The following is a 63,577-nucleotide window of genomic DNA, read 5'->3' as shown; positions in this document are numbered from 1 at the left end:
TATAAGGATTACAATAAAGATAACGATGATGATGATGATGATGATGATGATGATGATGATGATGATGATGATGATGATGATGATGATGATGATGATGATGATAATGATGATGATAATGATTATGTGATAGTAATAGTAATGGTAATGGTAATGGTGATGGTGAACTGATTTTCATTAGCCTAATAATTACCTTTGTTCTAAACTTTTTGCGCAAATCGACAATTGCAGTCACTGGATCTACAGCGCTTTGTTCTGTAGTTCCTGTGACAGCTACTACGGTAATCACTGGAATTTCTCTATTCAGTTTTTCTTTAGTGCTGTTCAATTCTAGATGTTGGTACAAAAAATAACCTTCACTTTAAAACACCTTTTCTAATCTCAATATATGAACAGCAAAAATCATTGTAACACACTGAAATTAAGCTTAATTCTGTTCACATACAAGAAAGCAAAACATGCCGACATACATTTTTTTAAGCATGCAGTTGCAGTTGTTGTTCTTTGTTGTTCTCTGTTTAAACCAGTAGTGAGTGACATTAGAATAAAACCAAATACAAATTAAAGCACTGCATGTGGAAGGCACAACGCTGGTCAGTTCTGTCAGTCTACTTTAACACCTGCCAATTTACTGATACAGAGACATTGAAGAGTAACCTTTTTTCACCCTACATAGATAACAGTAAAATTTAGTGTTGCATTATCATTTTTTGTACCACTGAACAAAGGCTACTGTCTTCCGCTGAAATGAAAATTTTGTACCTCGAGTCTTCACGGTCCCCGTTCTGCGCATCAGCTAGCTTGACGAAACTAGCGTTTTCCCGACTGCTGTTCAAGGGGAACGAACGCTTGATACGAGAAGGCTGCAATGATTGAAGTATACTCAATACAATATAGACAGAAAAAAAGTGTGTGAATAAAACGAGAGTTGTTTGTGGCTACTCGAAGATAACACAATAAAACATTACCAGTAGGATCCTTCCCCGGGTTTCGTCAACTGCTACAGCAACAAGGCTCTCTCGACCAAGTCCAAGGATGGTGGCTGCTTTCGTTAAGGAAATATGTAATGTGCTTGGAACAACAATGCATGGACTTTGTGTTAGTATGCATATGTCGCCTTACAAACTCCTGCGTTCCAATGGACTCGTAAAGGTACTTGGACATGATTTCCGTAAATTCATGATGTGCGAGGCTGGTCAAAACTTCTACATCAGAAACGGAAGCATTTTTAAGATAGTGTCGACCTCAAGGTTAAAGAGTTCCCACTGTGAGGCCGAGCTGATTACTTTTCTTCCTTTACTCTCTGAGGCAGTAAAACCTAATCGGAGAAAATTTAAAAAAAGGTGAATTTTGTTTCCTAAGAATCTCCCTCTGGGAAAACATATTGAGTTTTGATCGACGGAAACAAAATTCCGAGACGAAAATTGTTGACGTCCGGCATTTAAAATTTAAGGGGGTAATGAACATGAGCAAAAAAGTCTGGAGACTAGGCCGAGGGCCGTAGAGAGTCAACCTTTCATCACACGGCAGAGAAAATTTGCAGGAAAGTAATGTTCTACCTGATAATTTTTTCATGACTAAAAGAGGGACATGACGTCATCAGCCACGTAATCAAAACGTTTTGAATGTTTTAGTTCGTTTTTAAACTACTTTTTTTTGTCTTAAATTGACAAGTTTTGTTTTTTTAATTCAACAATTCTTTACACAGTATTGTCTGTGAGTAATTATTATTCCATTTGTAAAGCAGTAGCAAACAAAACCTGAACCAAAAGTTGCGTAAATTGACCGATATTGCAAGTTAAAAACGAAAAAGAGACCTGCTTTTAAGACTTTTGTAAAATCATTTTTCAACTTAACTGTTTGTTTGCCGAAATTTATTTTATTAATTACTTGTAACGAAAAACAGCATGTTGTTTGTAGGCTACAAAGAGCCAGTTATTTATTGCAACTTAAGGTGACTCGACCCAGTTGTTTGGGGGGGTACCATCCTACTTTGAAGCTTTCTGGTATCCCCACCTTTACTTTTATCGTAAGTCTAACACATAGAATGGATATCATATAGATCAATCTACAATATAACATACAATTTTTGGCGATCGGAGTAAATGTCACGTGGTTATAATGCCACGCCCCTTTGAGGTCTGCGTCTAAAATCTGCTGTTGCCGGCATTTTTTCACCAAAATCGCAAAGACCCAATTCGAGAAATTCAGCGGTTTCCAAATTTAGGTCATAATTTATGCGAAAATGAAAAGCCAACTTTACACGATTATATTATATTATATCTAATAAACTATGAGATTTATCCCTTTATTTTGGGGATCTTTATAACAGATGGGTCCTTGCAAGTCAGCAAAAAGCTTTAGGGCCTTGTAAATGCGCGCGATTTCGAGCAATGCAAGCATACACAAATTATAGTTTAAGCTAGTTGTTGACGTTTGTAAGCGTTTAAGAGTCCTTCTCACGAAAAAAGCATTTTCTTAAAAATTCGTAGTTTCTTTTCCTTCAAATTTTTCCAGGGCCACAATTGATTGACTAACTACCCGGATTCTGAATTTCATGATCATTGAAAAACTGTGACATTATCTTATATAAGCCCAAACTTGAGCAAACATTGAAGATTTTTTAGCGTTTTGGCTGAGTTTGTGCTTTGGGACGTTTCAGCATCGGCCCGCCGAGTCTGGAAAGCTCAAATTTCAGAAAAATACTACTTGTATTTTTTGGCCTCAAAAATTTTCTTTTCAGTTGCCCATAGTTTTGAAAACAGATTTTGAAAGAAGAGATAACGCTCTTTAACTTGGTATAAGACTCGTCACTGAAATGGAGGTACCAGTCGACGATTTTGGGCTTTGAAATTTGCCATTTTTTCATTGAACGAAAACGTTCAAAATATTGAAAATAATGAAAAATCTCCAAAATATTACACTTTCGTTCAAACTGAGTAAATCACCACTTAAAATGTGTGCAATTATGTACTCTTCTGAATAAGTGATTTATTGTTCGCATTACAATAGATTTGAATTTTAAAACGATTTTTTTGTCACACATGGTCTCGGGCCTGGAAAACCCGGTCCGTTAGGCGCGAAACCAATAATCCCCCCCCCCCCACCCCGTACGTGGAGAATAATTATCGGATCGAAGTAAAAATTACATTTAATATGTTAATAGCTTACCTCGTGCTACTTTGTCAATTTTTTTGCGAATTTTCGATTTTCCACTTTTGTAGACCTCTGGCCGATATTTATTGACATCCGCTCTTAAGGAATGACCAGGATTTAAAATTTCATTAAATCATTTTTTCTTTTCGCAGAATGATTCAGATGTGAATGCAGAAAACGAAATACGTGCAACAACAGCGCCACGTCTCATTTCAACGGCGGGGGCAACAATTGATGATGTTCAATCATTGGTGTTGGCATCGGAAGGAATGGTTGTCTGTCGTTTCAAAACCATCCATATTTTAAGTGCAGTTTTCACCTTACGTCCTAGTTGTTATGTCTTTTCAATGCCGACTATCCTAAAGGCCATGGTGGTCATAGCAAGAACGTGCATTTATTTTTTGAGTACATTTTGATGCAAAGGAGCAGACATGCACTGCCGATAAATGTTGGAAGCAGTGGTAAGCAAGTTGAAATAGAATGGCAAACAAAATAACTCCCCTTAGTTTAAAATGTATAATTTTTGCAAGCCTGCTCCAAGCATTAAGATCATGATGAGGGGCAAGAAGTGATGAGCAGAGTGAGGAAAAAAAAAAAGAAATAGGGGAAAGCATGTTCTTAGCCTCCTGAGAGCTTGCCCACAGGCTAGGAACTTCCCGTCGGTTTTTCCTTACTTTCTGGAATGTGCTGCTCCCCATCATCTGAATCCTTTGAAGAGGCTATATTTTAGGAAATTTGATGTAAGGAACTGATAATTTGCATGATCAGAATTATTCTTTTACAGTTGAGCTGATCCTAAAATGTTGGACAATTTGGTAACGTTCCCAGGGGAGTTCCCTTGTAAGTGGCTAAATGCTTATATCCTGCAATTCGTTCTATTTAACTTTGCCACTTTTGCTTTAACAGAAAAGACTACTTTTTTTAATTCTTCAATGCTGTAGATAATTTCCGTGAAATGTGCACTCAGAACTGTTACAGCACGATCTCATTAACAATTATTCCACGAGGGCGCGTTGGATATGAGATAATAGATAGCCAACGAGGCGCGTAGCGCCGAGTTGGCTATAATCATCTCATATCCAACAAGCGCGAGTGGAATAATTGTTTTATTAAAAACGCCCACAAAATCTCGTTGAATCTCCCGGACAAGAACAAACCGAAAAAGACAAGGGACTTCCACTATTCACATGACACACGTCTATCAAAACTGTCAACGCGCGAACGGACTCGCCTGGACTGCATGAATGAAAAATCAAAACATTGATGAACATTAGTTTTTTAAAAACTCATCGGGATTCTAGGATTTTACACACATAACAGCTAAAAAAACCTGGCAGATAATGTAAAGGAGAAGAATTTTAAGTGACAGCCGTCGAAATTACTGTGAATTGGGATTTTCGGTGCAGTTATAAAAGTAAGAACAACAGAGAAAAACTATTACCTCGTACGCTTGTTATTAAGTTGTTTGAAGCCACAAGCTGGTTTTGCTGAACGAGAAAAGAAGCTATACTGCCGCCTTGATTGCTCTAGTGAATGGCTGCATAGCCTGTATTTGTAGCTGGTTACTTGTGATTTATATTCTTGATGTCGGATAAACAAGTCGCGGTTATCTATCGGCGAGTGACTCGATCGACGAATGGCTTCGCGATCATGAAGAAACAACACCCTGACTTGTCTTCTTTCGTAGCTGGTCAAGGTACTTCAGTTCCATGTGTTTTCATGTGTTTTTCGACAAACTTTCAAACAAGCTCTTGTGGCTTTTTGTTTGTTTTTGTCTTTTTTCTTTCGATGGAATTGCATTTCTAGTATTCTAAGAAATGAATTAAAACGATTTGCTTCGGGCGCCGCTCTATCCTTCGCGAAAAAAAATCTCAGCTAGCTTCCAATCTTAAACTGACGCGTACACCGACCATATATGGAGAGCATGGTATAATAGCTCATATACCATAACGGCTAAGCTATTCAAAATGCTAGAATTGCATTATCCATTGATTCAGTTTTTAATAATATCATTTATACATTTACAGTTAAATATATGAATATTGGCAGTTGCAAAAACAAATAAGAGTTAAGTTCCCATACCTGGAAAAATAAGGTTTAGTCCTATATTTTGCATTCGAGGACGCCATTTTTTTTACTGAATGTATACATTCGACTACGTGCATGTTTAATCAAGATGCAACAGAATCTGTTTGTCAATGTGGTCTATTTAATTGTTATTTTAACCCTCTTACGGGGGTTAAATCTAGTCATTAGTTAAGGTGAAATTAACAATTTCGTGTAACCTATTCTATTTTAGTTATATTAACAAAAAGTAACTAAAAAAAATGGGTTCTCTCAGATGCACCCCGAGTAGTATCTTAATAAATAGTTGAAATAACTAATTTAAAATGGTCTCTAACTTAATAAATTACGTTATTTTAAACAAAAATATTGGTCATTCTAACTTACAAGAAACTGGTTAAAACTACCGTACGTATATTAATAGTTAAAACAACGTAAATATTGAACTAAAAACAATGAAACAAGAAGGTAAAAATAACCTGTTGATATTTATTTTAACTGCTTTTTAATTAGTTATTTCACATCTAAAGAATCCAGTTATTTCAAACCAATCTAAATTGGTCTAAACAAAAGGAATCTCTCTGATGAACTTTGCAACAATTTCATTGGTTATTTTAACCACTCAAATTTTATAGTGTATATACCAAGAAAAATAACTTAAGTACGCGTCTTCCATTAGAAGCGTCCTAAATAAAACGCAAACTATCCTGTATAAATGATAGATTTTACGCGACTCAGCAAAGACGCGTCTTATCGAAGAGCAGATGTTAGCGGGCTGTTCTTAGCTACGAGGCGTCTTACCTAAATTTCAAGAGAAATGTGCCCTTTATACGGGATATTTAGGAGGCGCCTTATTTTTCTTTGTTTAAATGCCCCTGTTGTCTGCCAGACTATTGAAACCTCGATCTTGAATGTAATCAACAGCCCTGAACAGCTTTCTGGGCCCGTTAATTAACAATAATTGAACGGGTCCCTGGGTCCCAAAATACCTGAAAACCATACTGCAAACAGAAGATTTAACGGAAGGAATTAACGGTCCCTTTTGCACCTGTTCAAAGAAATTTAACGAAAACTCTTTGACTTGACATATTTTTGTTCAGGACATGTACAATTCCCGAAACAGTCTTGCGTATTTGACTGAAGAATAACTAAGCCATACACTTTTTCATTAAAATCAAATCTCCTAAGAGTGTTGCATATGGCTCTGACGCTAGAACCTTTCCTCTTCAGTAGGTATTGCTTTATTTGCCAAACATTGACTGTAGAATAAATATCCCTATATACAACACAGCACCAAAACCGAAAAAAAAATTACTTGTAACTCAACTTACAGGTGGGCTTAGAATGGAGGGAAAAACCAAATTTAATAATAATTGTTTCTTCTTCAGGCGCTACATACCCAGTTCGGTCCGAGAGAGGACATTCCCTTACTTCGCCTAAAAGGGCATGTGCCACTTAACGGGATTTGCTCAGTTTCATTTGCTCAGTTTCTCTATTTAGCGTGTAGGTCGTCAGAACGGGACCCTAATGCGGTCCCGGGGACGGGGTGTGAGGGCACTTAACAAAGTTTTATACGTGAAGGCTCCGCCCCGAGGTCCACCCGGCTTTTTTTTAAAACTAACACTCAACAATACATGGTAAATAATCCGATTTTACTTACATAAACACCAAATAAATTTGAGAGAAATCGTTCGAGCAGAAGTCCATCACTAGAAAGTCTTTTAGAATTTTAACAGCTGTCAAACTGTTTTGGAATTTCGACCACAACAGGGGCGTAGCCAGGATTTTTCAAAGGGGGGGTCACAGAGACTACTCACCAGATCACCATCCGGGGATCGCCGACTATATATGGTTTATACCGCTGCTCTCCCTCGTGTACCAGCGGGCTCAGTCGTATTATCGCGGCATGAAGGCTCATATTAACTAAAGACAAGAGCCGTTGACGAAAATACAAAGAAAACAAATTTTAAAAAAGTGGGCTTTTCAACAATGGCTTTTAAGGCCAAGATATTATATTGTCATGGCGTTTTCGCCAACTGAATATTGTAGGTTGTTTGCTCAAAAGAAGGCCTGCCAAGGGGGGGCCAGGGGTACCCCAGGACCCCCCCCCCCCCAGCTACGCCCCCTGCACAAATTGCTCTGAGGTAGAACGAGCCTGCAATTCCAATTTTCGGGAAAAGTTATTTCTGCTGCCTGCTAATCATGAAACCAAGGCGATAGTCGATTTTTCCATTCCGGCTTTGAAAAGTACCCTGCCTTTTTTTGGAACAATATAATATAAACTCCTCCAAACCTTGCTCTGACGTCGGTGAGTGATTATTCGACATCTCAAAGTCCTAGTTGTCGCGTTAAACCGAAGAAGTTATAACAAAAAGTTTGTCAAAGTTTAATGGGCCTTTATTAACAACGGAGCCACATTAACTGAAGTCAAGGCACTGTCTTTCAAATAAGAATAAATCATTAAACCACGAAGTTTTCTGGACTTTTTAGACCTGTACAACTCCTGTGCGCGTCCATTGTGTCTTTCAAAGCCTTAAGTTAAAAGTTTTTTTTGAAAAAGTATGTCTTTTGGCGATTTTTCTTTTCTATAAGAGAACAAGGGTCGGAGGCCCCTTGAATATCTCTCCAAGTCACGGCTGGGTCTGTATCAGATGCCGTTTGTCCATAAGTATGTTTTTCAAGTTCGAAAATGACGGTTGAAATTGCGTCACAAAGGTTGGAATCCTTTTCTGCGTTCTCAAGAGTTTGCTCAATGAGAGCTTCCTTCCTTTCAGGTATAACTTATTTGCAAGAGTTTGTTCTTAGACATATGAGAGCCTCTCCTTTGACAAAACCTTTTTTGACGCCCGTTAGGTGACAGGTGTTTAAGTGTGTGCACTGAAATGTTTCAGTAGGCTTAAAATATGTGAGCACATCGAGGATGCTTTTTTCTCGAATCGTTCTCCTTTAAAGACTGTTGTGTCCAAGAATGTAGTTTCTACTTCTGATACTTCAGTAATAAACTTGCTAGTAGGGTGATTAGCATTGGCTCTCTCTCAATGAAAAGTTTTATTATATTCCTTGTAGCCTGCAAAGCAGGCGAATTTTGCTGTGCGATCGACTTGGACTTTTCAACTGACCGAGATTTGGGGCGAGTCAAAAAATGATTCCAAGATAGAGGTTGACCCTTTGCCTGCCCTTCCTCCATATACCTTTGGGTCGCGCTTTGGGGAAAAAAAAAAAAAAAAAAAAAAAAAAAAGGCTGCTCTGCAGACTATGTTCCTTGTACATGAGTGCCACCACAAGATACCTTTTCAATGCTTTATTTCAATCAACAGTAACATCGACACTAATTTCACAACTACATTTAATTTCGTTACATCCAGTTTGCTGTTAATGGCGTCAGCTTTCCAATACCGTTGGTCTTTCAATCACAAGTTAAGGACTAGCCAGCCTTGATGGGTACGCAGTAATTCACCACTAATTTGCAAAACTTTGTCTGCGTAAAACGAAAATAAACTGTGTGAATTTTTTTAAACCTCGCCTTGTACGATACTTAAAATACTTTGTTGATTTCTTTTTCTTATCACATGCCAGGATTTTCATTGATTAAAGTTTCCCCTCTTAATCATTTGAGGCTAATCATCATTCACAAAACTATGACTACTACACCCTTTTTTTTATAAGAATGTTGTTTTTCCGGCCCAGGCTGAATATTCTTATTTTTCTGCCGATTTTAGGCTGAAAATATTCTTGTATTATTCTTAAATTATAGCTTATGACATTTCCGTTTTAGAATTTATTGGGGTATCAATTACAAGTGTTTGGTATCTACAATAGATCTGTGCTGAATACTGTACATGCGGTATTACATGTACCGTTCATCGAACTGTCATTAGCGTTGAACATTTTGCTATAGCTAGTGCAGGTTTTTTCGTATGTTGGCTAGTTTCGCCGTTCAGAGAAAGGAATAATTTTATACGGTTAAGTTAAAAACATAAAATTGTATTGTATTTACAGATGTTTCAACACACAAAATTATATCTATCCTTTTCAAAATCTCAGCCTCGGCTTTATTCTTAAAATATTCTTAAAATTTCGCAAATTTCAGCCTCGATATTCTTATAAAATATATTCTTATAAAAACAAAAGAGTGTATCTTGACAAAAGAGTGATCACTTGCGGCTGGAAAACGCACAAAAGAACTCGCCGTGAAACCGTAAATACATGTATCTAATAGTCGTATAAAAACGATTACATGTAACTTAACTACACCAAACCACATAATTTTTCTGTAAAACTACTTCTCGACATCCAAGTCCAAGTGTTCACAATGAAGACAAGAAAGATCTTACCTTGATGGGAGGGCAGGGCGCCGTCACGCACCAATATAGGATTCTTCGGCACTTTTTAAGAGAAAAGAATAAAACCATCAAAGTGAGTTTTACAATAATAGCTCAAAGGTACGTTACTGAAATATATTAAAACACCGTGTGCTAGTATTTTATTAATCGATGATACCATTCTTTTTCATTTGATGTTAGCCATCAGAAGAAAACGACGGCTACACTTTTTAACAGAACGGTTATCGCGCTAACATATTAACCAAATAAAATACACAATTTCTTGGTTGAGCGAGCGCGATTCTCTCGACGTATTCCCGAGGACTCCACACAAAGAACCTACTTTTTAAGAGTGTTAAAAGGAATCTTAAACAAATTAAGTTAATTCTCTACATCCCAGTAGCCTGGTTAAAAATGAACACAAGGGAGGAGATCTTACCAGCCGTTTTGGAAAAGTACCAGAGTCTGCCTCAGCACGCTCGGCAATGTTTTCACCTTTCTCTTCATCTAAGTACTCCTGGGCTGCCTCTTCCTGAAATGGATTCTCAGCCAGAGTCAAGACTACCGCTCCGAGAAACAGAAGGAGAATTAGAGATTTCATTTCGAAGCCAATATTCACTGCTAACAATATCTACTAGCAATGTGACCAGCATAGCTTTTCGCGCCCTTTTTATTGACCCATGACGCTGATGAACGTGAGGCATGTGACAAAGGCGAGGGCAAACACACATTTGCTGATTTCTGTTTAGTTTTGGTCAGGTGGAAGTTGATAAATACCTTATTGATCCTTATATCAACAGCCGGGATGTTTATCCCATTTTTCCCTTTTGTGAGCAGATGAGTATTTTTTTTTTCGCCAAACTCTTTTTGTTCAAACTTATGCCCTTTTTGCGCCTACGCGGAAGGGGTTAATAATTTACTTTGCGTTTGAAACGTTGCTAAAACATTTACCTCAAGTGCATTTCCGCACGAGTTCAATCAAAAGTGTGTATACTTTTTGCGGGAAAGGGGGAGGGGGCTTTGCCGGGAAAGGTGGCAATAAGTAAATAAATATCTTATTGACTCTTACATCAACAACCGGGATGTTTATCGATCACTTTTTCCCCTTTGTGAGCAGCTGAGTAACTTTTTCGCCAAACTCCTTTTCTTCAAACTTATGCTCTTTTTGCGCCTACGCGGGAGTATTTAATATTTTACTTTGCGATTGAGACGTTAGTAAAATATACGTGCTGACTTAAAACCTGTGTACACTTTTTGGAGGAAAGGAGGAGGGGGATGGGCCGGGAACGGTGGCATTAAGTTAATTAAGGTCCTTTGTATATCACGAATGGTAATTACATTATAACCTGCAACTAAAGAACTGAACTGGAAAGTGCTTCTAAAAAGACTTTCTCTAAAGAAAAGATGTAGTCATAAGCTATTAAGGTGGCTCCCTTATTAATAAAGGCGCATAGAGCTAGGACGAACTTTGCCTTGAGAGAGAACGAGCTACCACTCCAATTTTCGGGACAAGTAATTCTAATGTTTGCTGATTTTTACAACCAAGGCCGATTGGAAATCGTGCTATTCTTTAAAAGGCACTCGTTAATTTTAGAAGCACTATAAATTGCTCCAAATCTTGCTCTGCAGTCGAATGACTTGTTCCTTGTCGTTTCTGAAATACTCTTCAGCAGTTTTGGCTAAAACTGCTACTACATACATTTTAATATATTACATTCATGGGCTCTTACTGCTGTGCGCTGCTTCCAATGCGGTATGCTTATTATTGTGAATAAAAGCCGATACCAGAAATTTCCGTCAAAAAATCAGGAAATTTTTTTGCCAGACGCGATTTTCTTTGAACAGAAGGGTCCACTTAAGCGCGAATTTCTTAAAAAATATTCACCACCAGTATAAAGCATACGTATGTATGTAATACTATGTATGTTATATAGCCTATATGGGGACGTGCCGCTGGATAGGGTTTGGTTTTAGGGACCTTGCGAAACTACGAAGGCGTCGACAGGAGCGCAGTAATACAGGGCTTAGTCAGGTTTACGCTTTTCTGTAAGTTTCTTTGCCGTTATCCGTCAACTGCGAAGTGAAATGACCAAAGATTTAGTTTTCAAGAGAACGTGAACAGCAAGAGGCGAGCTGAAACACAGTCCCCTCTTTTCAGATCTAAATAACTGAGGAAAATTGCGTAACGGTTAAATATTGGTGCACAGTGTACAAGTTCGAAAGGATATCAAGTCAGTTCCTCAGTGGAGTTTCACAGTTGTCCCCGTTATCGTATTGTAAAGTGCCTACAGAGGCTACTGATACACCATTGGTTAAGTGCCAGCAACACGGGGAGTTGCAGAAGGGTAAGGCCATTGGAGGACAAGTCTGGCCAGTGTACTGACCGCAAAGTTCACCTGCCCTTAACGAAGGAACTGCATTGCAATGTCCCAAAAAGACCCCTTACATGTAGGTAACCTGAGACATGAGCCCATAAACTCCTAGCTGATATTGTTTTTGACGCTTACAATCCGCTGTGTGGGCTGGCATTCCGAAAGCTGTATAACTTCTTTACAAAGCAATATCAATTAAAAAGATCGTATTTGCTATTTCTTTGGCCTTTTGTCATCTCAGATGTAACAGTTAGACCGCTGCCCGGTAAGCTCAGTTGGATAAGTGCCGGTCTTCCTATCGGAAGGCCACGGGTTTAACTAAGCCTGGAAGGACCAATAACCTGGGTCTATAAATAACTAAGGAGAAAGTGCTGCCTTTGTAATTACCTGCAAACGGTTAAACGTTCTATACTTCTCGATTAAGGACATTAACCCCCTCCTGGATTAAACCGAATGCGAATGCGAATGCGAATTAAACAAATCGAAGTTTACTTGAAGGTATGCGTCAAGTTAATTTTAGGTGTTTTTCCCGCAACGAGGGAGCCCTCACCTTTTTTTATGTTTCTGTGGCGTTCAAAAAAATATTACAGGAAAAAAAATACCACCACGTTCCTAAGCCCACCATAGGGTATCTCCGGACGAAATATTAGGAATTTTGATTTTTCATCATGTGCCACGAAATTTCGATTCGGCTTGATCTTAGTGGACATTCCCTCTTAAGGTGGCTCCGTTATTAATAAAGGCGCATTGAGCTAGGACGAACTGTTCGTCATAACCTTTTTCGGTTTGAACGCGATGGCTACGAAAGTTTGGGAAGAACTTCTAATATCATTCAGCAATAATACGAAATAATAATCGGATTTTACTAGTAACGGTAAATATTTTTTTAGGAAATAAGCCCAACATTGCATCTCGTAAAAAATTTTGCTGACGTTTTATACTAAAATATTTCAGGGTATTAGGTTTTATTGATACCATACGTATGCCGTGTAAATTTCAGAGAAATCGTTGGCGCAGAAGTCTGTAATTAGAAGGTCGTTCCAAATTCAGCTTTGGAATTGTTTTGGAACATCGAAAACGATTTGCCTTGACATGGAAAATGACATGCGGAAATGTACCTGTAGTAAATATTTTAGTAACGTCTCAAACGCAAAGTAAAATATTAATCCTCCAGCGTAGGCGCAAAAAGAGTATAAGTTTGAACAAAAGGAGTTTGGCGAAAAAAATACTCAGCTGTTCACAAAAGGGAAAAGATGATAAACATCCTGGCTGTTGATATCAGAGTCAATAAGATTTTTTATTAACTTCGCCCCCGACGAAAAATAAACAGAAATCGGTCCCATTTCAACTGCTCGTCGTATTCCAACAAAGCTAGCGCTGGTAAGAATTCCTCCCTTGGCTCCATTTTTAAACAGGCTACTGGGATGGGGAGAATTAACTTAATTTGTTTCAGACTCCTTTAAACGCCTTTATAAAGTGAGTCCTCTGTGTGGAGTCCTCGGGAATACGTCGAGAGAATCGTGCTCGCTCAACCAGGAAATTGCGTATTTTATTTGGTTAATATGTTAGCGCGATAAAGGTTCTGTTAAAAGATGTAGCCGTTGCTTATTTCTAACGATTCGCATCAAATGACAAAGAATGGCATTATCGATTAATAAAATCTCAGCAAGCGGTGTTTTAATATATTAAACAGTAACGTACCATTGAGCTATTATTGTCAGTAAAACTAACATATTTTTATTCTCTTCTCTTAAAAAGTGCAAACTTGTCGGAGTATTCTGCCTTTTTAGTAAGAAGGTAAGATCTTTTTTGTCTTCATTTTGAACACTTGAACTCTGACGTCGAAACGTAGTTTTACAGCAAAAGTATGTAGTTTGGTGTAGATAACTTACACGCAGAGTGATTGTTTTCATACGACTATTAGATACTGGTATTCATGGTTTCCCGGCTAGCTCTTTTGTGCGTTTTCCAGCAGCGGTAGGGATTACCCTTTTCTAAAGAGGTGGTCATAGCTTTTTCAATGATGAAATAAAGAGAGGCAACTTAAATCAATGAAAATCCTGGCATGTGATAAGAAAAGGAAATTAACAGAGATTTTAAAAATCGTACACGGCGAGGTATTAAAAAATAGGTCCGCAAAGCGTACATGTGTCTAGTGCTGGGTAATTGAGTATTATCGGTAATCTTGACGGTTCTCGGTCTCTATGACGTTTTTCCTGTACTTTGCAATGTCTATCAAATTCTCTCACACATGGCGAGCACACCTCCTCATCAGTGCTAACCTTCGCAAGGAAAGATTCACTAAAAACAACCCTTGGGTGATATTTAACAAGGTTAAAAGTTCTAGTATGACTTTGTCGGAAGGAAATCGCCACAGCTTTCGTATATGTTTGGCTAACGAAAGGTATTTTCACTTTAAATCCTTCAGCGACGAAAGATTTTCTGCCGTTTACATTTCCCTGACAGGGCTTATTTCATCCCTCAGCAGGCTTTGTTATCCCCAAAAGGGGCTCAACATTTCCCATAACGGGCTTTTCTTTCCCCAAATGGGGCTCAAAAAGCTTAATTTGTATCCTCTTCGCAGGCGGTCGCAAAATTGCAGCATGGAGATTCTGTCCGCGCCAAGTACCTTGATCTTCAACTTTGAAGCACCTTTCGAAACCTTTCATTCGGCCGGATTAACACATACTTCGAAAGCTGTGGCATGGTGAGAAAATACGTCTTAAGAAATTCATCGCAAAGTAAGAAACTAAAAGGTAACTTACCGATATGACAACTCGTATCACACACGTCGTAAAGAGTTTTCTTGCATTTGTCGGAAGTTGTCGTGGAAAGCACATGGTGTTGGCGCAATTGTCGTCTCTACTAATACACATTCGATTGGTTCCGATTGTCATTAAAGGTTTATTTCGGGTCACGAAGAAATTACGAGTGATTATCGATGATATTACCCTCCTGGTACCCAGAAAAGAATGCTTTATGTAATGTGTCACGTAGGAGAAACCTCAGTGAAACTTTATTCGCAGGACGTAATAATTTGCCATATATGAAGCACTTACCAGAGGATTTTGGCGTTTTCTTATAGTGTCTGTGCTTCGCACTAGACGCAAAAATTCACTCATTTTATTTTCTTTTTCACGCAGACAAAGATTTGCAAAATACTAGTGGCGTTATACAAGCTTCCGGGCTAGTCCTCAACTGGTGCTTGAAAGCTCAACGGTATTGGAAAGCTAACGTGTTCCATTAACAGCAAACTGGATGTAACGAAATTAAATGTAGTTGTCAAATTAGGGTCAGTGTTACTGTTGATTGAAATAAAGCATTGAAAAGGTATCTTGAGGTTGTACTCATGTACAAGGAACATTATAGTCTGCAGAGCAAGCGTTAAAGCGCGACCCAAAGGTTATATGGAGGAAGAGAAGGCAAGGGATCAACTTCTCCCTTAGAATCATTTTTTGACTCGCCTCAACTCTCGGTCAGTCGAAAGTCCAAATTGATCGCACAGCAAAATTTCCCTGCTTTGCAGGCTACAAGGAATCTAATAGAACTTTTTCTATTGAGAAAGCCAAAGCTAATCACCCTGCTATCAAGTTTGCTACTGAAGTATCAGCAATATAAACTACATTCTTGGACACAACAGTCTATAAGGGAGAACGATTCGAGAAAAAAGAATCCTTGATGTACCTACACATTTAAAGCCTTCTGAAGCATTTTAGTGCACAGACTTAAACAGCTGTCACCCAGCGGGCGTTAAAAAAGGTTTTGTCAAAGGAGAGGCTCTCAGGCCTCTTAGAGTAAACTGTTCCAAAGAAGTTAAACATGAAAGGAAGGAATTCGAAGCTCTCAAGCAAAAATTGAGATCGTGGAAAAAGTTTCCACCCTTTGTCACGCAATTTCAGCCGTCATTTCGAAACATAAAAAACATACTTATGGACAAATGACATCTAATGCAGAACCAGCCGTGACTTGAAGAGATATTCAAGGAGCCTCTCTTGTTCTCTTATAGATAAAGAAAATCGCTAAAAGACGTGCTTGTTAAACCAAAACTTTAAAGGCTTAGCTTTGAAAGACTCATGCTCGGTAGAGTGTAAACATGGTATTAATTCCGTACTATAAACAGTTGTGTGAATTGATCATGTGACAACTATCGTCGGAGTCACAAGAATTGCGAGAGCAAACGTTTGCCGGAACTCGGTTGTGAGAATGTACTCGACCCAGGGGAGGTTTTGTGTCCAGCGGTTTTAGTCAAAACAAGGGTTTGTTTGGGTTGCTCAGTCTCGCGGGCTCAAAAACCTCAATTTGGTAGATCTTAGTTTGTATTTGCCCATCTAATGACATCCGTTCCCACTCTTCATTAGGTCAGATCCGTAAATCAGTCTATATAAATGTTATTTGGTCCATGCAGTGTAAAACGGCACGTCATGGTTACCGTAGGGGTGGCCAAGTAACCGCGTTCCATCAATTACACACGCGCAGGCTATAAAGTTATAGGTCAACTAATTTAGTCTCGCAAATTTCGTGCCGCACCTAGCCACGGGCTATACGCGGTGTGCTAGTGGTTGTTTACCATTCACAAAAAGTTTCTCGCACGCGAAGCGTGCCAGCGGAACACCATGGGTAAGAAAATGAAGTAATGTACCCATCCGGGTAAATTTAGTAATCCCATGACCGTACACCGACCGAGCGACCGTCTGTCCGCACCACAGGCATACCAATGTAAAATAACTCAATGAACAGGTATGGCAACCCAAATGCAACTCGAGGTTACTTTGGCGGTCAACTAATTTAGTCTCGCGAAAATTTCGTGCCACACGGTAGGATAGCCACGGGCTATACGCGGTGTGCTAGTGGTTGTTTACCATTAAAGTTTCCGGAAAATCTGGTTGGAAAGTAGATGGAACACGACTTTTTGAGTCTTTCCAGCGGAAGACTTCAGGGAGAAACGAGACATATAAAAGAATCTCCAAACAGAAATTTGTGTTCCATTTCTTCGATCATTCAAAGCCATTTTTGATATCAGATTCAGGCTTTCGCGGCCGTTTTTCGAAACTGATGGGACTGATTTCTACAAATGGAAAACGCGATTCTGGGACGAAATTTACAAATGTTGAATTTTGCTTACCATTTGGCCAAACCGTGAACCGACCGGTTTGCCCATGTAAATGGTAAAAAACCGGTGTTACGTAATATAGTTGGAGTTAAACGTTTTCTTATTACTTTCTTAAAGGTGACGTTACACGAGACGATTCGTAACGAGTTTTAGCTCAGCAAAGCGTTGCAACGTTATTGCGACATTGTTTCGAATAGTTTGAACATTGTTCCAACATTGCAACGCTGTGTTGCACTAATTATAAAAATCGTCGTTCCGGGTCCCGTGTAACATCACCTTATAGCTTAGATGTGGTCAACGCTAGATCGCTTTCTTGATTTCATGTTATTGCAAATCTAGCTGTTTTGGTCAAGCAGCAATCATGTTTTTTGAGCTCTGTCTTTTTCGTTTCATTTCTTCGCTCCAGTCGCTATTGCTGGCAGTCCGGGCCATAACCATTTCTGGATATCAGTTTCGTGCCTTGTGACTGGTTGAGGTCAAACCCAAAACAAAATAAACTTGGCCGAGAGATACTGGAAATTAGTAGAAGTAGCACAATCTTTTTTCATGGCAGCCTTAATAAACACTGCACGAAAAGGCAGCATAAAAATAATTCATTTATTTGAAACATCCAGCATACAAGTCTTGACACTCCCGCACTCTGAAAGAGGGAAGCGGATTCCTCCCAGTACAAATTCATCATTTACCGGAACGTGGTGGTCTTCCACACGCGAAGCCAAATAAAATTCTCAAACTGCATCGCACCAGAGATCAAATCGTGCATTTAAAGAAACAAAACCCCAGGAAATAATGCGGGAAGTAGGTCAGCTTTTTGGCCTGTTAACATACCAGCGGCAAAATAATATTTGCTCCACAGCATAATCTACCCGCTAGAAAGGAAAAGAATCAAAAAAATAATATTTTGCATTATAAGATAAAAGTCGTTTAGACTTGCAGACCTCGCCGTTTTTTACCGGTTAATTCGGGTCAGTCAATCACTATACATGAAAATTCAACGGGAATTCTGATGAACTATTCATCAGAGGTGAATTCCTGTTAGAAACAAAAAGCACAGGAAATGACCTCTAAATGTGAGACAAACAGCAATGATAAGATTTACTCAGTTTGAAAAGTTTGAAATTTTCCATTGTATTATCTACCCACTAGGAAGAGAATAATCAGAACATAACACGGCACTTCCCAGCTCCGCATCAGATTTTTTCCACGAAGACGACAATGGGTCACAGCGTAACGAGGTATTAAATACAGCTGTTTCGAGAAAGGTTGTCGGAAGAAATGCGCACGCGACAATCCCGAAATGTAATATGGGATATGATCAATACACTGTTCGTAACGACTGAAGCTGTGGAACCTACTTTTGTTGCTTTCCTTTAGTTCTCGCAAACATATGTCCGTGGCCTCCCGTACCATTCTTTCAAATTTCTTTGAAGAACAGTGTTCTCAAAGCCACCCACAATACCTTTCGGGATTGTCGGGTGCACTTTTTCCGACAACCTCTCTCGAAATAGCTGTTTTCAGTTCATTCATTAATTCATTCATTACAGTTCATTCCAGGCGTACATGTGAGCTTGTGTGTTATGAATGCAGTGTTCAAAACTCCGGAATACCGCGGCATATTAACTGGATTTTTATTCAATAAATAACAAACATTTGCAACCCCTTGCCACACAAACAGTTCCAAAGTCAGGAATATACAACTCTCCGACAGCTCTCAGGAGCTCTAAACAAAGGGAGCCTGTGCCTACTTTCAACGTCCGAGCACTTGAACTCAAAAGTTGAGCACTCGACAGAAATCTTGACAAATCGCAAGCAAACTTATTCTAGTTTTAGAAAACATTTTTTGCAGGAACTAGAAAATGCTACATATACCTGAAAACGTTAACTTAAGGGAGGCGAATCCTTAATCGCCCTCTCTCTAATCACAACCGAAGCTATCACCTATTTGCTTGTCGTATTGTTTTTATTCTTTGCCTTTCATTTCGCAAGATTTCATGGAATATAACTGAGGACTAAATCCACTAAGGCTCAAATAAGAGTAGTAAATGAGTTTCCTCGTAGAAGGAATCAAAAGCCATTTCTATGGTTATGGCCCGCCGTGGACTGGTTGGTTTTCACATGACGTCACTAAAATTTAAACTACAAAACTGTCAATCTTACTGAGATTTTACTCTCATGATGTATTAGAGCAACTAAAAAATAATTTTCATACAAATTTTCGCTTCGAAAAGGTTCTTGGTTTTGTGATAGAGTACGCTTGAATTTCTCAGCTTTTGCGCGACGCTGCATTTATGACGGCCAAGAGAGCTGTCATGTAGGTTAAAAAAGTGACTTATTTAGGGGAATTTTTCTATCTCAGTTCATGTTTTAGAAAAAGTATTACTTATGATTCCTCGAGGAATAAAAATTCACGCTTTTGTAGCAAAAGTCGGTAACAGATGTTTCTCTTGATTTCCGTCCGCCATGTTGGTGCCCATCTGGATGGGCACCGGCATAGCTTCTCCATACAAATCTCTATCTATCTCGCATGCGGAATATTCCTTTGAACTGAATCATAGCGAGCGTCTTTGCATATTTGCCTCCTTTCATTTTCCAAATTCTGGACTTTATCTATTGAACGGTTTTGATTTTTATTTTGATATATTCTGCTTGTTGACACCCCACTCTCACTGTCACCCACATATTAAACAATGTGACCTCATAGCTTTTATCTTTCTTGGCAAGGTTGTCTAAAGGCAGCACCTCACTGCATAATTTCAAAGTTAAAAGTTTTCATTACTGGGCATAACTGTATCTCATAATAGCCGGAGAAAATCCCTGGTCAAAGGTCTTAAATAACACCCCTGCTTTAGTTGTCAAGAATGGCATTAAGTATTGTTTAGTACATAATAAATAAGACTACTGTAAGTTCTCTTATTTATAATTAAATTATTTAGTTATAACAATAATAATAATAATGAATTTATTTTAGTGTCAATGTATTTAGCTTAACAGTTGGCCTAACTGGGGACACTTTAAAGTACTGGCACACTAATCTATTACATGATTTTTAAATTAATGATCTTACCTAAAACCTAAAACTATTTATAAAATAACTAGAATAGTACGCGCGCTCTCATTGGCCGAGCGGAGTGTTTGCATGACAGTATGTAAACATGGTTATTGTGGCGTCAAGATGTTCTGCTTTTCGGGCGCTAATCACGCAAGAACGAATTTAAAAAGTTTTCGAGTTCAAAACTCAACAAGTTTACTTTATTTACCCATTTCTTCGTCGGCTGAAACTTGGAAAATCGTTACAAAGAAAGAGCGTCAATTTTTTTTCGCTTAAACTGACATTTTAAGCGAGAAAAGTCCGTATTTTGGAAAGCATCTTTTTGCAAAACAAGAACTGATTTGGCGTGCAAGACTTCGTGGATAAGACAGAACAGTTCCCAGTGCCGATATATACTGCTGAAAGTAAAATAGGTAATAGCGTCATTTCGTTGCTATGACAACTCCGATGTCATTGCAACCCTGATCACAACAAATTTTCATTTTTATCTAGTACAACTGTGATGCCAATTTTTTCAAAACTTTGTTTATGGCGACGTAGTTTAAGCTCAAACTTGGGAGGTATTGGCCCTGGAAAACTGAGAGTGCATGTTTTTGAAATAGGCCTACTCTGGGGCCTTAAGTCGCCTAAAATTGCCTTAAGTCGCCTAAAGTCACCTTAGGTCGTCTTAAGTCGCCTTAAGTCACTTTAAATCATTAAAATGTTAGAGAGGTTTAAAGTGTCTCGTAGTTATTACTTTTTTAGTTTTGTTTTATTTCCAGAATACATGATTTCTCAAAAAGTGTGTAATAACCCATGTTCAATAATATTAGCCACAGACCCATTCTACCCCCCAACCCCCCACAAAGAAACTCCCACAGTGACTTAAGACCCATTAATTTCTTCTCCAGCCCTCTAATTTATACATTGAATTTTTTTAGGCAATTTAACACACATAATAATTAGTTGTAAGCAAGACATTCCTGTATTGTTAATTGTTTATGCAAAAATGACAACACATGGTACACAACTTTATCCAGTCACTTGTACAGGTATTTAATTTATTTAATCAGGGAAGGTTGTCTGGTATTTCCGAGTAAAAGTGTTGTTAATAATAAGGCATTCGAAGGTTCAAGTTCTAGCTAAATTATATTAAACAGCGTGCAAAGAGAGTAGACAGAGTAGTGTCCAGGCAATAGCCCTGGGTTGGATTTTATGATTGGTTTGGTGAACTGCATTTTTAACTTGCCTGGCTGGCAAGTAAAGGTTTTTAGGGAATTCAGATTACAGAAGAACTGTAATCAATCCAATTCATTAAAAAAAAATTGGGGCTAGTCAAAATGGCTTTCAGGCTAGTGCATTCTAGGTACAGCTTGCCGGAATATCATGCTGTAAAGCTGACTTTCTTTGCACTCTGAACAAATATAATCAGAAAGGACTGGGACCGGCATGGCGAACAAATAGGTCGCGTAATGTTGAGCAGGAGGCAGTGATTGCAATTTTTCATCTTTATACACCTCTAATGTCTTCCAAAAGGAAAGGCAAAGGAAGGCTTCTAATCAGTCACCTGAAGAGAAAAGAAGCAAAAATAGTGAAACGGACGAAGTGTTTGAAGCTCTGGAGATGGCGGAGGACGTCGGTCTGAAACTGCAGCGTGTGCTGAATAAATTAGAAAAAATCGATAAGATAGAAGCGCATCTTAGCGAGGTCTCTGCTAGTCTTGCTAGTATTGAGGAGAAAGTATCTCGTTTAGATGAAGATGTACAAGACCTGAAGCAAAAAACAAACAGAGTGGAAAAGAAAGCGTCCGAATTGAAAGAAAGTATCCAGTTCAACGAAGACGACATTTCAGACCTAAAGAAAGAGTCAAAGGAGTCAAAGTTTGAAATAAATGATGTTCGCAAGCAGTTATGCATCCGTCAATTCCACCTGCGCCCAGCCCCGCCTCGGGCTGACCCCCGGGCATTAGCATTTTTTTTGCCTTGGATGGCAAATTCCCGGGGGTGGGGACTCTTGAGCTGTCAAACCCCCCGGGGTGGGGACGAAAAAAGAGGGCAAATGCCCCGTCCTCCGTCAACACTGCAACATTTTTCATTGCTCGCACAGTCAAATAGTGCCATTTTAAGCATTTTGATGTGCGATTTTTTGTTTCAATTGACGTCTTCCTTTGTAATAGCGCTAGGATTCTAATAAAGACTTCACGCCGCGACGACATGCACCAGCTTACGGTTTTAGTATTGATATGAAATTATTGACATCAAAATTAATACAGCGCTGTAAAGTTATATGTTATGAATAGTTTTATAAATATGAAAGGATGTTCTTCAAATAATATCAACAGAAATTTGATTCAATAACCAAAAAACGTTGATTCACATCGATAGCTCCAATTTCGCTACGTAATTCTGGCTTGATAATAAATGAAGAAATGCATACATACATGTAAAATCGAGAACATGCCTTTACAGCCCTCTACAATTTATTCCTGTCCTTGACAGATGAGTCAATGTGCTTTTTTTCCAGTTAAACCTTCTGTGTAGTTATATTCTGATAGAAAACCGTGTGCGTGTCAAAAGCTCGCAAATGGCCCGGGGATTGGCAAATGCCCGGCCCCCGGGCAGTGCAAAATTTGCAAATGCCCTACCCCCGGGGCTGACAAGGCGGGCAAATGCCCCGCAGTTGCCCGGGGGGGGGAGCTGGGCGCAGGTGGAATTGCATGCATTATTGTATTTAGAAACCTATTCAAGAAGAGAAAATGTTCAATTCTTTGGGATTGACAAAGTAGTGCCGGCTTCTGAAGTTGACTCCCCAACCGAGGATACAAGAGATTTAGTGTTCAAATTCCTGGAAAACAAGCTTCGTATTGAAAATCCTCGTAGTAGAATCGAGTTCCAAAGAGTCCATCGATTGGGAAAGCCTAACAACAGCAATGACAAACCTCGCCCAATTATCGCACGTTTCTTACGATATTCGGACAAGGAAATGGTGATGGATCAAGCCCGCAAGGAGTTAAAGAGGCAAGAGGACAAACAATTTTCGGTGTTTGACGATATACCAAAAGAACTTTACGAAATAAGGAAAAGTCAGATGAAAAAGTTCAAGGAAGCCGGAGGCAAAGGCTGTACAGTATATTTCAGCAAAGCGCAATCAGATAAGTTATTTGTTAATGGTAAATTTATCCCTGCAAATGCTCCATTGACAGATTTTGTTTAGGTACGAGCACCGCTCTCTACACATTTCCAGAGACAAAAATGTACATGTAAATATAATACTCTCATCGGAGCTTTTCTTTCACTCTGCTCTCAAATAGTCATGTATTTGCATATAATTTCCTCGTAATATGTTGTAGGCGTTAAGTACATTCACTTTAAAACTTTATTTCCGAATCACTGTCTCTACAGCTCGACTAGGCTTATGCTGTAGTACGCAAACATGCAATCTCAAACAACTTTACGTAGTTCCATTCCAGCGTGCAGCATTCGAGATAGTTATCTTGCTGATCTTTTAATTGTTTGTATCAGTATTTTAAAAGGTGCTAAAACTTTATCAGAGTTGTCTCTGATAAAGATTTATGACAATACTTTGAAAAATTCCTTGAGAAGAAAGTGTTCAAAAGTTATCTTTATTGCTATTAAAATTGTCATTGCCAGTTATATAATTTTTTGTTGTTGAATTGGTACCTATTACGGGTGCAAATGAATTTGGGAGACGCCCATAAAACAAGATACTGGTACCTTTTAGGGGTGTTCTCGACGAGCACCCCCTCCCCCACTTTTATAGGGGATTACCCCCGGAATATTTTTACCTTAGATACGCCGATTCCAGAAAAAAACGGAAGTTGCATGGAATCGCGGCAAATTTAAATAACATACATGGCGGACGATCAAGTCGATCTTACTCCAGAGGACATTCCTGGTGCTCGCTTTAGTGAAGAAGAGAAAGGAAAATTTACCTTTGCTCACCTAAAGTTTTGGCTAAAATGCAGCCGTATAAATCAAAATGGCAATTTAAAAAAGACACTGTTCAGACTGTTGGATCCGGCTTCGCGCGATCGATCAGCTGTTATGTTGTTTACTTTCAACTACAAGCTTAAATAGCGGCTAAGACACATGTTTGCGTACAAAATTTTCTTTCTCAGGGTCAAGAACCTACAAGGAATGAAAAATCTTAACTGACTGACGTTAAGTGCAGAACCATACTCAGCTTCTTCAACTATTGTGTGAAGTAACTTGTTAATATCCGCGTCAAGGATCATTTTCGGAAATGGAACAGCAGGATTAACTTTTTTGTATATTTTGTTTTAATCTTTCAACTTAAATATTCTAGGTCTAACATACGCGTTTTTAATGGTCTTGGATCGAACAGCATAGAAAGGACACCTCGACGCTTTCTTCCCAGGATGTCTGAGGAATGGCGGGGCTCTGTCATTAATTTGGCTTATGTTGTATGGTCCTCTTTCCCGGTATTCCCCCTTTTCTAGGTTTGGAGGTACAGCTACGGGTATCAATAGGTTGAACTTTCTTGTTTCTGAATATTTCATCCAGTTTCCAGATTACCAACACCATGTGGCAGCAACAACCATTTTTCCGGGCATACCCGCTTGTCACAGTCGGTAGCTAAAATTTTGCGTTTGCCGTTTCTCTGGAATACCATTTTGACTTTGTATTTCACAGATTTCCTTTAGGAGGCCCATCAAAGCGCTCTAAGGTAAATAACACCATCCTCGGAATCTGGACTCGCACACACTTGGAGGTCATGAACAAATGACAGCATTCTGAGCCCTTTAAAAACTATTAAACTCGGCAACGGCATCCCCAGATTTCCTGGCGTTCTTTTCACAATTCTTTAGGTGTTCTAATGCATCAGTTGGAACGAACGTGGGAAGGACGATAAAATGATCACCAAATGCTGCATCGATGGTTTGAAAGTTCTTGACGTTGTTTGCTGCATCACTCGCGGTTTCTCCATTTTCCCTCCGTTCTTCATTCTGTCTCGCTAACTTAACTTCGCTTTAGTGAAGCTCCTCTCTGGGTCAGGGTCATATATTTTTAGATTTTTCATTGTTTGCACGCAGGTTCTTGACCCTGAGAAAACATGCGTCTTTCTTTTAGTTGAAACAGCTGATCGATCGCGCGAAGCCCGATGATGTGCACATACCTTTCCAACAGTTTCTTTTTTAAAATTACCATTTTGATTTATACCGCGGCATTTTAGTTAAACCTTTTGTTGAGCAACGGCCAGTTTTCCTTTCTCTTCTTCATTAAAGCGAGCACCAGGAATGTCCTCTGCAGTAAGATCGACTTGATCATCCGCTATGTTAGTTATTTCAAATTTGCCGTAAGGGCTATTAAGCCTCACTTCCATGCAACTTCCGGGTTTTTTTTTTCTGGAATCGGAGTATTCGCTACTTATTTCCACTCACGATATTACAATTCGCCTTACAAGGTGGGAAATGGTTTGCCTTTGAACAGTGCAGCGAACGAACAATCGTAGTTTCGGAGGCGTTTTAACATAGTTCATTATTCGATCGAGTACAAAATCAAGAACATTACTGGTCATTTTTTAGCAATTAAGAATAAGGCTAACTGGGATATGAAGAGTTCAGCAGATCGAGGAGAGTGTTATCCACCGAGGCCGGAGCCCCGAATTCATTAATTGCTTGATTATTCATTCAAAATAATTCCTAGTTTAAAAACATAGCTAAAACATGCTTACCTGCATCGATGTTAAGTTCATCTTCGATAGTGTACGTTTAGGTTTGTCCAGCTCCGTAAATATTCTCCAAATAGCAGATGTTACCCTCCGAGTTGTCTTCTTGCTGTTTTTGCCATGTTTTAAGCAATTATGTCGCCTAGTTCCAGCTGTAGTTCTTACTCTTGAAAAGATTGAAATGTCCGCAATTTTTTTTTAAACCAAAACGGCTCAATCTCGTCCCCAGGTCTTCTCGGTAACGGTGGCTTAACCTGTAGCGTGCTGCACTTTTGACGTCATTTCCTCGTTAAACACAAAATTCTTCCAAATTTGGTCATCAGTAATTGGTTATGGTGAGTTATGCGTGTGCTTTAATTTTCGCCAATCAGAATTGGGGAAATATTTTGAATAAATAATAATGGTCATTATGGTAGTTACTACACAGTAGGCAGGCCTTACCACGTGACCGCCTGATTTGCATACAAGAAAAAACAGGTGAGATCTTAGCTTGCAAACATTATTTATTGTTTTATATTAGTCATTATTCAGGATTATTTTACATCTTCGATACTGAATTGCAAGATCGGCATAGTATCCGGTTCTGGGGTTCTGATCTGACGATAAATTATGCCAATTCAAATTTTTCGAGGGTGATATTCGTTTACAAGGTTTAAAATTGCGTGATAGCAGCAACTTTTAAACATTTAAAATGCGCTTGACGGTATTAATTTAGAGAGCTCGATGTGGTGACCTAATGAGCTCGAGCCACGCTGTGAGTAAGTAGTCACGCTGCGAGATTTTGCCGGCGCATTTAAACGTTCTTTTATTTTTAACGTCTGTGAGACTATAATTACCGAGAATTCCTGAGAATTCTCAAGAATTGCATTTTGAATTACCTTGTCAAATCAAAACACACATTATCCTCGAGAATTCCTGGGAATTCCCGAATGTCCGAGAAGGTGTGAAATTCTTGTAGACGAGCCCTTGAAAATTTTCGGGAATTTCCGAGAATTTTATAATGTCGATTTTCTTTGAAAAGTAGGGTCCAATTAAGGGCTAATTTCTTAAAAAATATATTCAACACCAGTAAAATCGGATTATCTCATATTGTTGCTGAATTATATCTGTAGTTCTTCCTAAATTTTTTATCATTTTTTTAAATAGCAGCTTCAGTGAAAAATTAAAAGTGTTTGTGCAAAGCTACTCTGATTATTGTGTTCCTATTTTGGCGACCACTTAAATACATAATTTTAAACGGAAGACGGATTTTTGGCTGCTCCTGAGGCTGCTATGACGTTTCGGGGGAGGGGGTACTCCCTTATAAACACCCGGAAAACTATCAAGGATCCAAAGGCATACAGGTGCAAGGTGTCCGCCCGCCTCGATACGAAGCATTAAGATTTTTAGACTCTCCAAATATGTAAAGATATTTAATGTTTTTTCCAAATTTTGTACATTATTATTCACATTTTTTATGATAGTTCTCTAGCGGCTCACCTTTACTCAAATAATGGACCAGTACCCTCGCCCCTTCCCCTGGCATGACGTGCCGTTTTACTGGGTCTCCGATATGATCCAATTCAAATCCTTAGTTAAGCTTTCATGTGAAAATGATGCATGTTTGGATACAGTCAACTCTCTCGTCCACTAAAAGGAGTAAAGAAAGACAAGGACCATGTCTAGGTGTCCGTTTTCTGTAACTTTATCGCAATTAAGGTGGCTCTGTCATTAATACAGGTGCATTTAGCTATGACGAACCTTTGGTCATAAATTTTAGGTTTTAACGCGAAAGCAACAAACATTTTAGGAAGAACTACATCATCATTCAGCCATAATGTGAATTATTATTCATTCAAAATTTTTCCCCAATTCTGATTGGCTAAAAGCACACGCATAATTCACCATAACCAGTTACTGATGACCAAATTTGGAAGAATTTTGTGTTTTCACGTCAAAAGTATGTAAACGCTTGAGCAGGTCACGTGCTAGTTCACGAGCATCTAATTTTACTTAAAGAGATTTTTGACGTGAACGACGTAAAGGCGGCCACATTGGTGTTCTAACACAATGAAACAGCTTAACTTTTTTGTTTTGTAAACGCTTTCTTTTGCTCCATTAATGTTAACTTCTGTTATTATGTTAACTTCTGCCAAAACGACAGTACAATGACATTTATTTAAGACATAAGATCTTTTTGTTTTTGTTTTTTTTTGTTATTGTTGTTGTTGTTGTTTTTTTAATGTGACGTCAAAGCCATTTGCTCAAAACTATAAACTAGTATATAGACATTAATTTAAAGAACGTTGTAAGCGTGTCCTCGTACGTTTTGCAACTCGCCACGGCTTTTTTTAAGTTATTCAAAGATTTTGCGAAATTTAGAATTTTAGAAAAGTTGCGTACTCACTGTCGCACAAAGTTAATTATCGTTGACGTGCACTTGGGTTTAATGGATATGCGTAGTCATGATACGTTTATCTTTTAGATCAAACGCCGCTCAAACAAATCGTTTGTCTTTATATTGCGTAGTAACCACATGATATTGGACAGTTTGCACAATTTACATATTCTTATTGAGCTGTTTAAAGTATATTTCTGATATTGAGCAGTTTACATAAAACAAAACCTTCAATAAAACCTTTTGAAATGAGTCTAAAGAATGAAAAACATTGATCAGGTAAACTCATTTCAGGGTATAAATTTCCTACGCTTGTACTTTAGCAGAAAGCATGCTCACGTTTCCAAAAATAGAATTATTTAGACTGTTATGGAAGGAAGGAAGAAAGAAAGAAAGAAAGAAAGAAAGAAGGAAAGAAAGAAAGAAAGAAAGAAAGAAAGAAAGAAAGAAAGAAAGAAAGAAAGAAAGAAAGAAAGAAAGAAAGAAAGAAAGAAAGAAAGAAAAATAAAACAGTGGCTACAACTATTCTAATTTTTCTGGGAGAGAAAATGTTTGTGTGTTACCATCAGAAGAAATGTGCATCACGTGACTTTAGCAACTCGTAACACGCAATGGCTGCCATTGCAGGTGTGCCTTCTTGTAGAGAGACCCAAAAGTGGCTCGAAAAGCTTACCAGAATGTCTGTTTTGTTGTTGTTTTTGCTTTACTTCTCTAACTGCAAATTAAACCGAAGTATTAGCTTACTCAGACTAATCTTTAGTGAACAGGAAAGATGAAAGAAAAGGTTAAAAGTCTACGTACAAATAGCAAGTTTTCTAATCAAGGTTTAAAACAATTTTATTATTAGAGTTGGAGCCACATCTTATTTTCCGTAAGTTTCAATTGTTTCGTAACCATAATGAATGGTTGAGCTTTTTTCGTGATTTCCGGAAAAATCAAAGCCTGGCCTTGATTATTCCGGATATCACAAGAAATCACGTCTGCCATATTGGTTTCCCCAAACAAATGAAACGGCGGCCACGTTGGTGTCCCAAACTAGTCCCGTGGGAGATCAACCTTTTGATATGAAAAACCTTTCCACGTTTGTAACAATAAATTTGCATAGTTGCTGGCCACGTGGTGAAAAAGCTCTATAATTGTTTAGGGCTTCGAAGCCGCCCGATTATGCTTAAATTTCCAAGACTAAGAGCTCAGTGCATTCATGCTAAAAGAGAGAGGCATTTTGGCTGAAAGGTCAAGTCGAGTTTTTTTTTATAGACTTCTTTGGATTGCTCGCTACTTACGGTCACTCCGCAGCAGTAGGTTTGTCAAATAAAAGGTGTAAGTCTTGAAGGACATTAAAACACAAGAATACGCGAGTTACATCGTGGGTAATCAAACCGAATTAAACTTCAGCTATCCGACCCCTTAGGTGTAACTTATGAATTCAAAGAAAACAATTCAAAACTCCTTGACTTTGCATTTCTTATTGACTTGAAACTCTTATCAAAGTCTCAAACGCAATCCACACCCACCTCCCCCCCCCCCCCTTCCCCCTTCTCCCCACTTTGGAAACAGGGCTGCCAACTATCCACTCACTGCTATCTCTGGCCTATTTGCCACCACCAGCCTTGGCCGAAGGCCGTCTTTTAGAAACTAAAAAAGAAACAACTTTCTCTAAGGTTATCATGTGACACGTTTTAATCGGACACTAAAAGTTGACTTGGCGATGTCTCTTTATTCAAGTTTCCTACAAGACCCATAAAACTATTTAAAAACAATTTTAAGTACAAACTTAAAATTAAATCTATAAAAAAATTAAATTTTGTGCTTTAGATGGTTTTCTTAAAAGAGATAGACAACTTTGCTTTAGCAAATGCCAGTTCTCTCATACTTTGTTTTAAATAAAAGAATGATAAATAGCGAATTCACATTTATTCAAAGGTATTCCAGCTCCAAATTAAATAGCTTGGGCGAAATGTTATAAAAAAAATAATAATTTAAATAGCTGTCACACTGTTGTCACATATCCTTAGCCCTCATGCCACCTGCACTAGGCTTAAATATATTTGATAATTGCCATAACAATAAATGTGTTGTGTGTGTTCTTAAAAGGGCCCGGTGCCCATTTATAAAATAACAAAACAAATTGTACTTTCAACAGCATAAATTCCAAAACTTGACTAACAGTACAAAAAAACAGCGAAAAAAAACAAACACGAAGCAAAAAAACACTTTTACGTTAACTATTTGCTTGTTTGTTTCTGTTTTTGTTTTTCTTTTACAGTCTGAAAAACTGCAGTGCGCTGTAATTACTTAAATACCATAAGGGACCATTTTCTGAGACACCCTTTCTGAAGTCACTGTCGTTAACAATTCAGTGCAAGTCTAAAAAAAACTATGCGTATTGAAACCACTGAGTCTGACATTTTTTGACATTTGGATTTTAAATCTAAACTTGAAACAAATTGGTAATCCGCCGCCAATGCGTGTACGTGTTTCAACTTAAATTTAGCTGAACTAGATGACTGGCTAAATTCTCTGAACGAAGCATACTTTTTCTATCAGTGACTGAGATAAGATTGGAAAATGTTCTTGTAGATGGTGCAAACCAAATCTTTTTTCCTAATTTCGCCTTGGTCTTGACTTCTTTACCGTTAATTCCGACGAATGATATGTCGAATTCCTTTTTGTCCAAGGGTTCCTGAATTTCTCCGTTAAGAATCACAGGCTCACCAGGAATGCTGGGAATTTCGACTTCAATCCCATGCTTGAGTAAAAGTTCATCCTCGCCTTCAATTCCTACACTGTCTGAAAAACCATCAAGCTGCACTACCTGTAGCAAACGAAAAAAAAGGGGAAAACAAGGAATTTTTCTTGTCTGCATGTCCGGTCTGCTATTCACAAAATCTTATAATGATGATGATGATAATAATAAGGTTGATAAATGAGAGACTTAACGATATAATGATGATGATGATGATGATGATGATGATGATGATGATGATGATGATGATGATGGTGATAATGATGATAATCATGATCATGTGATGATGATGAAGAGGATAATGATAATAATAATGAAAATGACTGAATGATAATGAGTTGGTGTGAGTTCCTTGGTCGGGCACCGTTACCTGAAAAAAGTCGGGGCTCTTGGTAGGGATGTGAAACAAAAAGACGTTTTTCCTGTCACCGTACATAAAGTAGGAACTGTGCTCAGGGAATTCGTGGTTGTCAAAATGCTCGTAACGAGGAACATCGATGATCTTCATGTTTGGGCACATAAATGGGTGGTTGCTGTTGTCAGAAGGCAAGCCAATAAAACAGTCAAACTCTTCCAATTCACCAGAGTACCCTGTATCCTTAAAGAAGACATCATGAAGTCTTTGCTGTCTACTTCGGAAGACAATCGGTTGAACAACATCATTCCACTTTGACAGCTTTTTTTGGGTGGCGATGTACTTCTCGGCGTCTTTGTTGCAAACGAATTTTAACTTGACAATTGCTTCGTACTGCTTCGGAACTCTATTAAAATCTCCAACATAACAGGCGATCACTTCGTTCTGTTCATTTACAACTCCTGTGCTGACAAAGTTGTGAAGGGCAGTAGGATCAGTAACCTAAAATAGAAATCAAAACAGGTTGACACATAGTTGCAGCAGTCAAGCTGCCTCCTTGACTTGTCAGTATTGCTTAAAGTTATTAGAAGACCCGTGCATCTCAAAATATTTTTTTATTCTCCAGTTTATGATGACTATTAATACCGCAGTTTTATAAACTGCCAAACTGTTTTAAATCACCAGGCATATTATATATAATTTATATGTACATATTAGACATGTTAGGCTGCTTTGCTTATGTATAATCACTTCTACATGCTTATTATTCTCGTGAATAAAGCGATATTCAACTGATCAGGAATTAAAGGCGATGTTAAAAACGGTAGCCTCTGAAAATGACGAAACCTTTCCGAATTATTGTGATGAATGGTAGAATGGCTTAAAGGGATCTTGACACGCTATTCCCTATTATTTTTCATTTTTCTTTTTCCCTATTATACTTATTTTCTTTAGCCCTTGAAACTATTTCCTATCGTTTGCTGCCACGGATGGCAAGAATGGAGTTGGATTGAAACTTAAAAAAGTTGGTCTTGCTTTTTCAAGTTTTAATGCGATGCTTGCAGAAACCACCCACAAAGTTATTATGGTTAGTCGGCATCTCCCTTATGAAATTTGTTTCATATCTTCTTCACGTTTCTACAGGAGCATTTTTGGATCTTAAAAAGCAATATCGTGCTGACATTTCCCCTTTAGGAAGAGCCTTAACCGTTATAAGTAATCGTCATGGTTCATGCAGTTGGACTCTTACCCTTCCAATGGCGCACAAAATACTGTTCCTCATAATTGAAGCCATGTGGTTCATGAACTCTATTGATGTGGCCCAGGGATCCATACACGTTGTTTTGATGTATTTGACTGGCGCGTCGCTGTTTGAGTTGAGCTAAATCAAAGAGTAGCAAAAAGGAAATTAAATAGATGATTGCAAGCGGGTTAGCAATTAAAAGGACATCCAGCCATTTAAATAATACCAGATATTAAGCGCATAGTAGTAGCACATAGTGGTGAATGTATAATAGTTTCGAATAATAATAATAATAATAATAATAATAATAATAATAATAATAATAATAATAATAACAATAATAATAATAATAATAATAATAATAATAATAATAATAATGATTTGGAGGTAACACATCCACAAAGTGGTTCTTTGTCTACGCTGTTCCTGGTCGAAGTGGAATTTGGAAATGCTTAGACTAGCATCAACTGTTCACTTTTCATTACTACATTAAACACTAATTCATTCATTGTTTACAATCGATAATCTCATGACATATCACGTGACCTTCTTTTATTTAACTCACATAGATTAGCATGATTACAGAAGGGTTAATATTAGTGGGTTATATTATAAAGGATACAAAAAAAAGAAAAAAGAAGGAAAAAACAGAGGAAATAAGGAAAACGAGACAATGTACAATTCCTTGTTTTCAGGAACCTATCTCCTGTTGCTTTATACAGAAACGAAAATGAGAAAAGGGAAAGGCAAATTATTCCCGTTCTAGGATGATTGCGTAGAGTTTGGCCAGGCACCTTTTTGAAAAAGAAAAAGACAATGAGATTGCTTAATTGACAGTAATATATATATAAATCAGTTAAAAAGTTACTTAAAAGGGAAAAATTGGTTGCTAAGTAACTGAAACTTCAAGTCAGCGATATAGTTAAATCTAATAAATTTTAGTTGCATCGCAACAACTGTATTCTTATACATGAATACTTCCAGTCGATAACCTACGGTTTTGCTAGACGTTTAACACATTTTAACTGGTCGTTTATTCAAAGAAATCTTACCCCTAATCTTCTCTTGAAATTTGTAGCTGCAACACTGTGGACGTGGGATACCAGACTTGACGAGGTAACAAGCATTGGAATACGAAACGCAGTATGTTCCCCTGACGTATGACTGAGGCTTTCGAATATCGCTGTGTTGATTGCATTGCACACTTCCACACTTTGGTTTCCTTTCAGGTTTACAGAGAAACACGGTATCAAGGTGTCAGGACCCACTTCTTTTAGGTAAAGCATAGCCTCATCATCCTAAAAGACAGGAGAAGCTAAATGCTTACCACGTATACGTTGCTGTGTTGTTAGTGAATTGAATCACAAAAATATAGCTTTATGAATTATTGCCACCGAAGAAGAAATTTAAAAAGAGACTTTTATAGTGCTTGCCCGTCCTTACAAAAAAGGGCTGCAACGCTCGAGACATCAGCTTTGATAAAACAAAAATATCGATCATATTTTTTTAATTATCAACCAATCATATTATTCTTAGCCACACATCGTTCGGTCATAAAATTCTTAAATTCGATTGGCGGCTAAAAGTCACCTAACTCTTAGTCTAGCAACTTGAAGTACAATTAAAGACAGTTAAATTTGAAACAGTTTTAATATTTATGACCCTTTTTTCCGTAGTCACGAATTTTTTTTTACATGTAAGAATAAAGAATAAGCAATTTATGAGGCATTTTGATACGGAATTAGTAGTAGGACTCCATCAATAGTTTTAGAGATTTTTTTCGTAGATTTTCTCGGCAGAAAACTCGAATCCCAGTAAAATGCAAAACAATCGCTAGTACTTGGGTGCATTGCGGCGGACTCAATGAACATTAACATTTCAGTCTAACAAGCTGAAATATTTACCCGTGCAAGTTCTTCGTTGCTTTTGCCAAGGATTCGTTCCCTTATAAATTTGATATGCTCTTCGTCTGACCAGTTATTTAAATTGGGTAAAGGCTTCGTTGTTTTGATAACAAAAATGTCGTCTTCTTTAGCCAGTGTTGCCCACTGACAGTATAGGATCTTTGAGGTAAACATGCACTCAGCCAGGATACGACCGTAACCGTTCCTATGAAGACCGATCACCTGCGAAGTCAAGAACACGAAATTATAAGGAAAACTAAGCCTTTGGTTTTGTTTTCTTTTGTTTTCTAGTTTCTTTTTCAATCTATATCTGCAACTATAAGGACTTGAGGGCGCCAAACAGCAAGTACTCTTGTAGAAATGGACTTACGATGGATTTTCAGTTTGTTTGATGTTTTTGCTCTGTATGAATATACGTTCCCTGAGGCCTAGGAGAGTTGAAAGAATGTCTTAGCCTTTCCCGTGCGTGTCAATTACCCTGATCCCGCTTCCAAATTGCCCCATTTGCATTATTAATAGAAAAGGGTTCCCAATCTTCCACCCCATCTCTCCACTGATCAAACCTGGACGACTTGCTTACCAGAACTGATCTGACTAGCTGATCTAGCCTGTGCCACAGACGAAACCAAACTCTAATTACGCCCTTCGACAGCAAAAGAGCAGCGAAATCCTTGTTCTGGGCCCCCACCTGTGTACCAGGAATTAAGTACGCACCATGATTACCCTGTATATAAAGCCATTGTTGATTTTGCCAATAGACTGATAAAAGAAGGAAACTCGAAGCGCACTTCCAGTAATTCGTTGAGTCCTTTGGGGTACCAGAACAATGATCACCGGGCGCTGCTTCGTTGACGTTACTAACCGAGGTTAAATGACGTCTGCGACGCAGGCTAGAACTGATCTAATCTTCGAAAAAAAAAAAATTCTGGGACAACTCTTCCCAGCTGTTTTCTGGAGAGACTCATTTCCAGGGTAGGATCTCTTCTCTTTTGTTACGACAGCAATTAGATCTGCAACATTAAAAAGGGCCCAAGCTCAGGGAAAAAAAAGAGATTTGCTTGGAATATTCCACTAAACAGCGTGATGTACTGAGATAAAGCAATCGTGATGTTTGTACTGAGGATTTCTTTTTTGCTTTGAACCAATATCGGAAAAACAGTCATGAATGATTACCCTGTTTGCCATCATGATCCCTGCAGCAGCTGCCCCAGGTTTGGATCCCTCGATACCGACGTCACCGAGAATCATTTTTCCATGGTAGTAGAGCACTTTAGTGGTGATTGACAGAAATGAGTTCATCCTTCTGTCTCTGTAACAAATTGCACCGCCTGGATAAGGACAGAAGCCAGATTTGTGGGGATCTACAGTGATTGTATCACAATGGTGGAGAGCTGATAACTGTTCGTGGACGTAGGAACTCAGGTACATTTCCGGAACAAATCCTGTTTCTTTGGCTGTTGGCATAGGACTGCTCTCCGGCTGCGCTCGCAGCATACTACAGAAATATCCTCCCCAGGCCGCATCCGCGTGAATGCTGAAGTTAAGACCCTAGTTGTCAAAAACATACAAGTGGAGGGTTTAGTAGATCATTAATAATATACATGAAAAAATTTCTCGATTGTGATTGGCTAAGAGGAATGCAGTTTTTAGGTAACACAGTGCAGAAGAAAGGTAATTGAGTGCAGAAAAGAGTAACAAACGTGACATTCTGATTGGCTAATAAACAAAGGAACTCACTGACAACCAATCAAATGCGCCATCTAAATGGCGCAAAATTTGAATCCGCTCCGGACCAGTCTCGAGCAAAAACCGCAATGGTTGGCGATTGCAGCACATTTGCTTTTGCGACCGAAACAACTGTAGAGGAGCTGAAAAACTGCTCTAAAAACCAAAACACTGCAAAAAGCATTGGTTTTTGGCTCTCTTTTTGGAAGAATTGGTGCGTAGGTAAGGAAATTACTGATGAACTAGAAAATTATGAGCCGGCTGGGCTTAACACTTTGCTCGAGCATTTCGACGCCGAAGTAAACAATACAAAAAAGGTGAAGATTATGAACCAGAAAGCACACTTAAAGAACAAAGGCTGCACCCTGTCCATTGTACGTGATCGAGAATTTAGTTCGTCCAAAGAGGTGTTGGAGGAAAAAGCGAAACACCTTCGCTTGGCTGGCCGTGGTAAGCGCCCAAACAAAGCTCGGCAAGTATCAGAGGAGGAAGAAGAAATTCTCTGGATGAGCGGTAAACTCGAGGTAATAACCCAGAATCTTTATTTCAAACACATTGAACAATTCCATGAACTGTTCAGCCCGTTTCTGCAGCTTGCAAACTTTGAAAACAACGAGCAAAATGTTGTTTTGACTGCACGTGTGATGATAATTGCAGCATTTGAATAATTTATTTTTGCACGTATTTTACGCGGGTTGACTCCCTATTAAAGAGATTTTAAAGCTATCTCGCAATTTTTTCATGAATATTATTAATAAGTAATCACATGATTTTTCTCGTGCAATTTGGAATAAATAAGCACTCGTAAATTTTTTCAAAGACCACAAAATTTTGTTAGCCTTTGAAAAAATTTACTCGTGCTTATTTATTCCAAATTGCACTCGAAATCATGTGATTACCTGTACAAATCGCATTGCTAGTTTAAGTAAGGGAAACGAGGTATATTGGGTCTATGTATAGAAAAACGAAAAAGCGATAAAAGTGTGACTTCGCCGACAATTATTCACTGATAGTGTTTACAATAAAGATAACAGCGATGATGATGATGATGATGATGATGATGATGATGATGATGATTAGATGATGAGGATGATGATGATGATGATGATGATAATGATGATGATGATGATGATGATGATGATGATAGTGATGGTGATGATGATGATGATGATGATGATGATGATGGTGATGATGATGATAGTGATGGTGATGATGATGATGATGATGATGATGATGATGATGATGGTGATGATGATGATGATAGTGATGGTGAATTGGTTTTTATTAACCTAATAATTACCTTACTTCTGAACTTTTCACGCAAATCGACAATTGCAGTCACTGGATCCACAGCGCTTTGTTCTGTTGTTCCTGTAACAGCTACCACGTTAATGACTGGAATTTCCTTATCCAATTTTTCTCTCAGAATCCGGTGCAATTCTAAACGTTGACAAACAAAATTAACCTTCAGTTTAAAACACCTTTTCTAGTCTAATATATAAACAGCAAAAATAGTATCAGACTGAAATTAAGCTTAATTCTGTTCACACTCATGAAAGCAAAACATGCCGACATACATTTTGTACGCATGCAGTTGCAGTTGTTGTTCTTTGTGCCTGATTAAGCCGATAGTGAGTGACATTAGAGTAAAACCAAACACAAATCAAAGCATTGCAAGTGGAAGACACAGCACTGGTCAGTTCTGATTTATTGTACTTTAGCACCTGCCAATTTATTGATATAAAGTCGTTGAAGAGTAATCACTTTTACACCACAAAGATAACAGTTACATTAAGTGTTGTACTATTATTATTATTATTATTTTTTAAGCCAAAACAAAGGCTACTGTCTTCCACTGCAAGGAAAATCTCGTACCTCGAGTCTTCCTCCCGTTCTGCGCATGCTAGCTTGACAAAACTGGCGCTTTTCCAGACCGCTGGTCAAGGGGAATGAAGACGCTTGGTACGAGGGTGCTGCAACGATTGAAGTACATCAATACAATATAGGTAGATAAAACTGTGTGAATAAAAAGAGAGTTGTTTGTGGCTACTCGAAGATAACACAATAAAACATTACCAGTAGGATCCATCCGCGAGTTTTCGTCAACTGCTACAGAAACAAGGCTCTCTCGACCAAGTCCAAGGATGGTAGCTGCTTTCGTTAAAGAAATATGTAATGTGCTTGGAACAACAATGCATGGATTTTGTGTTAGCATATGTCGCCTTACAAACTCCTGTGTTCCAATGGACTCGTAAAGGTACTTGGACATTATTTCCATAAATTCATGATGTGCAAGGCCGGTCAAAGCTTGAACATCAGAAGGCATTTTTAAGATAGTGTCGACATCAAGGTTAAGGAGTTCCCACTGGGAAGCGCTAATTAATTGTTCTTCCTTTCCTCTCTGAGGGAATAAAACCTAATCGGATACAATTTAGAAATAAAACAAGTAAATTTTGTTTCCCAAGAATGGCTCAGAATCTCGGTCTGGGAAAACATATTAAGATTTGATCGAGGGGAACAAAATTCTAAGAGAAAAAAAATGTTATATGCAATATAGCTCAAAAAAGGTAAACTTTTATGGGAATAAATTCACGCTAGCGGTCAACATACTCGGGAAGTGAGGCAACCGCACAGACACTTTGGCGGGAAGCAGTGTTATCGTCAGATGTCATGTGGCCTCCACGTTATCCGCTAGAGAGTGCTGTTATAGGGAAAATTTCAAGTTTTATAACACAACAGTAGCCGAAAAGCGGCCTGCAAAGTACAATTCGCCTAATGGAATTATGTTTTAATTTTATATTTATAAGTGCAATTTTGAATCCAACAAAGCCAGCCTTTCATATTATCCCTAACATCCAGTACAACGTGTTGCAATACACCTGATAAATTAGAGCAGAAATGAAGCAAAGAAATTTACCTTATATCCTTTGGCACCAGAAAGTCTTTCGTCTTTTAACAAAGCCTCTTGCAGTCCCAGTGGAAAGTACTTCACATTTCTTCCCGCCCAAATTGCTTCAATGTTGGCTACAGACCCTCCAGCGGTGAGATGTCCCATACATCTGTTCCTGTCATACCCCAGCATGACACACAGGTCTTTGCCCACTTCCATTTCGTATTTACTGGTGACAGTGGAGACCTCCGACGCACAGTTGTTTTGGTTGTATAACATTGCAGACATATAGCCAAGGTTTGCTGGCATCGCTGTCTCCCAAAGAACGTGACCCTGAGTCAAAAAGAAGTATTTTTTTTCTCCTTTTTTGTTATGTAGTAGTGATATCAGTTTAGTTCTTCCTTTGGGGTGGGGAGCGGGGTATTCGGTTCCTTTGATCTAAAAAGGCTTCTTCACAGGTTATATTATTATTATTATTATTATTATTATTATTATTATTATAACTATTATTATTATTATTGTTATTGTTATTGTTATTGTTATTGTTATTGTTATTGTTATTGTTATTGTTATTGTTATTGTTATTGTTATTGTTATTGTTATTGTTATTATTATCATTATTACTATTATCATTTTGTGATCACAATTAACGATAAAAAGTCATCACGACATTTCATGTTAAAATTTCGCTCAAAGTCATTTGGGGACACATTGTGCTGATGCCTCGGGTGTCTCAGGTGGTTTCCGATTGTAGTTCCCTTGTGCTCTTCAGTTCGCTGGTGTAGCCAACATAACCTGTATCGCACAAGTTATTATTATTATTATTATTATTATTAGTAGTAGTAGTAGTAGTAGTAGTAGTAGTAGTAGTAGTAGTAGTAGTAGTAGTAGTAGTAGTAGTAGTAGTAGTAGTAGTAGTAGTAGTAGTAGTAGTAGTAGTAGTAGTAGTAGTAGTAGTAGTAGTAGTAGTAGTAGTAGTAGTAGTAGTAGTAGTAGTAGTAGTAGTAGTAGTAGTAGTAGTAGTAGTAGTAGTAGTAGTAGTAGTAGTAGTAGTAGTAGTAGTAGTAGTAGTAGTAGTAGTAGTAGTAGTAGTAGTAGTAGTAGTAGTAGTAGTAGTAGTAGTAGTAGTAGTAGTAGTAGTAGTAGTAGTAGTAGTAGTAGTAGTAGTAGTAGTAGTAGTAGTAGTAGTAGTAGTAGTAGTAGTAGTAGTAGTAGTAGTAGTAGTAGTAGTAGTAGTAGTAGTAGTAGTAGTAGTAGTAGTAGTAGTAGTAGTAGTAGTAGTAGTAGTAGTAGTAGTAGTAGTAGTAGTAGTAGTAGTAGTAGTAGTAGTAGTAGTAGTAGTAGTAGTAGTAGTAGTAGTAGTAGTAGTAGTAGTAGTAGTAGTAGTAGTAGTAGTAGTAGTAGTAGTAGTAGTAGTAGTAGTAGTAGTAGTAGTAGTAGTAGTAGTAGTAGTAGTAGTAGTAGTAGTAGTAGTAGTAGTAGTAGTAGTAGTAGTAGTAGTAGTAGTAGTAGTAGTAGTAGTAGTAGTAGTAGTAGTAGTAGTAGTAGTAGCAGTAGTAGTAGCAGTAGCAGTAGCAGTAGCAGTAGCAGTAGCAGTAGCAGTAGCAGTAGCAGTAGCAGTAGCAGTAGCAGTAGCAGTAGCAGTAGCAGTAGCAGTAGCAGTAGCAGTAGCAGTAGCAGTAGCAGTAGCAGTAGCAGTAGCAGTAGCAGTAGCAGTAGCAGTAGCAGTAGCAGTAGCAGTAGCAGTAGCAGTAGCAGTAGCAGTAGCAGTAGCAGTAGCAGTAGCAGTAGCAGTAGCAGTAGCAGTAGCAGTAGCAGTAGCAGTAGCAGTAGCAGTAGCAGTAGCAGTAGCAGTAGCAGTAGCAGTAGCAGTAGCAGTAGCAGTAGCAGTAGCAGTAGCAGTAGCAGTAGCAGTAGCAGTAGCAGTAGCAGTAGCAGTAGCAGTAGCAGTAGCAGTAGCAGTAGCAGTAGCAGTAGCAGTAGCAGTAGCAGTAGCAGTAGCAGTAGCAGTAGCAGTAGCAGTAGCAGTAGCAGCAGTAGCAGTAGCAGTAGCAGTAGCAGTAGCAGTAGCAGTAGTAGTATTTTCATTGTTATCATCATTATTATTATTATTATTATTATTATTATTATTATTATCACTAATTTGATCTGATTGATTGATTCGATTGATTTGTTTTTTGTCTCTTTACAGGTTATGGAATTTAGATAAAATAAAAAAGGATTATCATTATCATTTATCATCATTATTATTATTATTATTATTATTATTAAAATTACTAAGATTTGATGAAGAAAAAGAAGGGAATGAATGATTAAATGGATCGATGAATCAAAGTAATAATATACCTTAATTCTATACATGTACCTTGTATCTTGAACTAAAGAATGGAACAGAGTTTTTTAATTCCAGTTGCAATTTTTCCATTTCAGATTGTAGGTTCTTCATGGCATAGCTGAAGGATCCTGCTTCCCGCAGCTCATCAGTGACATAAGGGGGATCACAGGGAAAATAACTGTTAAATATAATGGACAATTATTGGATGAGGATGAATAGGATTGAAATAGTTATTTTAAAAAAAAATAGAAATTGTTAGATTCACCTTTCGCTAGATCTGAAAATCGAATCATGCACAGCAAAGAGGTTTTATCCACCAAGGTCGAAAACGCCATGGCGTTGATAACACTCTCCTCGATCTGCATAATTCTTCAGATCATACACACGCCAGATACAATAATTGTTTTGTTATTCATTCAAAACACTTCATAGTTTAAAAACATGCTAAAAATTTCTTACGTTGATTGGTATTATGTTTCCGTCTTCAATTTCCAGTTTCTCGCCAAATTCAGGTTATAAACTAAGGGGATGGATGTTTAAACTAGGAGATATTCTATATGTCATTCGTAAAGTGACATTTTTGCTGTTCTTGCAATGTTTTTAGGCAGGGCTTCGGCTTATTTCTTCTTCTCAAAAAGTGTGAAAAAACGTTTTAACGCCTTGCAGTATTGATGTCATTTTATCAGATCTCTCAAACGCCTTTCAAATTTGGTCAATGGTAGCTAGTAATAAAAAATCATTAGCCTGGGAATTTGAAACAATCACGAACGGAGAAATAGTTTGAATGAATGATAATAATCAATAATAATAATACTAAATTATCATAATCATAATTATAATAATCAGTACTATTATTGTTATTATATATCATGTATAGGCTAATCTTCCTGTAAACAAAACAATATATCTGATTACAGATCTCCCACTACAAGCCCGCCCCAACTTAAATGCATTGAAATGATTTGATTTTATTATGATGTTTTAAAGCCTAATTTTAAACCAGCAAAACCAAAACATATCTGGATTTTGGTTAGCACTCTCACAGCTTGTTTCGAAGAGCTTTTTTCCATTCCGGCCCGCCAAAACCCCTTACAAAGATTTATGAGACCAGGGCAGAAGTTTACGGTAGCCGTACTGCGTGGCCCATGACAGAAGTTGAAAAAAAAACTGTGGAAGAGTTTATTTCAGCTTACAAAAGAGGCACAAAAACTACCAAAAAATGCCTATTCCTCAGAATTTATCCCTTCACCCTACTGACACCTGCTAGGCAGGCTAACAAACTATCTTATATGAGTATTGTATGCCCGCAATTTTTAGGGCCAGAAACAAAAAACGGTCTCCACAAAAAAGAAAATTGAGTAACTTGAGTAAAGTAGTATGTAACTTCTGCACAAGTTCAATCCACTCGGAAAAAGCATCACCGCGCACTTTTGTGTTTCCCATCAAATATTACTTGTAATAAAGTATTATTGTAATGTACCTGTGACGGAATCCGATATGAGAATCGATGGCCTTTGTCAACAAGTCCCGAAACACTTCTCCGTTTTCTGCTTTGGGTCCCAAAAACCAAGCACCAACGGATGCCCATTGTTTTTGCCTGTCGACCACGTGATCTCCTCTGGTAAATACTTCTCTTTGCTGCGAGTACATCGGGGCTTTCGACAAGCGTGCTTGCTTTGTTGCTGTATTACAGTCATCTTCTCGAGCAGAGCTTCTTCTGCGTCTAAACATCCTTCCTTGAGAAAAAAAATATATATATAATAATAATGATAATAATGATAATGATAATAATAATAATACATACGGATAGCGGACTGTCAGTGAATGAGCCTAATACAGTGATCAAGGATCATGCCAACCGGTGTTGCAAACTTATACAACTGTAGAATCGGTACCATCTGACCGAAACACCTCAACGAAAGGTGTTCAATTTCTTTAAAGCTCGTGTTAATTACTGGGCTGCCCACAGGCAAGCCCAGTTATAATTTCCACTTTCGGGCATCTGAGCAGAAAAACGATCACCCAGGGGAGGGAAGACAAGAGGTCTGGCACCAAGAAATGATGTTCTCAGCACTTGGACGTGATCCATTCAACTAAAATTCTGACCGGTCTGACTGCGAAAAGTGGTTCACCTCAAAAGGTGGATCATGGACCAGTTGTTTCAAAACTTTTCCAGTTGGACCAAACCGATCCATTGAGTTCTGGACTGAAATTACCAGAAATTCTGGTTGAATGGATCACCCCCCTTGTTTCATACGATTTTTCCTTGCACAAGTATTTTTTGTATCGCCACTTTGGAAGTCAAAATTTTGGATAAGGATAAAGAAGACGCTGAAAAAAAAGGAGCTTTGAGAATTTCGCATACAAGTTCAATGCTTCACCGCGACAGCCGCGAGCTTCACAAAGACCACCTTGATGGAAATAGCAGCTATTACTGACAAGGTTTGGCGACTGTGTAGAGCTTACAGTTGTTATCAATGTAGTCCAGAGGTTTTGCTTTTGTTCGTATCTCTATCTTGCTAAGCTTTTATCATTAACTTTGTGCATGATCTTGTTATCATTTGTTAATATGCTTCTCCTCAATTCTGTGTGTTCGCCCATTCAGCAAGCACGATTATTGTCAGCATTAGCGAGTTTCGATAAACCCGTTTAAAGTTCACAGCTCGAGTAAAGTTTCTTGCCATATAGATACCGTTTTATGTCGATGTAAACTAAAGCCACCGCGAAATGGGAACTTGAAAAAGCCAATAATCGATTTATCTCGAAACAAAAAAAAACTTTCTTAAAGGCATTCGTATTCGTCGACACCCTATCAATTCTATTAGTATTTTTGTTTAACTAAATGAATCTGCATTTATTAACTTACCTTGCAAGTTTTATCCGTTTCGGTTTTAAAGTAAACAGATTTGCAAATTGACTGTATAGGATTTGTATGGCTGTCGGCGATAAAACACTAAACAGAGTCCAGTTAAAGTGTTCCAGTTCTCGTCCAAGTTCCTCACATACAACGACCAGTGATCGGTTCTGGGAGTTGAAGATGCTTACTTTCAGGTCCCGTTACATTTTACACATACCGATTAAAATTTCTCTCGGTTTATAACCTTGAAAACACCGTAAATTTCAGTATGGACTCCACGGTTAAATTTCCTGTTATTCGCTTCGCAATATCTCCGCGAAAAATCGTCCAAATTTCAAGCAAAACCTCTCGTTTTGACATTTTGAACACTTCAGAACAATTGACAGTATTTTCGTTCAGCGGCCATTTTTTTGACTGTAAATAATGTCGTGTATGTGTATCGTGACAATAAGCCCGTGAACTTACTCATGCAGTTAATCGGATGCCACTATTCTGAGATTTACGAAGTAGAAGAAGTAGAAAAAGTTCGTCCTGTTCCGCTTCTTCAATTATGAACGCTTAGAGGCGCTACCAGAACGTAACTAAGCCGATGAAGCTCCCCTTAAACAGATTAGTATTAAAGTAGGTAAATAATACGAGTAGTGCTGGGAAAATGTTCCCAGTTCGTCACGTTCGAGTCACGTTTCCTTGCGTTACTAGCTGCACCAAGTGATGACGCTATTGTTGATGTCACAGGAAATACCGTGCGCAAAGTCACGCGGAAGGGAAAGCGTGGATCTGACGGATACATCAGAGGTTTTCTCTTTCTTCCCTTACACAAAAACTTGGTTTATACAAAGCTTATTAATCTCTTTTTAAAAGTGCATGTCAGGCATCTCGTTTCGGTGGTTTTCGGAGCAGGAAATAGTAATTTCGAAGCCTTCGAAATAGAAGTAATATGTCATTTAACAAAACAGCTGAAATCAAAGCAGGTCAGTTCGTAAAAAAAAGAAGAAGTAAGCAAATGGGAGATTTTTATCAACCATAAGTTCAATCTCTTTTCTGAAATGTTAAAATACGATTACAATTATAATATTGACGGTGAAACCTAATCACACTGTTTGCACAGTTTTGTATTTATGCCTTAATTAATTTCAATCCCCAGCATTGACGTCAAGACAGCGCCAAGTGCCGTGAATAATTTACTTACATACGTATACATAGGCGTGCAATTGTGCAATAGCCAAACAAATTAACTGCATCGCACAAACTCTGGAAATTTTTTAACTGCTTTAAGAAGCCCGGGCCGTTTCCTTCTAACATTTTCAGAATAATTGCCTTCAAATATCTTCTTTTTTTTTTTTTTTTTTTCCTTCTTCTTTTTCATTAATACCGAATAATAATAATAATTTCAAAGCGATCTGAAGTTAAACAATAATTCAGATAAAACTAACGCGTGATCACAAGTCGAAAACTTACAAATCAAACGTAAGTTTTTATAATTTCCGATTACTTTCTTACATAAAGTCTTCAATGCTCCGTCGATCGCTTTGTTGAATCTGGCTGTTCTGGACAAGCAGGAGTCTAAAATAACTTTAGTCATGCGCTATAAAAGGTTTTGTCAAGGGTTTGTGATAGGAAAAAAATACTTTAAGATTTCACGGTCAACAGATCAGTTAAATTGAAGTTCAGTTCAATACTACTTTGAAAGCTTATCTATAAAGACTACGTACGGTTTTTGGTACTTAAGTCGCTGGCATTGACCTTCTTTGAGCAACCTGATACAAGGACTGGTGCGTAAATTAAAGAGTCATTTGTCTCTGTTATTTCTATTATAATTTTTTTAAAATCAGTGTCAAGTACATTTGTCAGTTTTTCGTGCTGTTTCAGTTTTTTTGTGTGCTGGTTCGTTTTACATGAACATATGAGGCTATTTTATAGTTTTCATTAAACTCTAACCCGACTTATAGCAGCTTTTAGAAATTCGTCGATGTCAATGCAAATCAGTGAATAAAATATTAATGTAAAATGCCTGTAAGGATGAAACAAATCGTTGCTCTTACCTTAGTGCACTTTTTCTGTGCAGTTCGTCCAAATTCCGGCGTTAATTCAACGTTACTTTCTAACTTAGCCTAAATTAGTTAACCGATGACTTTATAACCTGCGCGCGCGTGATTGATGGAACGCGGTTACTTGGCCGCTCCTCAGGGTAACCATGACGTGCCGTTTTACTCATCGGAGTGCCGTTTTACACTGCATGGACCACATATTATTTACATAGAGTGGGAACGGATGTCATTAGTTCCGGCAAACGTTTGCTCTCGCAATTCTCGGCTTCTATTCACTGAAAGGCTGAGGGATTTGGGCGCGATTTCTGGAACCTGGAACCGCTCAATCATCTGACCCTGACCAAGCGTTAATGTCATGGTTCTTAAATGCCAACCAAGATTTCAGTAGTTCACAGGGCTTCTATTCACTGAAAGGCTGAGGGATTTGGGCGCGATTTCTGGAACCTGGAACCGCTCAATCATCTGACCCTGACCAAGCGTTAATGTCATGGTTCTTAAATGCCAACCAAGATTTCAGTAGTTCTCTTAATGGTATAAAAAGTGGAAATAAATTAAAAACAAAAACAAAAACAAAACAAAAAACAAGAAAAACAAAAGAATTGAAAAAAGAAACAAATGTGAAGAAAAGATTTTTTAAAAGAGTATGTAAATTGATGTGACTAGCCCTTAGCCTAAGCCAGAGAGGCTATGTTCCTACAGCTGTGTCATTGCCCATAAACCCTATTCTAGTTCTAAATTCCCGAATGTTGTGACGTCACGCTATTGTTTCGCACATTTCCAAAAGTGTAAATCTTCTGGACTGCCGATCCGGGGTTCCAAAAAGGAAATTTGATGGGTATCCAATTACCTCCCCACCCCCTACCATGGTGGGTCAGCATGGGTTTCCTTGTACTTCCGGCGGGTTGAGGCGGGTAGAGGAATAAAATCATCAAAATTGAAAATCTGGTAAAAAAAAGAAGTAATTCTCATAAAACGTCTTATAATTGTTGCTGTATGAATGAAAAACTAGCTAAGTAGGATAATGTTGATCAGGGCTCTCATAGTGAACTTGGGCTACCTGTGATTTGTACTGAGGATATCTTCTTTGCTTTTGAACCAATATCAGAAAAACAGTCGTGAATGGTTACCCCGTTGCCATCATGACCCCTACAGCAGCTGCCCCTGGATCCTTCGATACCAACGTCACCGAGAATCATTTTTCCATGGTAGTAGAGCACTTTAGTGGTGATTGACAGAAATGAGTTCATCCTTCTGTCTCTATAACAGATTGCACCGCCAGGATAAGTTTGTGCGGATCTACAGTAATTGTATCACGATGGTGGAGAGCTGATTACTGTTCGTTGTAACTGTAAAAACATAAGTGGGATATTTAGTAGATTAGATTTAGTAGATGCCATTGCTAGTTTAGATGAGAAAAACAAGGTGTATTGGCTCTATCTAGAAAAACGAAAAAGTGATGAAAAGTGACCATGCCGACATAATAAACCTATAAGGATTACAATAAAGATAACGATGATGATGATGATGATGATGATGATGATGATGATGATGATGATGATAATGATGATGATAATGATTATGTGATAGTAATAGTAATGGTAATGGTGATGGTGAACTGGTTTTCATTAGCCTAATAATTACCTTTGTTCTAAACTTTTTGCGCAAATCGACAATTGCAGTCACTGGATCTACAGCGCTTTGTTCTGTAGTTCCTGTGACAGCTACTACGGTAATCACTGGAATTTCTCTATCCAGTTTTTCTTTAGTGCTGTTCAATTCTAGATGTTGGTACAAAAAATAACCTTCACTTTAAAACACCTTTTCTAATCTCAATATATGAACAGCAAAAATCATTGTAACACACTGAAATTAAGCTTAATTCTGTTCACATACAAAAAAGCAAAACATGCCGACATACATTTTTTTACGCATGCAGTTGCAGTTGTTGTTCTTTGTTGTTCTCTGTTTAAACCAGTAGGGAGTGACATTAGAATAAAACCAAATACAAATTAAAGCACTGCATGTGGAAGGCACAACGCTGGTCAGTTCTGTCAGTCTACTTTAACACCTGCCAATTTACTGATACAGAGACATTGAAGAGTAACCTTTTTTCACCCTACATAGATAACAGTAAAATTTAGTGTTGCATTATCATTTTTTGTACCACTGAACAAAGGCTACTGTCTTCCGCTGAAATGAAAATTTTGTACCTCGAGTCTTCACGGTCCCCGTTCTGCGCATCAGCTAGCTTGACGAAACTAGCGTTTTCCCGACTGCTGTTCAAGGGGAACGAACGCTTGATACGAGAAGGCTGCAATGATTGAAGTATACTCAATACAATATAGACAGAAAAAAAGTGTGTTAATAAAACGAGAGTTGTTTGTGGCTACTCGAAGATAACACAATAAAACATTACCAGTAGGATCCTTCCCCGGGTTTCGTCAACTGCTACAGCAACAAGGCTCTCTCGACCAAGTCCAAGGATGGTGGCTACTTTCGTTAAGGAAATATGTAATGTGCTTGGAACAACAATGCATGGACTTTGTGTTAGTATGCATATGTCGCCTTACAAACTCCTGCGTTCCAATGGACTCGTAAAGGTACTTGGACATGATTTCCGTAAATTCATGATGTGCGAGGCTGGTCAAAACTTCTACATCAGAAACGGAAGCATTTTTAAGATAGTGTCGACCTCAAGGTTAAAGAGTTCCCACTGTGAGGCCGAGCTGATTACTTTTCTTCCTTTACTCTCCGAGGCAGTAAAACCTAATCGGAGAAAATTTAAAAAAAGGTGAATTTTGTTTCCTAAGAATCTCCCTCTGGGAAAACATATTGAGTTTTGATCGACGGAAACAAAATTCCGAGACGAAAATTGTTGACGTCCGGCATTTAAAATTTAAGGGGGTAATGAACATGAGCAAAAAAGTCTGGAGACTAGGCCGAGGGCCGTAGAGAGTCAACCTTTCATCACACGGCAGAGAAAATTTGCAGGAAAGTAATGTTCTACCTGATAATTTTTTCATGACTAAAAGAGGGACATGACGTCATCAGCCACGTAATCAAAGCGTTTTGAATGTTTTAGTTCGTTTTTAAACTACTTTTTTTGTCTTAAATTGACAAGTTTTGTTTTTTTAATTCAACAATTCTTTACACAGTATTGTCTGTGAGTAATTATTATTCCATTTGTAAAGCAGTAGCAAACAAAACCTGAACCAAAAGTTGCGTAAATTGACCGATATTGCAAGTTAAAAACGAAAAAGAGACCTGCTTTTAAGACTTTTGTAAAATCATTTTTCAACTTAACTGTTTGTTTGCCGAAATTTATTTTATTAATTACTTGTAACGAAAAATAGCATGTTGTTTGTAGGCTACAAAGAGCCAGTTATTTATTGCAACTTAAGGTGACTCGACCCAGTTGTTTGGGGGGGTACCATCCTACTTTGAAGCTCTCTGGTATTCCCACCTTTACTTTTATCGTAAGTCTAACACATAGAATGGATATCATATAGATCAATCTACAATATAACATACAATTTTTGGCGATCAGAGTAAATGTCACGTGGTTATAATGCCACGCCCCTTTGAGGTCTGCGTCTAAAATCTGCTGTTGCCGGCATTTTTTCACCAAAATCGCAAAGACCCAATTCGAGAAATTCAGCGGTTTCCAAATTTAGGTCATAATTTATGCGAAAATGAAAAGCCAACTTTACACGATTATATTATATTATATCTAATAAACTATGAGATTTATCCCTTTATTTTGGGGATCTTTATAACCGATGGGTCCTTGCAAGTCAGCAAAAAGCTTTAGGGCCTTGTAAATGCGCGCGATTTCGAGCAATGCAAGCATACACAAATTATAGTTTAAGCTAGTTGTTGACGTTTGTAAGCGTTTAAGAGTCCTTCTCACGAAAAAAGCATTTTCTTAAAAATTCGTAGTTTCTTTTCCTTCAAATTTTTCCAGGGCCACAATTGATTAACTAACTACCCGGATTCTGAATTTCATGATCATTGAAAAACTGTGACATTATCTTATATAAGCCCAAACTTGAGCAAACATTGAAGATTTTTTAGCGTTTTGGCTGAGTTTGTGCTTTGGGACGTTTTAGCATCGGCCCGCCGAGTCTGGAAAGCTCAAATTTCAGAAAAATACTACTTGTATTTTTTGGCCTCAAAAATTTTCTTTTCAGTTGCCCATAGTTTTGAAAACAGATTTTGAAAGAAGAGATAACGCTCTTTAACTTGGTATAAGACTCGTCACTGAAATGGAGGTACCAGTCGACGATTTTGGGCTTTGAAATTTGCCATTTTTTCATTGAACGAAAACGTTCAAAATATTGAAAATAATGAAAAATCTCCAAAATATTACACTTTCGTTCAAACTGAGTAAATCACCACTTAAAAATGTTTGCAATTATGTACTCTTCTGAATAAGTGATTTATTGTTCGCATTACAATGGATTTGAATTTTCAAACGATTTTTTTGTCACACATGGTCTCGGGCCTGGAAAACCCGGTCCGTTAGCCGCGAAACCAATAATCCCCCCCCCCCCCCCCACCCCGTACGTGGAGAATAATTATCGGATCGAAGTAAAACTTACACTTAATATGTTAATAGCTTACCTCGTGCTACTTTGTCAATTTTTTTGGGAATTTTCGATTTTTCACTTTTGTAGACCTCTGGCCGATATTTATTGACATCCGCTCTTAAGGAATGACCAGGATTTAAAATTTCATTAAGTCATTTTTTCTTTTCGCAGAATGATTCAGATGTGAATGCAGAAAACGAAATACGTGCAACAACAGCGCCACGTCTCATTTCAACGGCGGAGGCAACAATTGATGATGTTCAATCATTGGTGTTGGCATCGGAAGGAATGGTTGTCTGTCGTTTCAAAACCATCCATATTTTAAGTGCAGTTTTCACCTTACGTCCTAGTTGTTATGTCTTTTCAATGCCGACTATCCTAAAGGCCATGGTGGTCATAGCAAGAACGTGTATTTATTTTTTGAGTACATTTTGATGCAAAGGAGCAGACATGCACTGCCGATAAATGTTGGAAGCAGTGGTAAGCAAGTTGAAATAGAATGGCAAACAAAATAACTACCCTTAGTTTAAAATGTATAATTTTTGCAAGCCTGCTCCAAGCATTAAGATCATGATGAGGGGCAAGAAGTGATGAGCAGAGTGAGGAAAAAAAAAAAGAAATAGGGGAAAGCATGTTCTTAGCCTCCTGAGAGCTTGCCCACAGGCTAGGAACTTCCCGTCGGTTTTTCCTTACTTTCTGGAATGTGCTGCTCCCCATCATCTGAATCCCTTGAAGAGGCTATATTTTAGGAAATTTGATGTAAGGAATTGATAATTTGCATGATCAGAATTATTCTTTTACAGTTGAGCTGATCCTAAAATGTTGGACAATTTGGTAACGTTCCCAGGGGAGTTCCCTTATAAGTGGCTAAATGCTTATATCCTGCAATTCGTTCTATTTAACTTTGCCACTTTTGCTTTAACAGAAAAGACTACTTTTTTTAATTCTTCAATGCTGTAGATAATTTCCGTGAAATGTGCACTCAGAACTGTTACAGCACGATCTCATTAACAATTATTCCACGAGGGCGCGTTGGATATGAGATAATAGATAGCCAACGAGGCGCGTAGCGCCGAGTTGGCTATAATCATCTCATATCCAACAAGCGCGAGTGGAATAATTGTTTTATTAAAAACGCCCACAAAATCTCGTTGAATCTCCCCGACAAGAACAAACCGAAAAGACAAGGGACTTCCACTATTCACATGTCACACGTCTATCAAAACTGTCAACGCGCGAACGGACTCGCCTGGACTGCATGAATGAAACTGATCAAAACATTGATGAACATTAGTTTTTTAAAAACTCATCGGGATTCTAGGATTTTACACACATAACAGCTAAAAAAACCTGGCAGATAATGAGAAGGAGAAGAATTTTAAGTGACAGCCGTCGAAATTACTGTGAATTGGGATTTTCGGTGCAGTTATAAAAGTAAGAACAACGAAGAAAAACTATTACCTCGTACGCTTGTTATTAAGTTGTTTGAAGCCACAAGCTGGTTTTGCTGAACGAGAAAAGAAGCTATACTGCCGCCTTGATTGCTCTAGTGAATGGCTGCATAGCCTGTATTTGTAGCTGGTTACTTGTGATTTATATTCTTGATGTCGGATAAACAAGTCGCGGTTATCTATCGGCGAGTGACTCGATCGACGAATGGCTTCGCGATCATGAAGGAACAACACCCTGACTTGTCTTCTTTCGTAGCTGGTCAAGGTACTTCAGTTCCATGTGTTTTCATGTGTTTTTCGACAAACTTTCAAACAAGCTCTTGTGGCTTTTTGTTTGTTTTTGTCTTTTTTCTTTCGATGGAATTGCATTTCTAGTATTCTAAGAAATGAATTAAAACGATTTGCTTCGGGCGCCGTTCTATCCTTCGCGAAAAAAAATCTCAGCTAGCTTCCAATCTTAAACTGACGCGTACACCGACCATATATGGAGAGCATGGTATAATAGCTCATATACCATAACGGCTAAGCCATTCAAAATGCTAGAATTGCATTATCCAATGATTCAGTTTTTAATAATATCATTTATACATTTACAGTTAAATATATGAATATTGGCAGTTGCAAAAAAAAATAAGAGTTAAGTTCCCATACCTGGAAAAATAAGGTTTAGTCCTATATTTTGCATTCGAGGACGCCATTTTTTTTGCTGAATGTATACATTCGACTACGTGCATGTTTAATCAAGATGCAACAGAATCTGTTTGTCAATGTGGTCTATTTAATTGTTATTTTAACCCTCTTACGGGGGTTAAATCTAGTCATTAGTTAAGGTGAAATTAACAATTTCGTGTAACCTATTCTATTTTAGTTATATTAACAAAAAGTAACTAAAAAAAAATGGGTTCAATCAGATGCACCCCGAGTAGTATCTTAATAAATAGTTGAAATAACTAATTTAAAATGGTCTCTAACTTAATAAATTACGTTATTTTAAACAAAAATATTGGTCATTCTAACTTACAAGAAACTGGTTGAAACTACCGTACGTATATTAATAGTTAAAACAACGTAAATATTGAACTAAAAACAATCAAACAAGAAGGTAAAAATAACCTGTTGATATTTATTTTAACTGCTTTTTAATTAGTTATTTCACATCTAAAGAATCCAGTTATTTCAAAAAAATCTAAATTGGTCTAAACAAAAGGAATCTCTCTGATGAACTTTGCAACAATTTCATTGGTTATTTTAACCACTCAAATTTTATAGTGTATATACCAAGAAAAATAACTTAAGTACGCGTCTTCCATTAGAAGCGTCCTAAATAAAACGCAAACTATCCTGTATAAATGATAGATTTTACGCGACTCAGCAAAGACGCGTCTTATCGAAGAGCAGATGTTAGCGGGCTGTTCTTAGCTACGAGGCGTCTTACCTAAATTTCAAGAAGAAATGTGCCCTTTATACGGGATATTTAGGAGGCGCCTTATTTTTCTTTGTTTAAATGCCCCTGTTGTCTGCCAGACTATTGAAACCTCGATCTTGAATGTAATCAACAGCCCTGAACAGCTTTCTGGGCCCGTTAATTAACAATAATTGAACGGGTCCCTGGGTCCCAAAATACCTGAAAACCATACTGCAAACAGAAGATTTAACGGAAGGAATTAACGGTCCCTTTTGCACCTGTTCAAAGAAATTTAACGAAAACTCTTTGACTTGACATATTTTTGTTCAGGACATGTACAATTTCCGAAACAGTCTTGCGTATTTGACTGAAGAATAACTAAGCCATACACTTTTTCATTAAAATCAAATCTCCTAAGAGTGTTGCATATGGCTCTGACGCTAGAACCTTTCCTCTTCAGTAGGTATTGCTTTATTTGCCAAACATTGACTGTAGAATAAATATCCCTATATACAACACAGCACCAAAACCGAAAAAAACATTACTTGTAACTCAACTTACAGGTGGGCTTAGAATGGAGGGAAAAACCAAATTTAATAATAATTGTTTCTTCTTCAGGCGCTACATACCCAGTTCGGTCCGAGAGAGGACATTCCCTTACTTCGCCTAAAAGGGCATGTGCCACTTAACGGGATTTGCTCAGTTTCTCTATTTACCGTGTAGGTCGTCAGAACGGGACCCTAATGCGGTCCCGGGGACGGGGTGTGAGGGCACTTAACAAAGTTTTATACGTGAAGGCTCCGCCCCGAGGTCCACCCGGCTTTTTTTTAAAACTAACACTCAACAATACATGGTAAATAATCCGATTTTACTTACATAAACACCAAATAAATTTGAGAGAAATCGTTCGAGCAGAAGTCCATCACTAGAAAGTCTTTTAGAATTTTAACAGCTGTCAAACTGTTTTGGAATTTCGACCACAACAGGGGCGTAGCCAGGGGGGGTCACAGAGACTACTCACCAGATCACCATCCGGGGATCGCCGACTATATATGGTTTATACCGCTGCTCTCCCTCGTGTACCAGCGGGCTCAGTCGTATTATCGCGGCATGAAGGCTCATATTAACTAAAGACAAGAGCCGTTGACGAAAATACAAAAAAAACAAATTTTAAAAAAGTGGGCTTTTCAACAATGGCTTTTAAGGCCAAGATATTATATTGTCATGGCGTTTTCGCCAACTGAATATTGTAGGTTGTTTGCTCAAAAGAAGGCCTGCCAAGGGGGGGCCAGGGGTACCCCAGGACCCCCCCCCCCCCCCCCAGCTACGCCCCTGCACAAATTGCTCTGAGGTAGAACGAGCCTGCAATTCCAATTTTCGGGAAAAGTTATTTCTGCTGCCTGCTAATCATGAAACCAAGGCGATAGTCGATTTTTCCATTCCGGCTTTGGAAAGTACCCTGCCTTTTTTTGGAACAATATAATATAAACTCCTCCAAACCTTGCTCTGACGTCGGTGAGTGATTATTCGACATCTCAAAGTCCTAGTTGTCGCGTTAAACCGAAGAAGTTATAACAAAAAGTTTGTCAAAGTTTAATGGGCCTTTATTAACAACGGAGCCACATTAACTGAAGTCAACGCACTGTCTTTCAAATAAGAATAAATCATTAAACCACGAAGTTTTCTGGACTTTTTAGACCTGTACAACTCCTGTGCGCGTCTATTGTGTCTTTCAAAGCCTTAAGTTAAAAGTTTTTTTTGAAAAAGTATGTCTTTTGGCGATTTTTCTTTTCTATAAGAGAACAAGGGTCGGAGGCCCCTTGAATATCTCTCCAAGTCACGGCTGGGTCTGTATCAGATGCCGTTTGTCCATAAGTATGTTTTTCAAGTTCGGAAATGACGGTTGAAATTGCGTCACAAAGGTTGGAATCCTTTTCTGCGTTCTCAAGAGTTTGCTCAATGAGAGCTTCCTTCCTTTCAGGTATAACTTATTTGCAAGAGTTTGTTCTTAGACATATGAGAGCCTCTCCTTTGACAAAACCTTTTTTGACGCCCGTTAGGTGACAGGTGTTTAAGTGTGTGCACTGAAATGTTTCAGTAGGCTTAAAATATGTGAGCACATCGAGGATGCTTTTTTCTCGAATCGTTCTCCTTTAAAGACTGTTGTGTCCAAGAATGTAGTTTCTACTTCTGATACTTCAGTAATAAACTTGCTAGTAGGGTGATTAGCATTGGCTTTCTCTCAATGAAAAGTTTTATTATATTCCTTGTAGCCTGCAAAGCAGGCGAATTTTGCTGTGCGATCAACTTGGACTTTCAACTGACCGAGATTTGGGGCGAGTCAAAAAATGATTCCAAGATAGAGGTTGACCCTTTGCCTGCCCTTCCTCCATATACCTTTGGGTCGCGCTTTGGGAAAAAAAAAAAAAAAAAAAAAAAAAAGGCTGCTCTGCAGACTATGTTCCTTGTACATGAGTGCCACCACAAGATACCTTTTCAATGCTTTATTTCAATCAACAGTAACACCGACACTAATTTCACAACTACATTTAATTTCGTTACATCCAGTTTGCTGTTAATGGCGTCAGCTTTCCAATACCGTTGGTCTTTCAATCACAAGTTAAGGACTAGCCAGCCTTGATGGGTACGCATAACTTCACCACTAATTTGCAAAACTTTGTCTGCGTAAAACGAAAATAAACTGTGTGAATTTTTTTAAACCTCGCCTTGTACGATACTTAAAACACTTTGTTGATTTCTTTTTCTTATCACATGCCAGGATTTTCATTGATTAAAGTTTCCCCTCTTAATCATTTGAGGCTAATCATCATTCACAAAACTATGACTACTACACTCTTTTTTTTTTTATAAGAATGTTGTTTTTCCGGCCCAGGCTGAATATTCTTATTTTTCTGCCGATTTTAGGCTGAAAATATTCTTGTATTATTCTTAAATTATAGCTTATGACATTTCCGTTTTAGAATTTATTGGGGTATCAATTACAAGTGTTTGGTATCTAGATCTGTGCTGAATACTGTACATGCGGTATTACATGTACCGTTCATCGAACTGTCATTAGCGTTGAACATTTTGCTATAGCTAGTGCAGGTTTTTTCGTATGTTGGCTAGTTTCGCCGTTCAGAGAAAGGAATAATTTTATACGGTTAAGTTAAAAACATAAAATTGTATTGTATTTACAGATGTTACAACACACAAAATTATATCTATCCTTTTCAAAATCTCAGCCTCGGCTTTATTCTTAAAATATTCTTAAAATTTCGCAAATTTCAGCCTCGATATTCTTATAAAATATATTCTTATAAAAACAAAAGAGTGTATCTTGACAAAAGAGTGATCACTTGCGGCTGGAAAACGCACAAAAGAACTCGCCGTGAAACCGTAAATACATGTATCTAATAGTCGTATAAAAACGATTACATGTAACTTAACTACACCAAACCACATAATTTTTCTGTAAAACTACTTCTCGACATCCAAGTCCAAGTGTTCACAATGAAGACAAGAAAGATCTTACCTTGATGGGAGGGCAGGGCGCCGTCACGCACCAATATAGGATTCTTCGGCACTTTTTAAGAGAAAAGAATAAAACCATCAAAGTGAGTTTTACAATAATAGCTCAAAGGTACGTTACTGAAATATATTAAAACACCGTGTGCTAGTATTTTATTAATCGATGATACCATTCTTTTTCATTTGATGTTAGCCATCAGAAGAAAACGACGGCTACACTTTTTAACAGAACGGTTATCGCGCTAACATATTAACCAAATAAAATACACAATTTCTTGGTTGAGCGAGCGCGATTCTCTCGACGTATTCCCGAGGACTCCACACAAAGAACCTACTTTTTAAGAGTGTTAAAAGGAATCTTAAACAAATTAAGTTAATTCTCTACATCCCAGTAGCCTGGTTAAAAATGAACACAAGGGAGGAGATCTTACCAGCCGTTTTGGAAAAGTACCAGAGTCTGCCTCAGCACGCTCGGCAATGTTTTCACCTTTCTCTTCATCTAAGTACTCCTGGGCTGCCTCTTCCTGAAATGGATTCTCAGCCAGAGTCAAGACTACCGCTCCGAGAAACAGAAGGAGAATTAGAGATTTCATTTCGAAGCCAATATTCACTGCTAACAATATCTACTAGCAATGTGACCAGCATAGCTTTTCGCGCCCTTTTTATTGACCCATGACGCTGATGAACGTGAGGCATGTGACAAAGGCGAGGGCAAACACACATTTGCTGATTTCTGTTTAGTTTTGGTCAGGTGGAAGTTGATAAATACCTTATTGATCCTTATATCAACAGCCGGGATGTTTATCCCATTTTTCCCTTTTGTGAGCAGATGAGTATTTTTTTTTTCGCCAAACTCTTTTTGTTCAAACTTATGCCCTTTTTGCGCCTACGCGGAAGGGGTTAATAATTTACTTTGCGTTTGAAACGTTGCTAAAACATTTACCTCAAGTGCATTTCCGCACGAGTTCAATCAAAAGTGTGTATACTTTTTGCGGGAAAGGGGGAGGGGGCTTTGCCGGGAAAGGTGGCAATAAGTAAATAAATATCTTATTGACTCTTACATCAACAACCGGGATGTTTATCGATCACTTTTTCCCCTTTGTGAGCAGCTGAGTAACTTTTTCGCCAAACTCCTTTTCTTCAAACTTATGCTCTTTTTGCGCCTACGCGGGAGTATTTAATATTTTACTTTGCGATTGAGACGTTAGTAAAATATACGTGCTGACTTAAAACCTGTGTACACTTTTTGGAGGAAAGGAGGAGGGGGATGGGCCGGGAACGGTGGCATTAAGTTAATTAAGGTCCTTTGTATATCACGAATGGTAATTACATTATAACCTGCAACTAAAGAACTGAACTGGAAAGTGCTTCTAAAAAGACTTTCTCTAAAGAAAAGATGTAGTCATAAGCTATTAAGGTGGCTCCCTTATTAATAAAGGCGCATAGAGCTAGGACGAACTTTGCCTTGAGAGAGAACGAGCTACCACTCCAATTTTCGGGACAAGTAATTCTAATGTTTGCTGATTTTTACAACCAAGGCCGATTGGAAATCGTGCTATTCTTTAAAAGGCACTCGTTAATTTTAGAAGCACTATAAATTGCTCCAAATCTTGCTCTGCAGTCGAATGACTTGTTCCTTGTCGTTTCTGAAATACTCTTCAGCAGTTTTGGCTAAAACTGCTACTACATACATTTTAATATATTACATTCATGGGCTCTTACTGCTGTGCGCTGCTTCCAATGCGGTATGCTTATTATTGTGAATAAAAGCCGATACCAGAAATTTCCGTCAAAAAATCAGGAAATTTTTTTGCCAGACGCGATTTTCTTTGAACAGAAGGGTCCACTTAAGCGCGAATTTCTTAAAAAATATTCACCACCAGTATAAAGCATACGTATGTATGTAATACTATGTATGTTATATAGCCTATATGGGGACGTGCCGCTGGATAGGGTTTGGTTTTAGGGACCTTGCGAAACTACGAAGGCGTCGACAGGAGCGCAGTAATACAGGGCTTAGTCAGGTTTACGCTTTTCTGTAAGTTTCTTTGCCGTTATCCGTCAACTGCGAAGTGAAATGACCAAAGATTTAGTTTTCAAGAGAACGTGAACAGCAAGAGGCGAGCTGAAACACAGTCCCCTCTTTTCAGATCTAAATAACTGAGGAAAATTGCGTAACGGTTAAATATTGGTGCACAGTGTACAAGTTCGAAAGGATATCAAGTCAGTTCCTCAGTGGAGTTTCACAGTTGTCCCCGTTATCGTATTGTAAAGTGCCTACAGAGGCTACTGATACACCATTGGTTAAGTGCCAGCAACACGGGGAGTTGCAGAAGGGTAAGGCCATTGGAGGACAAGTCTGGCCAGTGTACTGACCGCAAAGTTCACCTGCCCTTAATGAAGGAACTGCATTGCAATGTCCCAAAAAGACCCCTTACATGTAGGTAACCTGAGACATGAGCCCATAAACTCCTAGCTGATATTGTTTTTGACGCTTACAATCCTCTGTGTGGGCTGGCATTCCGAAAGCTGTATAACTTCTTTACAAAGCAATATCAGTTAAAAAGATCGTATTTGCTATTTCTTTGGCCTTTTGTCATCTCAGATGTAACAGTTAGACCGCTGCCCGGTAAGCTCAGTTGGATAAGTGCCGGTCTTCCTATCGGAAGGCCACGGGTTTAACTAAGCCTGGAAGGACCAATAACCTGGGTCTATAAATAACTAAGGAGAAAGTGCTGCCTTTGTAATTACCTGCAAACGGTTAAACGTTCTATACTTCTCGATTAAGGACATTAACCCCCTCCTGGATTAAACCGAATGCGAATGCGAATGCGAATTAAACAAATCGAAGTTTACTTGAAGGTATGCGTCAAGTTAATTTTAGGTGTTTTTCCCGCAACGAGGGAGCCCTCACCTTTTTTTATGTTTCTGTGGCGTTCAAAAAAATATTACAGGAAAAAAAATACCACCACGTTCCTAAGCCCACCATAGGGTATCTCCGGACGAAATATTAGGAATTTTGATTTTTCATCATGTGCCACGAAATTTCGATTCGGCTTGATCTTAGTGGACATTCCCTCTTAAGGTGGCTCCGTTATTAATAAAGGCGCATTGAGCTAGGACGAACTGTTCGTCATAACCTTTTTCGGTTTGAACGCGATGGCTACGAAAGTTTGGGAAGAACTTCTAATATCATTCAGCAATCATACGAAATAATAATCGAATTTTACTAGTAACGGTAAATATTTTTTTAGGAAATAAGCCCAACATTGCATCTCGTAAAAAATTTTGCTGACGTTTTATACTAAAATATTTCAGGGTATTAGGTTTTATTGATACCATACGTATGCCGTGTAAATTTCAGAGAAATCGTTGGCGCAGAAGTCTGTAATTAGAAGGTCGTCCCAAATTGAGCTTTGGAATTGTTTTGGAACATCGAAAACGATTTGCCTTGACATGGAAAATGACATGCGGAAATGTACCTGTAGTAAATATTTTAGTAACGTCTCAAACGCAAAGTAAAATATTAATCCTCCAGCGTAGGCGCAAAAAGAGTATAAGTTTGAACAAAAGGAGTTTGGCGAAAAAAATACTCAGCTGTTCACAAAAGGGAAAAGATGATAAACATCCTGGCTGTTGATATCAGAGTCAATAAGATTTTTTATTAACTTCGCCCCCGACGAAAAATAAACAGAAATCAGCAAATGTGCGTTTGCCCTCGCTTTTATTATATGCCTCACGCTCATCCACGTTCATCAGCGTCATAAAAAGGGCGCGAAAAGCTATGCTGGTCACATTGCTGGTAGGTATTTAGCAGTAAATATTGTTTTCGAAATGAAATCTCTAATTCTGCTTCTGTTTCTCGGAGCGGTAGTCTTGACTTTGGCTGAGAATGCTTGAGAATGAGGCAGTCCAGGAGCACTTACATGTTGAAACCATTGCCGAGCTTGCTGATGAAATCGGTCCCATTTCAACTGCTCGTCGTATTCCAACAAAGCTAGCGCTGGTAAGAATTCCTCCCTTGTCTCCATTTTTAAACAGGCTACTGGGATGGGGAGAATTAACTTAATTTGTTTCAGACTCCTTTAAACGCCTTTATAAAGTGAGTCCTCTGTGTGGAGTCCTCGGGAATACGTCGAGAGAATCGTGCTCGCTCAACCAGGAAATTGCGTATTTTATTTGGTTAATATGTTAGCGCGATAAAGGTTCTGTTAAAAGATGTAGCCGTTGCTTATTTCTAACGATTCGCATCAAATGAAAAAAAATGGCATTATCGATTAATAAAATCTCAGCAAGCGGTGTTTTAATATATTAAACAGTAACGTACCATTGAGCTATTATTGTCAGTAAAACTAACATATTTTTATTCTCTTCTCTTAAAAAGTGCAAACTTGTCGGAGTATTCTGCCTTTTTAGTAAGAAGGTAAGATCTTTTTTGTCTTCATTTTGAACACTTGAACTCTGACGTCGAAACGTAGTTTTACAGCAAAAGTATGTAGTTTGGTGTAGATAACTTACACGCAGAGTGATTGTTTTCATACGACTATTAGATACTGGTATTCATGGTTTCCCGGCTAGCTCTTTTGTGCGTTTTCCAGCAGCGGTAGGGATTACCCTTTTCTAAAGAGGTGGTCATAGCTTTTTCAATGATGAAATAAAGAGAGGCAACTTAAATCAATGAAAATCCTGGCATGTGATAAGAAAAGGAAATTAACAGAGATTTTAAAAATCGTACACGGCGAGGTATTAAAAAATAGGTCCGCAAAGCGTACATGTGTCTAGTGCTGGGTAATTGAGTAATGTGTATATGGTTATACAGGATTGCGTTAGACTTCGTGAATGCAATTAGGATTTATCCGCCATAGAGTACAGGAGTGGAGGCTGGGGTATAATGTGAAGCTCCAACAGTCTATCAAAGAAATATGGCTAGAATTAGCAAACGTGTTGAAGGTGATATAGAAAAGTAAGGAGGAGTAGAGGTTGGTCTGCTTTGGGGTGTGGTTGAACTTATTGCAGACATTTTTCTGGAAGTACTGCTAACTATTATGAATTTGTTATTTTTAACATCACGGTGGTAACGATGAAATGAATTGAACACAACTTTATTTCAGGGCAACTAGTTGTAAATGAGAAATACAAAAAGTTTGTGTAATTTTTTAAGTTACTTAAAGAAGCATGTTTCTTCATACATATGAAATAAAACCAATAAAATGCAAAATTCATAAGAATAATTAAATGGCGGTTTAGTGACTAACATTTTCAACTATTCTACTTTATCAACTATAAGTTATAAGGATAAGGATAGATTTCCTGAAAATGCGCTTCAGCTTGCGTCTAGCTTTTCTCTTTTTCATGGAGCTCATAATCTTTTTTATCGGTAATCTTGACGGTTCTCGGTCTCTATGACGTTTTTCCTGTACTTTGCAATGTCTATCAAATTCTCTCACACATGGCGAGCACACCTCCTCATCAGTGCTAACCATCGCAAGGAAAGATTCACTAAAAACGACCCTTGGGTGATATTTAACAAGGTTACGAGTTCTAGTATGACTTTGTCGGAAGGAAATCGCCACAGCTTTCGTATATGTTTGGCTAACGAAAGGTATTTTCACTTTAAATCCTTCAGCGGCGAAAGATTTTCTGCCGTTTACATTTCCCTGACAGGGCTTATTTCATCCCTCAGCAGGCTTTGTTATCCCCAAAAGGGGCTCAACATTCCCCATAACGGGCTTTTCTTTCCCCAAATGGGGCTCAAAAAGCTTAATTTGTATCCTCTTCGCAGGCGGTCGCAAAATTGCAGCATGGAGATTCTGTCCGCGCCAAGTACCTTGATCTTCAACTTTGAAGCACCTTTCGAAACCTTTCATTCGGCCGGATTAACACATACTTCGAAAGCTGTGGCATGGTGAGAAAATACGTCTTAAGAAATTCATCGCAAAGTAAGAAACTAAAAGGTAACTTACCGATATGACAACTCGTATCACACACGTCGTAAAGAGTTTTCTTGCATTTGTCGGAAGTTGTCGTGGAAAGCACATGATGTTGGCGCAATTGTCGTCTCTACTAATACACATTCGATTGGTTCCGATTGTCATTAATGGTTTATTTCGGGTCACGAAGAAATTATGAGTGATTATCGATGATATTACCCTCCTGGTACCCAGAAAAGAATGCTTTATGTAATGTGTCACGTAGGAGAAACCTCAGTGAAACTTTATTCGCATGACGTAATAATTTGCCATATATGAAGCACTTACCAGAGGATTTTGGCGTTTTCTTATAAGTGTCTGTGCTTCGCACTAGACGCAAAAATTCACTCATTTTATTTTCTTTTTCACGCAGACAAAGATTTGCAAAATACTA

The 63,577-nt window shown here is 38.2% G+C and overlaps 2 protein-coding genes across 2 annotated transcripts; both read right to left on the bottom strand.

Moving 5' to 3' along the window:
• Nucleotides 1-8,631: 8,631 nt before the first annotated feature.
• LOC140948378 (uncharacterized) lies at nt 8,632-10,162 on the bottom strand. Its single transcript, XM_073397612.1, has 3 exons — nt 9,979-10,162; nt 9,552-9,602; nt 8,632-8,695 (listed from the first exon to the last, which is right to left on the bottom strand). Exons 1-3 carry the CDS (start codon nt 10,138-10,140, stop codon nt 8,642-8,644), a joined length of 267 nt encoding a protein of 88 aa, XP_073253713.1. The 5' UTR covers nt 10,141-10,162; the 3' UTR covers nt 8,632-8,641.
• A 19,676-nt stretch (nt 10,163-29,838) lies between these two features.
• Nucleotides 29,839-44,340, bottom strand: LOC140947799 (L-tyrosine decarboxylase-like). The gene is made up of 12 exons (XM_073396995.1): nt 44,200-44,340; nt 42,814-43,069; nt 41,364-41,511; nt 39,026-39,331; nt 38,185-38,524; nt 37,409-37,548; nt 35,557-35,931; nt 34,384-34,605; nt 33,532-33,777; nt 32,486-32,617; nt 31,252-31,737; nt 29,839-30,950 (listed from the first exon to the last, which is right to left on the bottom strand). Exons 2-12 carry the CDS (start codon nt 43,062-43,064, stop codon nt 30,615-30,617), a joined length of 2,982 nt encoding a protein of 993 aa, XP_073253096.1. The 5' UTR covers nt 43,065-43,069; nt 44,200-44,340; the 3' UTR covers nt 29,839-30,614.
• Nucleotides 44,341-63,577: the final 19,237 nt, after the last annotated feature.

This window comes from Porites lutea, chromosome 9 (genome assembly GCF_958299795.1).
Source record: "Porites lutea chromosome 9, jaPorLute2.1, whole genome shotgun sequence".
Taxonomy (NCBI): domain Eukaryota; kingdom Metazoa; phylum Cnidaria; class Anthozoa; order Scleractinia; family Poritidae; genus Porites; species Porites lutea.
Note: the sequence above shows the minus strand (reverse complement) of the source record. Positions and strands in the feature narration are given on the sequence as shown.

Bases quoted from the DNA above. Each gene is read 5' to 3' on its own strand.
- LOC140948378 (XM_073397612.1), bottom strand. From the start codon at position 10,140: ATGAAATCTCTAATTCTCCTTCTGTTTCTCGGAGCGGTAGTCTTGACT. The intron at 9,603-9,978 runs GTAAGATCTCCT...TCTCTTAAAAAG, and splicing joins GTACTTTTCCAAAACGGCTG to TGCCGAAGAATCCTATATTG. The intron at 8,696-9,551 runs GTAAGATCTTTC...CGTTTTACGCAG, and splicing joins CGCCCTGCCCTCCCATCAAG to ACAAAGTTTTGCAAATTAGT.
- LOC140947799 (XM_073396995.1), bottom strand. From the start codon at position 43,064: ATGTTTAGACGCAGAAGAAGCTCTGCTCGAGAAGATGACTGTAATACA. The intron at 35,932-37,408 runs GTAATTATTAGG...TTTGACAACTAG, and splicing joins GTGAAAAGTTCAGAAGTAAG to GGTCTTAACTTCAGCATTCA. The intron at 31,738-32,485 runs GTAAGAGTCCAA...TTTCTATTTTAG, and splicing joins TTTTGTGCGCCATTGGAAGG to GTTACTGATCCTACTGCCCT.